The sequence below is a fragment of the Parasteatoda tepidariorum genome, chromosome 9 (assembly GCF_982258835.1).
Source record: "Parasteatoda tepidariorum strain Cologne lab strain chromosome 9, Ptep-v5.0, whole genome shotgun sequence".
Lineage (NCBI taxonomy): Eukaryota > Metazoa > Arthropoda > Arachnida > Araneae > Theridiidae > Parasteatoda > Parasteatoda tepidariorum.
The window spans coordinates 65140088-65210194 of NC_141763.1; the positions used below are offsets into that span (position 1 = coordinate 65140088).

General features: G+C 27.5%; 1 protein-coding gene across 1 annotated transcript; it reads left to right on the forward strand.

Moving 5' to 3' along the window:
* Nucleotides 1-4538: 4538 nt before the first annotated feature.
* On the forward strand, nt 4539-53196 carry LOC122271425 (multidrug resistance-associated protein 1). The gene is made up of 28 exons (XM_087152033.1): nt 4539-4823; nt 7959-8135; nt 10220-10345; nt 10423-10560; nt 11549-11671; nt 17187-17248; nt 17370-17501; nt 18603-18827; nt 20422-20596; nt 21471-21725; nt 23413-23616; nt 24414-24560; nt 24634-24718; nt 25858-26051; nt 27355-27531; nt 28492-28659; nt 29529-29779; nt 30956-31172; nt 32187-32403; nt 37603-37913; nt 38874-39073; nt 40139-40265; nt 41048-41149; nt 41712-41858; nt 46977-47135; nt 48408-48574; nt 49834-50028; nt 51788-53196. Exons 1-28 carry the CDS (start codon nt 4794-4796, stop codon nt 51897-51899), a joined length of 4623 nt encoding a protein of 1540 aa, XP_087008159.1. The 5' UTR covers nt 4539-4793; the 3' UTR covers nt 51900-53196.
* The last annotated feature ends 16911 nt before the right edge of the window (nt 53197-70107 follow it).

The window sequence follows — 70107 nt, forward strand, 5'->3', positions numbered from 1 at the left end:
TTGAGTCACAATGACGAGCAATAAATGTGTTCCATTTTTTCTGACAATATTTCTTCGGTTATGTTCAATTAGCACACCAATTTTTCAGCTGATAATCTGATAAAAGAATTTTATCTGAAAAGCAAAAAGAAGAATTCATGGAGGGTGGTATTTCATATCACAGCTTTGCTATTCCTTTTTTCACCTTCGAAATTTCTCTTCTAGTTTTGATGATCAAATTCAAAATTTTTACAAATGAAATTTTTAGTAATTTTTAGCATAGAAAAAATTTCTTACATTTTTTTTTCTTTCATTCTTTATTTTATATCATATCAGTAATTATTCTAAGTAGGGATGTAAATTTATTGATTGATTTGCTTCAATTTAAAAGGATGTATAGTGCAAGGAAAAAATAACACTTTTGGAAGCTTTTAATTCAATCTTCGCATTCATTATCATTATGGTTTGGGATCTTGACGTAAAATATGCAAACTAATTTGTACAGACGATAATTTAATTCGTGAGATCAGGCATAAAAGCACACTTTCTGTGTATATATACATATGCATATATACCTTCTTTTTTTTTTTTTTTTTTTTTTTTTCTTTTTTACGAATTTGGGGGGATTCCTACCCTCAAAATTTCGGAGAGGGAATTAGCCGTAATCTGGAACATATACTTGAAATAGTAAACTATTTTATAGAACATTCATTATAGAAGGTAGGTAGGTACTTTATTTCGTCGTATTAAAGCTATTTTTAATTTCGCCATGATTCCGTGGAACTAAGGAAAGGAATTTTTTAAAAAATGCACAAAATTAAAAAAATTTGTTTAGTTTAAGACAATTTCATGCAAAAATAGTTTTTTTTTATATAATTATTTCTTATTTTTTATTAATTAATTTACTAATGGTTAAAAAAATTTTGATTTGTAAGGTTTTCAAATGTTTACACCAACTAAATCTATGTAATTTTAAATTATAAAATCCGACATTTGATTCAGACGGTACTTGCATAGCATTTCTTAATATATTAAAAATATAAAAGCAGTGCTGTATTCGTTCTGTATTAATATTTTTTATTGTTTATATTTAATTTACATAAATTTTTAATTACTCCTAACATCATTTCTCAATTAGTAGAAGTATTTTTAAAACAGCATATGAAAAATTCTCAAATGTTGCGCTCTCTATATAAGTAAAGCTTGGTTTAGTAATGTAATAAGTCCCTTCTTTTCAAACGGTGACATTTTTTTACTATAGCTGTTTCTCAATATTGTTTCCAGATAAATAATTTTCGAGCTTCTGGAATTTCCCCTAGATATGCATAATAATAACTATCATTACCCACGAAAAAATCATGGTGCTTTTCAGCATGAATGAATTTAAAATACGCCCTCCTGGACAATTTGATTATGTGCCTTTCCATGACATTTTCCCAAACTTTACTTAATTACTAAGCAAGATAAAATTGTGAAGGCAGTCTTATGATCACATAAATAAACGAAGATTGGGTGTGCTATAAAGGTGTTATACCTTTTGCCCTGGGTGTATATAGCGAGTCACGCGATGGGGAATTAAACTTATGCCCCTTTCAGGCAAATGCCATGCAACAAATATGTTATAAATATAAAAGTTTCATTGTGATGAATAATAGAATTCGCGATCGCAACGCTCGAGTACGCCGTCTAGCGGGAGCCTGCAAATATCAGACATTAATTTATCACGTTTTCATTTAGTTCCATCAAAGTCATTGACTGAATCAGACGCCATTTTTTAGCAGCAAATAAGAAGCAAAATTTCCCTAAGGAAAAGGCCGAAGAACTTGAAAAAAATCTCCAGAATATTAGTAAATCTTTCAGGAACAGAACATGCCAAACATTTGAAGAAAAATTCCTCAATAATTTTTTATTTCTATTATCAACAAACTTGCAACTGATGACTTCCGATTTCGGATACTGTTACAGATGTGTGTATTAAGGTAAAATGCATTTCTTCTGTCTTCAATTCATTACGAATTAAAGTGAAGTCAACATTGCTTTCGTCATTCCAGTGAATAAATATGAATTCAGAACATACAGAATTGTAATAGTTATAGCATATTCTTCTTCGTTATAAAATAGTATATATTTTTGTATCCATATAATTCGGAAAACAACAATAAAAAATTATCCAAGTTACTTGAAATAGTGCCATTTGTGCTGATTTTTAATTAATTTGAATCGTTTTCTTGGTAAGTTTTTTTTAGTTTTGAAAGAATAGATCATTTCAACTAGAATTCAGCTGTTCTGTTTTTAAGATACATATTCAAATTCATATCAATTATAAAATTTTGCTGTGTAGTATGTTATCTAAAAGTAATGAAGGGATAAACTATGTATCTATTATTTGAGAATAAAGTTTTCAAACAAGGAACTTATCATTTTGGAATTCTCCGGGAATTATAAATCAGGTAAGTGCAATGATTTTTACAATAAAAAATTTGCTTGTAAATATTTTTTTTCATTTGATGATGGTTCTCTACAGAATGGTTTTTTACGTCTGATTAAGAACTATAAGAATAATAAAAAAAGAAACAATATGGAAGTTTTTATTTCAATGTAAAGAATTCTTAAAATCGTTTTTTTATCCTAAGAATTCTTTATTTTCCGTTTTTTAGTTTATAATTTTTTGATAAAAATTGTTCTCAAAATACTTTTTTTGAAAAATTAAATGGTATAACATTATGTGTTTATGTATACTTCTTGTATATTCCAATGTTTGAAGTAATATGATTCAGAAAAGTATGGAATAAAAATTCGGTACTTACATATTAACGCCACCGCCGCTACAGATTTGGCGGTTTTTAAGTGCCACCAATCTACACTTAAAATTTTTGCACAATTCATAAAATAAAACACTTTATTTAAAATCAAAATAGTCGATCGGATTTCGGTGGAAAATGAGCCGATATAGAGTTTAGCATAGATTCAAAACAATCATATCGCCATATGAACTCTGATAAATAAGATTCCAAATGAAATAACATTTCCAAAACGTACTTTTACCAAGATAAAGTTTCATGTTGTGGGAATTGGTACATTTTCGTTTTTTCGGTAAAATATTTCCCTCCTGAAAAAATAAAATTGCATCTTGTTTTGTTTTTGGCAAATCCCAAAGACGAATTTTCGTAGCACTAAAAATGGCGACAAAAAAGAATTGTTTTTTTGTTTTTGCTTCGTCAGCATTCTTTATTTTACGTTTCTTCGTTTCTAAATAATGATTTTTATTGAAACTTGAAATTTTTTGATAAAAATTGTTGTCAAAAAACTTTGTTTACAAAATTAAATTTCATAAAATTATGAAGCTTATGTATACTTTTAGTTCATTTTAATTTTTGAAGTAATATGATTCTTAAAACTATAGAATGTAAAGTTTAAATGGGCCTTTCATGTTATATCATTAAATTTAGTAATACTATTTCTCGGTCATTAGGTTTTAACTCTTATAAGAATATACATATTTTTTTCTGTTAATGTACAAATATTTTTCCGATGTGTTTTGGATATTCCTTCTCTAATAAAAAGAGATACCATTTTGTTTTCGGTTGTACAAGAAAGAATATCAAGCATTTTTCTTTTTTAAATTTAATAAGCCACATTAAAGAAGGAACGTTGCAATGCTACACGCTACATTAACGACGTCTCCAGAGTAACTGAATGACGGTTCATATAGAAATCGCAGGTAAGCGTCTCATACAACAACGCCCCCTATAGTTCGTTGCGATCGCGAATAGAGCAAAATAACTATTAACTATGAAATTATTATTATTATTATCATTTTTTGTTGCAAATAATAAACCAAGAAATTGTTTCACACTTATTTTCAATCAAATTTATTCTTATTTGATTCATCAAAATTGTTATAAGTTTTAACTATTTTTCTTTTTCTTTCTCTGTATATTAAAAAATCGTAAGAGAGAGAGAGAGACATTTGGTTTTTATTAATCTTACTAGCCCCATCAAAATATCCAGTAATTATTTTCTTTTAATTTTTTTAAATCTTTTAATAAATGATAAAGGAAATTATAAAATAATAATAACGAAATCGTTTTCATAGAAATTTGTTCTTTTGAAGAATGATTTTTGTATTATTTCCCAATAAATAACATTGAACATTTTTAAAACCTATTCTATAAACTATTTTCTATAAATAATTAAAAATCATAAATTGTATGTTTAATAAACAATTTATTTAGCAGGTATTTTTCAACCTTAAAAAAAATAATAATAATAATAAATAAAATTTGATAGCTTCTGCTTGAAATGAAAACTTCACTTAATTTTATATTTTCCCCTGATAAACATTTTTTCCCTAATTTTTTTACTTGAGAAAATTTGTTTTGGCAACACGTTCTACCAATTCATCTCGCTTATACTATTTAAACTCAATAAACTGTTCGAAAGTTTCAAATTCGAATAGTGAGTTATTGTTAAATGAAAAATTACGTAATATGACTGAAACTGAACAAACGGAACGTTCTCGATGAATGATTCTGATTTTCCGTCCAACTCTCCTCCTTGTGTTTACCTTCGTCAGATTAGCCGCTTTGTTTATATTTTACGATTGCCGTATATAGTTTGAAGAAGATATTGTGCTAGTAATTGTCAACAATAAAGATTATCAACTATCTAAAAGTTTTGGATTTAATCTTCAATTTATTCTCATAATTCTTTATTTCTCTTATCGACTTCTGATAATAAGTTGTAGCAGAAGATGATGTTAGGGGGTGGACGATTGTGAAAAATTAAGTTTTGTTTTTTTATTTTAAGAAAGAATGGATGGTGTTTGCGAATCAAAATTTTGGGTATGTATAAAATCAAACTGTCCGCTGTATATTTAATTTAATTTAATGCTAATTTCTTGTGATGTTTCAAGAACTTACCAGAAATAATTTCATTACGAAACGATATTGGTTTTATATAACATTTTTATGTTCTTATAGCATGCTTAGTCATTTTGTCACCATAAAATACTCAAAAAATTTATTAGATTTTGCTCAGAGTACATTTTTTTATTGTGCAAAAATTAAATGTATCCTTGCTGGGTTAAAAATTTAAATAACATTAAACTAACTTATTTCATATATTCTAATAAAATACGAACATACTTCTATAATACAAAAAAATATTTGTGTAGTAGCAAACTAATGATTTAAAATATTTCTTTATAAATTGCATGCTTAATTTTAAATCTATTTTTTTTTTTAATCATGAAAATTCAAATCTGTTAATTATTGTAATAGCATGAGTAAGCATTTTCTCAGAAAAAGGATGTTTTTGATAATTTAAGTAGCCTTAATTTGGTTAGGCTAAGGCTAATTGAAGTGGCCTTAGTTTGCAATTTTTTTGGTGGAAGAATTATGTTTCTCATTGTTATGTCACTTATTATTTCATTATTATTATTATTGAACTGTTATTGCAGTTTACATTATTTCACAGAATGCCCTATTGTGCTTTTGAAATTCGAAAATCTTTAATTTTAATTATAAAAATTTGAAACTATAATTTATATTAGTATGTTTATATTTTTTAGTATTTAGTATTTTTTTTTAGTATTTAGTATTTTTTCTTAAGAAGAATGTTTTGGTAGCATTCATTTTGGGAGCATCTTTCTAATTGCTACATTTCTTAATATTTTTTAAACAATTTCTGATGTTTATTTACAGAATATCCCCTGATTCTTTTAAAGTACTTTTTCCATTTATTTTATATTATGAAAATTTATAATTAATATTGGTACAGGTAGATATATTTTCAGATTATTTTTTTTTTTTTGAAAACATTTAAAAAAAATATTTTTTAGCAATAGATTAAGACTTTTATTACTGTTTTATACTTATAATTAAAAATTTCATTATTCATTTGAACTTTTTTTTTTGGATATGAGACATATTAGTTGAATCATTCATCTAAATACTAATAGTAACACTCTTTCAATCTAGTTTGTTCTTTTATTTCTGATTTTTTTTAGCATGCAGGATAAAAAAAATAAATAAATAAATGGTGCATTTATCATTGTGATCCTATATTTAAAACAACTTAAATGTTATTTTATATTAAATATTTCATTTAATATCTAATTTGATAATTATTATAAATGTTATATACCTATATTATCAATATTTCAAGTAAAACCTGTACAAATGTCTTTATAAACTTTTATAATGATATTTAAAAAAGGGAACTTATTGAGTTTTTTAAGCCAGTCTTGAGTAGCAAATATAATCAAAATTTTACATTTATAAATTCATTTGCTTTTCTGTTTTTATAATAGTTATGCATCTATTATTACACTGTTAATTGAGAACAGTCAACAGCCAATGTTATTATCAATTGTTATATGTTACTGTCAATATTATTATATGAGTATCTTTATATATTAAATTTTGTTGCTTTAAACATAAAGTTTGTTATATAAAACATTTTAACCTGAAAGTGCTCACTCTAAATAAACTGTGATATGAATATCACATAGGCTAAAAGTTCGTTTTATGTCAATATAAATTTAATTAACATCATAAAATTATAATAAAATATATATTTTTTTTATTATAGTTTTTTAAAAATGTATTATGTGTAGTATTATGATTTGCCTTTATTGATATCAGTAGGATTCACGTCGGCATTGCGACTATTGTTATAAAATGTTCTTTAAATGTTGTTAAAATCATACACTTGGGGGAAAAATATGTCTCTTTAAAATATGTTAGCAATTTACAAAATTGTAAGAAAAAAAAAAGTTTTTTAGCATCTAATGTGTAAAATTAATTATTTATTAAATAATTATCAATTAATAATTTTTAAATGCTTTCCATACACTTAAAAAAAATTATACTGATTTTATTGTTCTATGCTTGGTATGGAATTCCAATGTGTGGTATTCAAATGAAATAACGGAAAGTGCCTGTAAGAATTTTTATAAATTTAAGCATTGAAATTTAAAAAATACATATTGTGTTGATGTGCTTTTCATTCATGTACTGACAGTATAATTGCTCATCAATTATTTTTTGCTCTTTTAAAATTGACTTTATTTAAAATTTTATAATTTTTAGATAAATTAATTTTTAATATAATATTTTGTTAGTTCTTTCTTTTTCTGTTTTCCTCATTTAATTTTTGCTTTGGTTTCACCATTTTCATCTCGAATGTGAATCTATTTACTAATATTATTTTAGCTTTTTGGCACTTAATTTCAATAAATACCAATCTTCAATCATCATGGACTAATGAACCTAATTAGTTAGGGGTTATAGATGGCAATTAATAATGTTTTATGTGTATCATACCATAAATTACGTAATTGTAAAGTTAGATTTTTTTTCTCTATTTTGCCTACAATATTAAGTTTTCAGTGTACTAAATGAATACCTAGGTGCTCATATTGGACTACTAAACTTTCATTGCTGGTCTGAACCTTATTCTTCAAATATATTAACTATGATAAAAAATTAATTGCTTCGAGTTTTAATTTATTAGATTTTTGTCTGAATTTATTAAGTTTAGCTTTTTTCATCAACTCTAAATTTATTTAAGAAATTTCCAAACAGATACTTAAAATTAGAGATAAATTGTTTTGGTTTTTTTTATTATTATTTTTAAATTTTTTTTTTTATGGGGTACCCAAGTCAATGGCAGACTCTGATAGAGAATTAATAATCAATTAAGACATTCTTAAAACATTATTAAGTGCAAATAATTCAGAAATGCCTAAAGCAGAATATTTACAAAAATTGATTTCATCTGAAATATGTTTATTGGTCACATACATGAAAGTTTTCAAAAACAATATAGCTATTGGGAAATATATTGATACTTTAGAATAAACACAAAGGGGGGGGGGGAATCTTGTACTTGTGATAAGAAATTGTGTGCTTATATTGTATTTTTATATTCAGTTTGATTGAAGCATTTAAAATGTATATAATTTTTTTTTTCAGGATCCCTCCTTAACATGGAACACTACAGTACCACTTTTTACACCATGTTTCCTAAAAGTTGGTTTAATATGGGCGCCAGTCGCATTTTTTTGGCTGTTCATTCCCTTAGAAATTTATTTTATCTCAAAAACAAAAAAGAAATCAATACCATGGTCTGTTCTCAACATTTCAAAATTGGTATGATTTTTAGTAATTAATTTGTTATTTTTAAAGAATGCTAACCAGTTACTATGTTTTAATAGAGTTTGAATATTTTGGTGCATTGTTTTCTTGCAACTAATTAGTCCAAGTGCAAAGTATTTAAATACAGTGAAAATGTATCATTTTAAGCAGTATAATTTTAATGTGTACACAAGTAAAATTTCAAATACTGTGGAGAATACTGTTCAGGGTCATCAAGAGTACAAAGAGTGTTCAAATGAGAGATTGCACATAACGTTAATATACTTAAGTGAAAAGTGTGAGAATCTTCTTCTTCAGTTGCACATTAGCTCTGGGTGGGCCATTTCTGAGCCATTTTCAGAAGTTTTTCCCAGACATCTTGATTTGGAGACTGTGCTTCAATTTTTGGTTATAAATAGTTTTTGGCAGTTTCAATCTTCCTACATTCTGACCAGATATATAACAGATCCATTTTATCCTTTGGATTTTTAAATATTTCTCGACATTAGGCTTTTTAAAGTTTTTAGGTAATTCTAAATTAGTTTGCTTTTGCCATAAGCTGTCCACCCGAGTTCCACCACAAATACTTCTTAGAATTTTTCTCTGAAAAATTGACATCTCTGCATCTTTTGAGGTTAGAGAGCATGCCCCAGTTTGATTATAGAAATGTTAAATTGGTGTCTAAAATGTAGGCCTTCAATGAGAAAGTGTTTCATCGATAGTAATACCATATTCAGCTTATGTTGGAGGAAATTTTCCAATTCTAATTTATGCTGTATGACCAATTTGCAAATAAATCGTAATGCAATATTTACAATAATTTTTTACTTTTAACCATTCAGAAACTGTTCCAAAAACTCATTTTAAATTCTAGTCCCAAAAGAAACATGGAAGCTATTTTAAAATTATGTTATGTAGTTTTCCATTTTGTGATATGGCATGTCATTAATCAGATAAATGGTAACTGTTTTTGAAGTTTCTTTGTGTACCCTACCCTGAAATCCCCCTTGTAAAAACAGTCCTACAATTAAAAACAAAAAGGAGCAACTTCAGTTTTGGAGAGCACTTACATTAACTTTTACTTAAAAAAGAAAAAAAAAGAGCTTAGTAAGCAAAACTTTAATTTAAAATTATATATTAATAACTGTAAAATTTGAAATAATTAAACAAAACATTCAGAATTGCATATTTAGCAATTAAAAATTCATAAATCGAAAAAAAGTCTTTATCCTTACAAAAGTTTTGAAGAAAATTTTAATATTTAATATTATCTTCGTATAAAATTAAAATATTATTGCTTAAAAAAAGGCTATATTCAGAATCACTGTAAACCTATTCCTATCAACTCTCTTTAGCTCAAAATTCCAATTCTCTTTACATTTAATATTCAGTTTTTTTTAGGGTTTTGTTTTATTTATCTCCAAAAGGAAAGATCAACTTGTTTGGTAGAGTTTTAAATCTAAAGTTAAATAAATATTTATAAATGTGCTGTCTTTTTTCTTGAAATAAAAACTGGAGTAAGAATTACAGTGCGTTTACAAAAAGAGTAAGGGAATGTCTTTGCTTGCCTCTTCATAAAGATAATCGTCTTCATTAAAGGGGTGGGCCATCCTTGAAACAATTTTTAGGTAGAACACTACTCTACCAACATGAGTTACAAATATTTTTTTCAGATGTATATTTCTTGAATACAAAATTCTGAAGGATAAGTTGCATTCAACTATTCAATGCACATTATTTTTTCACATGTAACATTTATGTTTTATTTATTTAAAATCTATTTCACTAAAAGCTTGCTCAGCTTAGCTGCATTTGATACGAATTTTTTCAAGGAAAATGTATGCTTTTGGTACTATTTTAAATTTTTGTAAAAATTTTAAGAGCTGGTTTGAGCATACTATTTAAATTACATATCTTCATATAACTACAAGGAAGTAGTTCCAACAATCTCTGTTTCTATAAATAAAATAAAAAAGTCTTATATCTTTGAAAAAACAGTGGTGGCTCAAGTTGGCATCCTTGTATTTTTGTTTTCTTTTTTTTTAATATAATTTTTTTTGTGGAATTTTATCATTATTATTATTTTTTTACCTTTTCAGGTGATAATTTTTTTAATGATGGCTCTCACAATTGGTGACATGTCTTATCAAATGGTTCAATTTTCAAAGACAGGCCATGTTGCACCTTTTGAGTATTACACACCATTTCTTCTTTTTCTGACACTGGTTTGTAAATTATCTTACTTTTTCATTGCTTAATAACATAAAATTTTTGTTACTTATATACATATTTTTATTTACAGGCTGCAAATGCTTTTGTAACACTATATCAACGAAAAAAAGGAAGGATTACTTCTGCCGTATTATCACTGTTTTGGCTTTTTGCTTGCATTGGAACTGCTGTTGGTTATTACACTTCATTACAAAAGCTGTATAATGAGGTTTGTTTGTTATTTAAAGTATAAATTTTAAGTAATTAAACTATTATTACTAAGAAGTTTAAGTTGTTAAAATAGTCACGATTGCTATCGAATTCAATCTATGAACAGGTCTTGCACTTGCAAGATTTCTTTTTCAGTGTTTGTTCTTAATGGTTTTTAATAAATGATCAGTAGTTTGATGGAAGGGCTTTTGTAAATGAAATGAAACATTTTATTCACTATTTAAAAATTGCTAATATCGATCTTTTGATATGATTTTAAATTCTATAATTTGTTTTATTATTTTACTAACAACATCTTCATATCAAATTATTACTATCTCTTCTCTTTATTACAATTGGAAAAAAATCTGGTTTTCTATTTTTCTTAATACAATTTTGCTAGTCTATGTAATTTTTAATGAAAAAGTTTATTTAGAGTTGCAGTTGATTAGGATGCCACCATAGCTGGGATTTGTACTCGTGACTCCTTCCTTTCACTGCTAATGAGCTGGGGGTCATGAGTTCAATCTTGGTGGCGAACTAAATAATTGTCTTGTACACACAGCAAGAAGCATAGCTTTCATGCTTTAAAGTCCTGTTGGTGCAGAAGTTTAGAATGAGGTGTAACAACTCTGATGTTGGTTTCACTTTATCAGGGTCAAAATTTTGTGACTTTCTACCGGGATGGTCAAAAGTTAGAGGTGATTGGCCATAATTGTCTGCTGAGTTTGAGTTTATTTCTAGTTTAGTTAAATTATTATAATTAATCATTTTTTCATTATATTCTCATTCAAATATCTTTATAGTTATGTAGTAACTGTTTATTAATTTTTTTCCAAGATTGACATTAAATTGGTATTGTGATTAAGTTGAAATTTATCTGTACAATCTTTTAACTCTTTGGTACTATCAATTACTGTAGTTTTTATTAAATTGAGACCAAGTTCTAATTTTTTTTGTATTTTTTATTAAAAGAAATGTTTTTGCATTTTTTTATTCCTTTATAGAATCTTAATTTTGATGCAGAGTTTGAACAGTATCCTTTTACAATGTATGTGCTGTACTTTGCCTTTTCATTTACTCTATTCGTGTTTCATGGTTTTGCAGATCTGAAGGAAAAAACTAGCGAAGTAAGAACTTTTGTTATATTTTTTGTTTTGGTTAAACTAATAAAGTATAATTTAAACTTGGTATTAAACCCAAGTATTATCTTGGTATTAAATCCTATTACCTAACAATAGGATTATGAATTCTTCTTGCAGCAGTGTGAAATTAAAGTTATAATTTTTTTCATGAACACCTTTTTGTTGTTTTTCTATTTCATGACCACATACTTCATATATGAATTGTAATTCTAATCAATTTTTGAAAATCACACTTGACCCCCCCCCCCAACTTTTCTATTTTCATTTTGAATAAAACTTTTCCTATCATGCAGAAACATCTTTTGCAGCACTATATCAGGCTCATGTTTTATTTATTTTCTTTTTTTATGAATTCATATCTTTTGCAACTCACACAAGCAGATTTTGCAATGCAGCCATATAAATCTTTTCATGTTTATTTTTCTTTTTTTGGGGGGGGGAGATCAAAATTTTTTAGATCATGTGTAGAAACGACTCTGGCCATACAGCCATATCAAGCTTATGTATTTTTTTTGGAACTTAAATCTTTTACAGTTATAAAGATACGATTTATAGTATTTCAATAAAATGTATTTATTTATGTATTTAAATTTTATTAAGTTATGACATTTAAAAAAATAATTGAATTTTAGATTAAACTATGTTATCTATTGTGACACAGACCATGAGCATTTTAATGGTGAAATAATTTAATTGCTTTTAAGTTTTAATTGTTTTTAAGTGAAAATTGTTTTTAAATAAATATTATATATCTGAGTTTTACGAAACCTTTCTAATTGCATATATATTTTTTGCAAAAACAGTTACTATAATTTTAGTATGTTAATTCATCATATGAAACTTAAAATGAAGCTTAAAGAATAAGTAAATACGAAAAGCAAAATTCATTTCATTTTGAAAGAAGTTATTTTAAGATTATTTTTTAAGAAGTTATTATTAGAAGTGTTGAGGCAGGTAAACTAATAGTTTAGTTGTTAGAACTATGGTTGTTAGTTCTAGGTTTTTTTTCTTTAACTACACTATTTCAAAATTTAAAATGGATAATTAAACTATTGTTCTTATGTTCATAAATTATTTAATTTCAGAAGAATCTTTGAATTTTGTTGCTAATTTTTTTACCAAAATTTATTATTACATTTTCTTATGAAATTTAAATAAATAAAATATAATTTAGAAAAATGTTGAGTTAAAGCTTAATTTTTCTTTGTTGTGTAATTTGTTGCATTCAGTGTTAGAAATGTGACTATTGATAAGGTTATCTAATCTAAGCTGCTTTAATTTCTTTTGGATTATATAAAGTGTAAAATTGCTGTTAACAAAAGTGTGTTTTTTGTTTCTTATGATAAAAACTTATGTAATGATCTGTTACATGGCAAAGGCTTATATAAATAGCTTATGCTGACGCTTATATAAATAGCTCTTATGCTTAAAAAAATTACAAACTTTTTTTTAATTATTATTTTAAATATAATGTTTTTTTTTAATTTATTATTCTTTTTTTAAGTATTGCTGTTTATTCTGATTCTAAAGTGATTAAAGATACAAAAATTGCGTAACATGTTGTGTTTTAGGAATAAGAATTTAGTTTTTTTTCCAGTCTTCTCTTTTGGTTTAGTTTTTTTTTTAGACTGTGAAAAAACTTAGTGATGATTTGTTACGTAACAAATAATATAAATGGGCAAAAGAAAAAAGAAAAATAAAAGAAACATGCTTGATTTTATGAGGAAAAATTTTATTATATCTATTGTAATCTGATGGAAAGCTTATATAATGGTCTGCTTCATACTATTAAAATATAAGATTTTTTTTTCTTGATTTGACAGTACGATATTATTTAAAGAGGATTCTTTTATATTTTGATAAAAAAGTGACTAAAGATATAAAAAAATTTTTTTTTAATGTCTGATTTTATGAGGAACAAGTTTATTATTGTCTTTCTTAATTTGTCAGAAAACTTACATTATGATCTGCTTCATAGAAAGTTAATATATAAATAGGAATAATTAATTTTTATTTTTGTTTGATATAATAGTGCAACATTATTTCAATAGAATTCCTTAAAATATTTTGATAACGAAGTGACTAAAATACAAAAAAATTGCTTAGAATGTTTGTTTTTGTAAGGAAAAAGTGAATTATTATTTTTCTTAATTTGTTGGAACACTTACACACTGATTTGCTTTATGGAGATAAGGCATATTTGGTCAAAAATTATTTTTCAACTGTTTTTTTTTTTTTTTTTGGGGGGGGGGGTAAATTTTAACAGATTTAATATTAAAAGAAAATCAAAAATCGTATTTTTTACTATGCATTGTTAGAAGCAGTTTTTGCACATATTTCCTGAATTCTGAAACTTGTTAATTTATGTTCTAAAAGACACTTAGAAAAGCAAAGTTTGAAGAATTACAACTCTAGGTCAACTGAATGTTACTTTATACTGAACCATGAGTTTGTATTATTGATTTTTTTTAAAATTATATTTTCAACACTTTATGTTTTAAAAACTGTGAGAAAGTTTCTTTTTTTCTTCTTTTTGTTACTTTTTCTGTTTTAACTACAGTGAAGTGTGTTAACAAAGTGTTTATAATAGACTTTATTGTCCCTTTTTTTTGTATGGTAAGACAGATAACTAGTAATATAGAAAACTGTGATTCTCAAAGTTAAAGTTATATTACAGAACTAAGAAAAAATTTTTTCTGTTTCTCTTTTGATTTTTTTATTAACTTTTCTTTTTATCAGCGTTTTTAATAAAGGCAGCATTTTTTAAAGAGCGTTTCTAATGAACGTTTTTCTTTTATGGTCACTTTTTTGTAAAAATACAGCAATTTGAAAAAGTTTAATCAAAATTTTTAACAATGAATCTTTCGTTTAAGAATTAAGAACGATTTTTGTTATGGTTTCTATCTATCTTTTTCAAAAGACATTTTAAATGATTTGCTTTAAAAAGAGTTTCAAAAATTTAAGATCGATTTTTATTTTTTCTATTTTGCTTTTTTATCTTTGTTATTTTATAGGCGTTTTTACGATAGCGTTGCATTTTTAAAAGTGTTTCTGATATTATCTCTTTTAATGTTTTATTGATAATTTTTTTTTCGAGCAATATTAATTTTAGCATCAAAGCTTTGTTTTGAGAATGAAGAGAATATTTTTTTTTAACTTTGCAACTTTAGTTTTTTTTAATAAGCTGTTCGTTAGTTTTTTTTTTATCCTAAATACTTCTAATTATCTTAATATCTAATTATTTTTATTATCTTACCAGTAATACGGCTAAGTTTTGATTATTTTTCAATAATGACTAAACTATTTTCGATATATTAAAAAAAATATTTATGAATGATTTTCTTTCTTGAAAAATGTTGCTTTTTGACTGAATATTCAGCTATTGGGCCAAATCAGTATTCGTTACATCATCATGTGAAATTTATATATAAATAGGAAATGTAAAACTTTTTTTTTCTTTATGTAATAATGAAACATTATTTGACTAAAGATATAAAAAATTGTTTAGACTACAGAGATGCCAACTTGCTCCGGACAGCAAATATATATTTCAAAGTGGTAGCTTATCAATTGTGATTCTTGGTTTAATAAATTCAATTTAGTAGCTTTTCATCCACCACTATTTCTGAACAATTCGTAGACTTATATAATTCACCATTTTATAGCACTTACGTCATACTATACCTTTTAAAAAGCAGGAAAAATAGTCAAATATTTGCAAAATTTCCTTTGTAGTTATTTACCGCTTTTTTAATTATTCTGGCGTGTCCGGAGCAGTTGGCATCTCTGAGACTACTTAATTTTATAGGGAACCATTTAATTTTTATCTTTCTTAATCTGTCAGAAAACTTGCATAATGACCTGTATCATTTAAAATTCATTTATGTAGGTTTCTAATTCTTAGGTTTAAAATATAGATGTAAGATTTTTTTTCTTGATTTGGTTATAAGTTTTAATCAAATGAATACCTTTATATTGTTGTACTAAAGCATCAAAAATGTTTCATTGGTGGCTTACATAAAATATTTAAAAAATTATTTTATAAAAATCTTAGTTTCTATAAAAATGTAAATAGTGGCAAACCTAGTAATTTTAAATTGATATATTTTATTAAAATTTGATTAAAAGTTATTAAAATTGCAAAAAAAAGGGTTTATAATTAAAGTTACATGTATGGGTGTACATGCATATTGTAATTGGATCATAATTTGAAGGCAAAAAGAAAATCAGATCAATAAAAAAGGGAGAGAGCTAAATAAGAAACATTGATTTTCTGGAATTTTTCCCTCTTATTTATTTATTATTATTTTTATAAAATAGAAAGAATCAGTTTAAACCGGTTTTTTTAATAATTATTAATACACTATAAAAATGTGAAAACTGTATTTGCATACCTCTATTGATAAATTATCCTGGTCATGATTTTAACAAGATAGAAAAATTGCCATGTTGCACCAAATAATAATAAATATTTTACAAATGGTTTTCCATTATGCACATTTATTTCATCTAATTTGCTTGTGCATAAAACTTAAGGAAATAACTTGACTAATTTATTTATATATTAAATGCATGCATAGAGAGCGAGTTTTAAAAATGTAAAAGAAAAAAATTATTAAATCTGACATAATTTTGCTTTAAATTGTGTTTCATATAAAATGTAATCTTTCAATTAATTATTTAGTAATGAACAGGATTACTTTTTAAATTAAAATAAGAAGAAAGTTTTTATTTTAAAAGATTAAATTGGAATAGTACTAAAAATTTACAATACCCAAAATTACTCCTTGCTAAATCTCTTACCAAGCTTTATATATTTGCAGTATCTATCTATTTTAATCAGAATTAGTAACCCAAAAATATATATTTTTGTTTTTATTCAATTTCTATTTCAGACAAATATTATTTTTTTGGAAAATAACTTTGTACTTTTTTTTAGTTAATATTTTTTAGGGAAAAAATTTAAATTTAAATTTAATTTCACATAACAATAAAAGCTTTATTAATATCTATGACATGTGCCTTAATAAGGTAAAAGCTTTTATTTATGTTTCAAATTGCTATTATTTATCTTATTAATTTATAAACGTTGCATTTTTTTTACAAATTTAGCTTAGATATCAATAAAATTTCTAATTTAGCCATAGTTTTAAAATCTATTATGTTCTTGTACCATTTTATTTTTGATAACTTTTGAAAATAAAAAAAAGCAATTTTTATACTATCGAATATATTGGCGATTGTCAGCTTCAAATGAGTGGATACTAATATATCTGGGAAATAAAGATAGCCAGTGCTTAATGCTGACATTAATGCCACACTCATGCCAGTTGTCATGAAATTGTGTATTAATCTTCATTACACCATTTTTAGACAACTGACAGCTGCAGAAGTGCATTTATCCTATACAATTATATCAAACTATTCCAAATTTTGCACTCTTGTCTTTTATTGAACTTGTCATAAATAGCAAGTCTAACTGTTTTTGACCTTTTTCCAGAGAGAATCTCCTGAGGAAAGGGCATCTTTTTGGTCTAAAATAACCTTCTTTTGGTTTAATCCGTAAGTATACAATAAATTCTAGGGATTATGCTTGTAATTTTATCTGTTTCTAAAGCTTGAAAAAAAATCTTATTTTCTACTATTGAAAGCATATTTCTAATTTATTTTTTTAATATTTCAGCATGGCTGCTTTAGGCTACAGGAAACCTTTGACTGCAGATGATATGTGGGATCTTCCAGAAGAAAATACTTCTAAGTACTTACAAGCAGAATTTGACAAATATTGGCTACCTTTGGTTAATAAAGTCTTAAAGTAAGTTTTCATTTTATTTTAAATTTACGCAGTAATATAACAATTACATATTCTGTTAGCTTTTTTTAAAATTTAAACTTGAATGATTTGAAATAATTTAAACTTATAATTCCTTGGTCATAAGTTGCTTTTTATATTTGTTTCCTTTCGAATCATTTTTAGAGAATGTAAAAAAGTTTCCTGATTTCTACATTTAGATTTTTTTTTAATAGTTTAAAGAAAGTCAAAGAATAAAAATGGGAAAATAAGAAAAGTATATATTTCCACCAGTAATTTTTCATTGATATCTCAGTCAAAAGTTTTTTTTTATAAATACATAAATATTATCAAAATATCTCAGATTAATCCTGTTTAGAGAATGCAAGAAAATTTTTTAACTTCTAAATTTCAATTGTTCAGAATGTTATTAAAATAATTTAAGCTTTAAAAAGGGGGAGATAAAAAACTGTAACTCAAAAGTTCTTGAATTTTTCGTTTGTTTAATTCCAGATCAAATATAAAGAAAGCAAATTTTTTTTCATTTCTTAATACTGTTTTTTCTTGGAAGTTATTTTATAGAATTTAAGTTATGAGGGGGAGGGAGGTAAACGACAGCAATAAATGTTTTGCTTTTCGTATTTAATCACAATAAAGGCTGAATCTATGTAATATTTCTAAAATGTTATTTTAGAGTGGTTTTTAATTAATTTTACATGCTGTTAAAATTTCTCATTCATGGTATTGAATTAAAAAAAACTTGTTACCATTTTCCAAGAAAAAAAAAAAATACCGGGCTAGCTCTGAAATTATTTATTAATCTATTTACTAGCACAGCACAGAAAACAGTTACAAATTATTAAAAAAAGCACAAATTAACAAAACGAAATTCGCATAACAACACTAAACGGAGAGATCATTTTGGAGATGTTCTCCAATCGGTTGCCGCAGTTCAACTCAAAAGTCTCGCCACAAGATGGCGTGGTGGCAATTCAATTTTAAAGTAGTTTAGCTCTGTTACAAACTTTTTTTTCATCTATCAAAACAGTGTTTGCCCTATAAATTGCTTCTTTATTTTTCAAATGAAACACACTAACTTTTAAAATTTTTATCTTTGATTTTCAGTCATCAAAAAAAAGTAAAGACACAACTCTCTAGAAGATATTCAGAAATGCCCACTGATGACAATGAGTGCAAAGTGACTATTTCACCTGATGAATTGGATAAAGAATTACCAAAACTCAGTATTTTAAAACCTATTCTTAAAGTATTTGGATGGCAGCTGTTTTTTACAGGATCATTGAAATTCATTTCTAGTCTTATCACATTTGTGAATCCTTTAATTTTGGAGTAAGTATTCATTTCTATTTCATAATGTTTTGCTCCTTATTATTATTATTTCTATTTATGTGAAAATAAAGTTTGTAATTTGTCTCTAATAATGTTACTATTTCTTTAATCTAAAAAGATAGTATTTTATTTATTAAAAAAATGTAATAAAGTATATTAGTATAGCGATAGTATCCTAAGTTCTTTTTATGAGAACTTGATATTTCATGATGGTACTTTTGAAATGCAAATTATATTTTTAACAGTTATGTAATTTATGGAATTTTAAAATTTAATATACACTTTACTCTTTTGATTTATTTAAAATTCATAGTGTTTTCTTTACATTATGTCTGGACAACGTTACAGGATTATCCTATGTTCTTTCTATTTAAGCTAGTTTTGTAATTACACATTTTACTTGAATATGTAGATTGTTTTAACGTATATAATTTTCACGTTGTTTAAAGTCTAGCAAGTATATTAATTATTTTTTTCACTTTGTATGAGTTTTGGTGCCTTCTGTTTTTCAGAGAAAATAAGCTAAAGAAGATGTACTAGTTTTAAAATGAGATAGAAAGAAATTACCTGTAAAAACAAGAAATTTAGACATACTAAATATACTTTCTCAAACGGACTTAGCTTACTATTGAAATAAGGTCTTCATATCCAGTTTAATTTTCTTTAGAATATTAATTTTTAAATTTATTATTTTTTATTTATTTTGTTTAGTTTCTTAGAAGTTAAACAAATAAAAAAAATTCTGATAGTGTTTTTTCTTTATTTCCCTATTAAATTTTAGAAATTTATTTATCTAGGTCAAAATAGACAAGATCAAATACATACCAAAAACAGATTAAAAATGTCTTAATGTCAACTGCCATGTTTTAAGTTGTGTTGACCTTTAATATTTTCTTGATTTCTTAGCTTGTGTGACTTCACTGCTTTCTTTTTTTATTTATTTCCCAATTTTTTAAATTTGAAAATACACGTAGTTAAAAAAATGTGTTGAAATATTTATATAACTAATATAAACTATGACAAATTCAATATATATATTTTTTATAAATATATCTTACATTTTTCTTACATTTTTAAACAGATTAGTTCAAAAAATGAATGTTTCTTTGTAAATGATTTTTATGCTTGTCACTCAAAACACACTTTAGTTCATTTTCTGAATGACTTTAAACTTGTTGCTGTTATTTCTATTTTTGAAATTATTGTATTCTATGCATGCACCTCTAAGACTTTTTCTAAGAGACAGTCAAAATTAACTTTATTTTATATTGTGATTGTAATTGAAATTATTTTCAAAACAAAACAACAAAAAAATGTAAAATAATGCATTAAAAATAAATTATGTAAAATGATATGTATCAGTTGTATTCTCAATATTTTAGATTTCTATTTTAAGATAATTCAAAATTCTTTTTTTTTTATATTGTGTATATATTATCAAATGAGCTATAATTCTATTCAATAAATTATTGCACTGACGTTCAATAATGTCCTCTTTTTATAATATCCCTTAAAATTATGTTCTTTTTTTTTTTTTTTTACAATGTTCTTTCTTTAACATACTAATTTTAGTTACACCTCTGTTAATTTATAGTAAAGTTATTGCCTTTGTTGGAAGCAATGATCCTTATTGGATGGGAGTGGTGTATGCTCTTGGAATGTTTTTCTCCTCAATGCTGGAATCTTTTTTGAACGGTCAATATGAATACAGAATTTATATCATAGCCATGAGAATAAGATCCTGTGTTATTTCAGTTGTATATAGAAAGGTAACTTTATATTGTTAAATCATTGTGCAAATTTTTTCTGATATAGATATTTTAGAACATTTTTGTGGCTTATATAATTCCAGTTTATATTAAGCTAAGGTTCTTTTTCTTCACATTATAAGAAAAATCATTATGTTCTAACTGTAATCACGACTCAAAAATAACAGTGGTCTGGGAACACTAAAATTTGACTCAGACCACCTTAAAAATTTTTAAAGCTACCAGAAATCTACGTAAAGAGATGGTAGTCATTTTCGACTTTTTGTTTTCTGTTTTTAGCTGTATTGTTATAAAATAGCATATTTCATCAGAATTGTTAACATTCCACATTCATAGCACTCTAGTCCATGGACCAGTTTCTAAATTTTCTTATTTTCAATTCCTTTACAATAATAAAAAGCCCTTTTGGAAATGCACAAAAAATAGTAACTATGAAGTCTAAGTGTTCCACAGCTAGAGTTCTTTTGCTCCCCCCCCCCCAAATGTACTTAAAAATTGATCTTCTTCAGTGTTTTTCATGATTTAGCATCAGGGACAATATATTACTGCTGTTTATAATATCTATTAAAGTGTCTTTATTTATGTCATGATATCAATTTTCTCAAATTAATTTAAGGATCACAATCTTTTTTAATTTATAAATTGCAGAAAATTATTATGAATGGTAAAATCATGCATAAGTTTAAACCCAAATTACAATAATAAAACTTCCTAGAATATCAAACGTCACCTTGTAGACATAACAGAAGCGGAAGAATGCAAAGTTTCTTACGGTTTTTAGAATTTTGTTATTGTTTACATTCAGCGCCCCATCCATATGATGTATTTCTATAATATTAATTAAAATGAATACTTAAGAATCATTTTATTTCAGGCTTTGACTCTTTCAAACTCGGCCAGGAAGAATTTCACTGTGGGTGAAGTAGTAAATTTGATGTCTGTTGATACCCAAAGAGTGATGGATTATGTTCAGATGGTTAACTATCTGTGGTCTGCTCCCCTTCAAATTGGAGTCGCTATATATCTCTTATGGCAACAATTAGGAATTGCTACTTTAGGTGGCTTAAGTGTAATGATACTCATGATACCTCTCAATGGCGTTATTAGTGTTTTCATTCGAAACTTTCAAGTAAGTATATTTAGTTATTATCAAGCCGTGTAGTTATAGCGTAAATTTTGTATATTGTACTAAAATAGGAAAATTGCTTAGGTATGTTAATGTTCAAACAAAGAAAATCATCCATCTTTATTAAGCAGCATTTTTAAAATTAACAAACAAGGTCACATTTATAACTAAGAAAAATATTATATTAACAAGATATTATACTATCTGTTTAGCTGAGATAAAGATGGTTTCTTTTTTCGACATCCATTTTTATAAAAATATTATAACACTTTCTAATGGTTGGATTGAGGGGCATTCAGACACCACCTCCATTCCTAATGCCAAGGAATTCAAATGACTTAACGAAGCATGGGAATAGATTCAAAATTTGTCGAGTTCTCAATGGATAATAAAAATATCCCCGCCTTATTAATATTAAATGTTAAACAGTCTGACTACAACTTTATCTCCAAAAAGACCGTTCAAATTTAATATAACCCTGTAAACAAAATATTTTTGTGGTTAGAGATATAAAGCAGCTTAAAAATAAAAATAAGTTATGATATTCGCTTTGTCGCAACACTTAATTAATGAGAAATACACTTGTATCAAATTGAAAAGTTAGTCATTGCATTGACTGTTAAGAGAAGAATAAAAGTATTTATATTCACTAAACTTTGTTTGGATTGATTCTGTGGAAAAAGATCTTAAAACCATGGGAATCAATAAATGGAGAAACATAGTGTCTGATCGAGCCAGATGGAGACAATTAGTTGGGATGGATCTGTCCTGTACTAGGTTGTCATGCTGATGAAAGAAGAATAAATTTTGTTATTTATTAAGCCTTTTAAGTATAATTTATTCCAAAACTAGAAATTATCTCACTATTTAATATGTGATTTAAATAATGTGATTACCATTTTCTATCATTGGCATTATGCTGTATGCATCAGAAATGACTTTTATAGCTTTTTCTGACTTTTCTAATTACCTCAAAATTTTCGTTTTTAATAAGTTCTTAATTCTGCCTTCAGTAAATACTCAATGTAATAAGTATGGCATATTTCAAGAAGCCTGCTATTATAACAAATTTTTAAGTCTCAATCAAAATGTTGATGTTAAAGATACAAAAATTGCATCTTTATTATGAGATAAATATTACCAGCCTCCTGTAACTGTGGCAATTTTTTTTTAGAGAAAACACATTTTTTCACTGTTCATGTGAGCAATGTTATAAGATTAAGAGCCCTGATGGAAGACATTTTTATTTAGTTCTAGTATCAATAAAGTGAGCCATATATTCTTCTTACAATCTTAAAACTTTATGTTTATAAAGCAAACATTTTTGGTGACGATTGTCTCGTAAAATGTTTTTCTCCTTACGAGAAATAAATTCTTTTGCTAATTTTAAGTATCCATTTGCTTATTTATCCAGTTGCATACTTTATTATACTTTTTTTTTTGTATCTTGTCAAAACTTCCTGTTGGCAAAAGCATTTGTGTTTAAAATCAAAATTGTTGTTAAAAATAAAAGGTTAAAAGATGCATTTTTTTGGCTGTTTCAATATTAAATATGTGTATTTTTCTCTTTACCACAAGCTCGCTATTACTATGATTCCATCTACTGCTGTGAATTGTCGTTATAGCAGACTTTTACTCTATGTATGTGTGTATATATATATTAATGTAGATAAACTATTTACTTTTTTAGGTAAGCTTGATGAAGGAAAAGGATATAAGAACTAAATTAATGAATGAGATTATGAATGGTATTAAAGTTCTGAAATTGTATGCATGGGAAAATTCTTTCATTAAAGAAGTGATGAAGATAAGAAACAGAGAAGTAGATAGCTTGAGGGCGCAAGCTTATTTGAACGCTGCCATCACTTTTGCATTTACAGCTGCTCCATTTCTAGTAAGTATCTTATTGTTTAAGCAGTTAAATATTGTTATCACAAATACCAGTGGTCGGAGGAAGCGCTCTACAACTAGTGAAACTACTGTAGTCACAATTTTTTTGTAGTGTAGTATGCCCCTGTAGCTGAGTGTTAACAAGAATTTGCATATTTAAAAACATGTGTAACTAATATTTAAACTAGACATTACGAATGATGGTCACACTTTCACATGTGAATGTACTCTCATAAAACTTTTATGTTATTTGAAAGGAAGGGATTATATTTTCACTGTACTTAATTTCTTAGAGAAAATAAATAAGCAAAATAGTTAAGAACTTAGAGAAAATAGTTAAGCAAATTTGCAAGTATTTGATAATTTCCTACTGTTTTTTAAAGTAAATATTTGATGTTGAAAATGCATGAAAAGTTCAAGGTTAAATTAACAAATTCCTGAAAAATACTTTAGAATAACAAACTGGCTCAAGTAAACATGAATAATTATTTCTTAATAATTCCTCATATAAGCCATTTTTTTTTTTTTTTTTAAATTCATAACCATTTTGAACTCAAATTATGTTCTCCAACAAAGTTTGTTTTCTTAAAGTATTGCAGTAGTCACTATATTTCGAAGGCAGCGTGTATTCACTACATTTTAACAAAAAAAGTAGCCACCATTGTTGTTAACTATATTTGTAACTAGTTGTAATAAAATGCAAAATTAATGTAATTTTTCCAACCACTGGCAAATTTCAGACTTTCTATGTTTTTGATAAAAAATATTTAGTTTTTGAAGATTTTTTTCCTTTTTGTTTAGGTATCTCTGGCTAGCTTTACTACGTATGTTTTGATTGATTCCAATAATGTATTAGATGCTAATAAGGCTTTTGTTTCTCTGTCATTATTCAACATTCTTCGGCTTCCAACAGCTTTTCTCCCCATGATTATCACATATACTGCTATGGTAAGAGTATCTTAGTATTCCATATATGACAGCTTATTTAAATTATATTAAATTGCTTTTTACCTTTTAATAGTTTGTAGTATCCCTGAAAAGAATAAACAAGTACTTACAAGGTGATGAATTGGATAAGAGTATTATTGAACACAATCAATCTGAAAGTAAGTTCTATGACCAATTTACCATTAAATTATCTGACAAGTTAAAACTATGTTTTTTTCTATGAATGCTATTTTCAGATAAAATATTTTAATGGTTATAATCTGGGATAAAAATTTACTCGGTGCCTAAAAACCTGTCAACCAATATTTTAGTAATATTACTTTGTGTTTTAGATTTAAAAATTCAAATTTTTTTTTTTAAGTAAGTAGATAAAAGAGGCTTTTTTTTCATTGTTACTCTCAATAAAAATATTCCTTTTGTGCAATTTGTATGAGCAGAAATTTTTTTTTCACAAAATAATACAAATATTGATAAAATTTACAAAATACGAAAGATTTTTTTAAAAATTAAACTACTTTGTCACTTAAAACCATAAATGCCTAATTAAAAGATTCATTATACCCTTAATGGTCACATAATTTTGACTGAAAGGGTCATAAAAGTGCCTTTTTTTTTCCTTTGAAAAAATTGTATAAAATCAAGTGCATGTACAATATGTGCATTCATCTTTAATTCTTGAGTTAAATTTTAGATTACATGTTTGATGAATGCTGACAGCTAATTTGAATTAAACAAACTATTTTTAAATGCAAAACTTAATGTTATTAAATTGGATAGCATCATTGTTTACACTGGATTCTGTATTTGATCCTTGTTTCAATAGAAAATAGCAGTGTTGCATGAGCTAGCGACTTAAAGTAAGTTCCTGGAATCTTGGATTGCCTTCATTCTTGAGTTGTGGTATGAGATTGAAAGAAAAAAGTGCAACTAATTTCTCATTAAAAGTTGTAATATAATTTTCTGATTTGTTAAAGTTAGAAAAGCTTTAAAACAAACCTACTTTAGATTACTTTATTTATGTAACATTAAATTTTGAATAATTGTATGTATGTAATTTTATAAAAGTGAAATACAATTATGATACTTTCCATTTAATGATACGCTGACTCATTCTAATGAAACAAAACCAAAAAAATTATCATTCTTAGTCAAAATTGTATCATTGTTATATGTAAACTCAACATCAACATGTTACATTTTTCAATTTGTAATATTTATTTGAATTTTTTAATATGAATAGATTTTATTACTTTTGAGTAAATTATAAATGTCTTAGAAATTTTATTGAATTTTACAGGGGATGCTGTTGTTATTGAGAATGGCACATTTTCTTGGACAAAGTCTGATCCTCCCACCCTCACTAATTTGAACTTAAGTGTGAAAGAAGGATCATTGGTTGCTGTTGTTGGACAGGTTGGTGCAGGAAAATCTTCACTTCTGTCTGCTTTACTTGGTGACATGGTTAAGTGGTGTGGAAGAATAAATGTAAAAGTATGTTGTTTTTATTTACACTATTATATATTTTATATGATTTTATAACCCTCATTGAGCAACCGACCCAATTTCATGGCCTTACGACTTCTAATGTTCAACTCAGTAGCCTTGTAATTTTGAACCCAATCCAGAAGACAGGGGAACTCCTGGATCGAGTATTGGGAGAAGATAACCTTCGTGGAGGACTTTTTGATGGAGCTAACCCACATTTGAGTTACATGGATAGGAAGACCACAAGAACTTCCCACGGTTAGCCTGACGACAAGGGGACTCTAACTAATGATCCGTCGACCACTGAGGATATTTTGACGTCAGCACTGTGATCGGTGCAAGCCGAACGTGAAATTCGTATCGACTAGGATTTGAACCCGGTTCGCCTCATTGGGAGGTGAACGCTCTATCCCCTGAACCATCACGGCTCACACTATTATATATAAGAAAATGTTTTCTCTTTTTACTCTTAATTCTTGATCCACAGACAGCCATTTATCTCTTAAACACAATCAGATCTATTTAAATTCTCCAGGTCTCACAGTGATCATAAGACACAGTTTTCAGTTGTTCTCTGAAATCAAGCATCACAGACAGCAGTTAGTGAGCAGGTAGATGACCACTTTTATCAACTTGCAAAGAGACTGAAGTGTGGGTTATCGATCCTCATTAAACTGTTCTACTATAAAGTGCCCTACTTTATGAGCAGTTTGTTGGGCTACTAAATGGGGGTGCATTGATTCTGCAGAGATTGTGATGGCATATCTTCAAATCAAAATTGTGATGGCATATCTTCAGATCTGCACAGTTTCCAATAGCCCTGTGTGCAGCTCTAGTGTGATATACTACTGTTATTGACAATAAAATTTGTGTCATTTCCTGGTACCTGCTGTTTGGGTTATGTATGTCTTAATTTTATGTGTGTAAACTTAATTTAAGTTGAATAAAACTGTATCCTGTAGACAAAACCTTTTTTCTAAATGCTTATATTTTTATAAATTTTTTTTGAAAAAATAACTTTTGAGCAGCTAAAAAATAGAGATAATGTGTGATTCCATTACCTGAAGGCTCTCTAGTTAGCTTTCATTTTTGTGTCAAACTCAGTTAAAAACACATTTAGAAATTTTTGCATTGGAAATGTAATGTTTAGGAAGTTTTTTAAGCTTTTTCTGTTACTCTCTAAAATCAATCAGTCCACTTGTAACTGGAGTGTAGGTACATTTATATTATGTCAAATCATATATTTAGTATCTATGCAATATTGTAAAATATATTGTAAGCAATATACACGATATTTGTTATTTAACAGGGAAGTGTTGCATATGTGCCACAGCAAGCCTGGATTCAAAATGCCACCCTTAGAAAGAATGTTCTTTTTACTAAGCGATATGATGAGCCATGGTATAAACGTGTATTGGAGGCTTGTGCTCTTTCTCAAGATTTAGAAATTTTGCCAGGAGGGGATCAAACTGAGATTGGAGAAAAAGTTAGTATAGATTTTAATATATTTAAGGTTTTATTTATTTTTTGAATACTTTTTCTTTTTAATTTTATGATGAAAATCAATTATTTTTTTTGTTGATTTTTGAAATTATATAGGTAACACAGAAAATTACATTCAATAAAACAGTATTTTTATTAATTTCAATTAGCGTTATTTCTTTCTGATTTTACTTTATTTATTCTTAACTTCTTGAAATTGTTGATATTGATAATTGGAGGTAGTGGATTTTTTTTTTATATAAAAAGGAAGCAGCTTTGCTTTCATTAGTGAAATTATCTTCTTTTAACAATTATTGAATTAAGTTGTTACATTTATTTTAATAAACTTGTTAAAATTGTCTCAAAAGTTTTACCAAGCATGTAGAAATGTCTATGAATTATTGATAAATCAATTTTGAACTGCATAAAAACCTTTTTTTTAAAATGAATTTACAGTTTAAATAAACTTAAATAAATGCAGTCCAACATTTTCGTGATTTTGCTTCTTCATCTTCATTTTGCACTTCTTCAGCTTCACAACCATTTCTTGAATAGTCAACTTCACAAGTTTTAGAATTTTCATCAACAAATGCATAATCATCTAATGTGTTGTTTGGAATGTTTGCTCTGAATTTTAACAAATCCTCCTTTCTGCATCATTGACCTGGGGTGATTGTATTCCAGATTTCTTGTATCATCCTTCTGGGTTTGAAAACTAGGATCAAGGGTGTGCGATTTTTGTATAAATTTAGAATAATTCTGCATGTTTTAGGACCAGAATTTCCAAACAATAGACAAGGGAATATGTTGGTTTCAGAAATGAGCTAAACAGGTATTATTAGCATAACTGACAGAACCATTAAAACAAGATGATGCATATAGGAAAGCGAAAGATAGGAAAAAGATAAATGGCTGTTTTAACATTGAGAAGAAGTTGAAAATTAAAAAGCTACTTACTTTCCAGGGTATCAATCTCAGTGGTGGACAGAAACAAAGAGTAAGCTTAGCGAGAGCTGTCTATAATGATGCTGACATATATTACTTGGATGATCCACTCAGTGCTGTTGATGCTCATGTTGGGAAACATATATTTGAGCAGGTTATTGGACCCAAAGGAGTTCTTAAGAAAAAGGTTTGTATTAAATGAACCGTTATGATTTTGCTATGGTATTTACAAAGTGAAACTCTTGTCTTGTTTATCTCTCTTTTTTGTGAAATAAATATTAAACATTTTTATTTATTTATTGCTTTATCATTAATTTTAAGTAAAAAGTAGCTTTTTATTAGTTGGATAATTTCCACAACAAAGTTTTGAGATAATATAAAGCCTCTAATTCTATTTATTATTATTATCTTTTTAAGGTTAAATTTGCCAAACTTGTATTTCTGTAATTTCTATTATAATTGAATCTGTCTTTTTTATGTTCAAAACTAAACAACAATTATATTATATTTTAATATTTAAATTACTAAACTAAAAGTATTTTTATCAGACTGTGTAAGTTTGACTATTCTTCAATTTTTATCCTTTAATTATTTTAATATTATTTTTGCTGTTTTCAGACAGTATTTACCAAAATATTGCATAGACAGAATTCAAAAGTAATTGCTAGTTTATATCTCTTGAATATTTTAGGCATTTATATTCAGTTTTTATTAATCTCAAATCATATTCAATCAAATTCTGCAAGAGTGAGAATTTAAACATTATAAAATTAATTTAAAAAAAAAATTTTTTTCCTTAGAGGTCAATTTAAAATTATCGTAAAAAAAATCAGAAAAGATCATAAAGAAATTTCTAATTTTTTTATTATACTTTGGAAAATGTTAAAAAAACAATAGATTATTCAAAATCTCTATTAGGGGCTTTTTAAAACTTATGAAAATTTAAAAAAATAAATAAAAAAATAAAATAAGTTTAGATTGTTTAGGTTCAGGTGCTAGCAATTTCAATTGTCTATTTTTATTTATACATTGTTTAGTGATGATAATCTTTTATAGACTAGAATTCTTGTAACACATCGAATAAGTGTCTTGCCAGAGGTAGATACAATAGTAGTTCTCCAAAATGGAAAAGTTTCTGAGATAGGCTCATACAGTGAACTTTTAGCAAAGAAAGGAGCTTTTGCTGATTTTCTCATTCAATATTTACAAGAAAATGCTGAAGAAGCTGTTGAGGAAATGCCACTCGATGAATTGAATTTAATGCAAGAAATAGCTGCTACCATAGGAGTACCACCTGAAGTTACAAGGTATATGAATCTCTTAGCTGTAAAAGTTTACATATAAGGGACTATATCTAGTTCCTTTTTTTTTTTCTTTCATTTTTCCTTTTTACATTTGAAATAACTTTATAGGGGAAAAATCATTATTTTCTGGCATAAATATCTCTTAGTTATTTTGATATAATTTTTTTTATTTATTATAGTTGGCTGAACGCTTAAAATGTGTAATTTATTTTTAAAATGTTCTTTTTTTTAAAAAAATTTATAAAAGGTTTTTAGAAATTTACGATTCCATAAAAAATGTTTTAATTTAAAAGAATCCATACAAAAATGTTTTAGTTCAATAAAGTCACACATGGCTGATTTTCATTCAGCTATATATGAAATGAGTCTCACTTAACTAAGGTCATAATTTTTGCAATAATTTTGCTGAAATATGTCTACCCCTATAATATTATTTAACCAACACCAAAAAAAATTTGACACATGATCCTTTTAATACTTCATCTGTTCATCAAAATCAATCACAACATTTATTTTACTTAATTATAGTGTTAGTTGAGAAATGATTAAAAGGTAATTAACATATATTTTTAAATAGTTATATTTTCCCAATTATGCAAAATATGACCATTTTCTTATATACGTACCATAACAAATATACCTGATTTGGAATTATGAGATTAATATATATTATTTATTTTACATTCATTATTTTTCTGGAATTTGTTAATCTTGTTATAATTGGCCATGAAAACTTTTTGTCCCAGAGGTTATTTCTTTCTTTTTATTGATTTTCATTATCTGTCACAAATATATCTTGCTTGGATTTTTAGATTTTTTTGTCTACTTCTTTTAAATTTTTGTCTAGTAGACTGAATTTTTTCCAATTCCGTATTGAAGATTCAATTATTCTACAAAGCTTTTGCTAATACCCTCAAGCAAACAATCAAAAAAAAAAAATTTTCTTACTGGAAATTTTTTTTCCAGTAAGAATTTTTTTGTATAATATGCAATTTTCCCCTAATGTCTACATATATTTTTAATCATAAAAGGTCTTATTTTTATCAGATTAAATTTTATAACTCTTTTTTACTACTGAAAAAATCTTTGACCTGTTTAATGCAAAAAAAAAGAAGTTATTGTTAAGAATTTAATTAAATGTTTTAAATTTCAATTATTAATAACATAGTGTGTTTTCAGACAACTGTCAAAACTAAGTGATGGAACTGATTCAGATACAGCTAGTCCTGCAAAATCTGAAAGGTCTCCTTCAGTAATAGGATCTGAAGATGGTCTGCGTAAAAGAGCTAAAAGTTGGAAAGATTCTTATCATCGGAGAGCCAGTAAAAAATCTGTTGTAGAAAAGCCTAAAACTGGAACCAGGCTCACAGAAAAGGAAGGAATGGAAGTTGGATCAGTAAGACAAATGTTTGTTGGCTGTAGTGTTTTTTTTAGAAAGGACTCCCATTAATCAGATAATTAAATGAAGTATTAATAGGCTATGAATGAAGAAAATTTATTTGTTTTTTAAACTGTAGACTTTTTTGAAATCTCATTTTGTTAATCAGATGTATAAAATATTCAGCTAAAAAAGAAGTGTTGCTGCGCTTTGAAAATTAAATGCTCTTTTTTGCATAACTAGGAGTTTTTTTTTTAGTCATATAAGTAAAATTATCCATCTTCAAGTAAGTTAATAAAATTTTGCTAAGTAGTCTGATAATTGAAGTAATATAGTTACAAATAAAGTAAATGTAGTTACATTACAATTTGAAAGTTTTTTTTTTTTTTTTAAGTTATAGTCTTGTTTATTAGATAATTGAAATATGCTATGAAAAAAGTAAATTATACAACTTTGTATGGTAAATATTCCTTTTTTTCTTAAGAATTTTATGAATTTGGTAATTAAAATTGTGATGAATTATGATTTGTGATGAATTAATGATTTTTTTAGTAGGGTCTTCTTAAACAGTTAGTTAAAATTATAAATTTGTAAGAAAGGTAAATACTTCAGTTTTTCAAATTGAAAATTTTTTTTTTTGCTAAGTAGAGTCTCGTTAATCTGATAATTAAAATTATATAGTAAATTAATTGGGGAAGTTTGAATTTTGCTGTATAGGGGTCTTGTTGAGTTTTTAATTTGAACTTAATATCTGCAAAAAAAGTAAATGTTGCAGCTTTGTTGAGTGACAACTTTATTTTTCCTTGCTAAGTAAGCTAATGGAACAAATATTTATCTACGATTCAAATATTCTAATTTATTTCTATCCATATTAATTAAAATATATATTAAATAAAAATTATATTATCAGTATAATTATGAATAATATTATCTGCATTGAATATAGTTTATTCCATATGAATAGTTGAATAAAATACTCAAATAATGTAGAGAATTTATATTTTATGTTTGTGTTTTCCTTTCACCCTGTAGGTTAAAGCATCTGTGTATGTTGATTACATGAAATCTTATGGTTACTGGAACACATTCTGGACAATTTTGAGTTACACTTTGTGTACAGCATTCAGTCTTGGATCTAGTTTATGGCTTTCTGCATGGAGTGCAGATGCTACTGACCCTGTGAAAAGTGCCGATACAAAATTACGTGATTTACGTTTAGGTGTTTATGGTGGACTGGGTTTTGGTGAAAGTAAGTGTTTCCCCTTTTGTTCTAAGTTATAAATTTTTTCTCACATTTTTATTAAGACTTGTGTTTTTAGACCATATTATTTCTTTATTTTATAGAAATAAGTTATAATAACACTCACTGACACAAAATATTTTGTACATACCAAAGCTGTGATGATAGAAAACTTTAAGTATGATAGAAAACTTTAAGTATGTGTTTTGGACACTGTCAATTTTCATGTATGAAATGGTACCCCAACATAGAATCAAGTTAATGTGTCTTATATAGTGGTGAATTGGAATTAAGAAATTGTAGTGATAAATACACTACAGTACTCCCCCACGAGAATTTTATTTGTGATAGAATTCGATGAACAGATACCACTAACTGATTCATTGCTTTTGAGAGAAGCTGGGAGATCTGTATTAAGACCATCGGACTTTGAGTGCTTATCCTGATTACTGTATTAAGTTCACAGTTGGTCCTGTGTTGCCATTAGCAGTAGAGTGTATACAGGCTATCGTTGTGTGTAATTGAGACGGAGTAGCAACAACTTAATGAGGACAATGTTGCAGTCACAAAGTAGAAAGTTAACTGTTCAATGTAGACCATCTATCAAAGTAGGCATGTTCAGGTCACGCCTGCAAGCCACTAGTGGTAAACACGCTACAGATCTGTCATTCCACAGGGATGATGTTCTATCCTATGCCAAGTAATGGCTTGAAAAATATTGAACTATTTCTAAATCTTTCAGATCGATCAGTACCAGCTTAACTTGGAACTGAAGAAGACTAGTGTACAGTGCGATCTCTCTGCCATTATCAAACCATTGATCTTGAAATTGTAAAGCCTTGTTCTTCATGTTTAACTACTTGTTGTTACAAAAGTTCTTTACTCTTTTACATAACATGGGCAAAAACAGTTGTGTTTTACTAAATTGACCATGTTGAATTATAAAAATATCCAATCACCTGCAATTAAAGAGCAATTTAATAATTTTGAAGACTTATATAGATCATTTGCTAATTTTAAATTTCCTTCTACTGTTCAGACTTTAAAAATAACAAATGGTTAATTTAACTAATAGATGAAATCTTACAAACTTATCAACAACAAAACTTCAATGCAAATTTTTAATATTTCACTATTTTCTTTTAAAGTGGTCATCTGTGCATTTTAATTCTTCCTTGTAAATTTTCACACTTGTGTAGCTTATTAACTAAATTTGGTATTTTTGCATGACTAATTTATTTAAAAATGTGTAACCTGTATTTTTAAATAATGGGAGAGTGTGTAGGAAGTGGAACCTTATCCTATCTGGCTATTCTGTTATTCTGCTTACACCTCTATTACCACATTAGACTTGACAGTAAACAGCCTATATTCTATAAATACTTTTGTTAACATTTCCCCTTAATAGTGAGTTGTCCAGCAGGTGGCGTAGTGCCACAACTACTGTGTCTGTTTACAAATGTAAGAGAGAGAAATTTTTAATATAAAACGAATAAGAAGCAGCAATGTACTAGGCTGCTGAAGTAGTTAGTTTTCTTTTATTTCTTAAATAAATTTATTGTTGAAATCGTTCTTAACTTGACTCATCGCCACATCGAAGAGCAAACAGCGATAGAAAGTAAAAGAAGACAGTGGAAATCAGAAATGGGATAGAAAACAGCGTCAAAGAAAGTCCAGAAAAATTTCGTCAAAAGTTTGTTAGTCACGTTAAAGATTCTAAAAGTACATGGTCAGATTATGTTTTCGAAATACGTAACTTTTTTAATGAATGGTTGTGAGGGTTAAAAATAATTGATTTAGATTCATTAAAAGAACTAATAATAACGGACCAATTGAAAAAATGCGTCCCAGGTTTAATGCGAGAGCATTTTATTGATTCATGGCCTAATTACGTAAACGCGAATGAGTTAGCCAATAAATTAGATGAATACGATAGTGTGCGTTCCGGATTAAAAATAAATAGTGAAAAAAGTACTAAATCTGTAGGTCAATACGATGATTACAAAAATTATTCGCGAGTATCAAACTTCTGCAACTCAAATAGATACGATAATAAATTTGAAAACAGAAATGTGATGAGCCATAAATCTTTTGAAAAGGAGAGTTCGTCTAAATATGATAGCAATAAATCGTTTAATTCTTCCATTCAAAATGAAAAAGGTGAACCTAAGTGTTTTTCTTGCAATAATTTTGGGCATATCTCAAAAGATTGTCTGTATACCTGTAATTTATATGGATTAAAAGGGCATAGCAGAAAGAACTGCTCTAATAAGAATAAAAAGGAAGTTAATTTAAGTGTGAGTGGCCCTGAATATTTCGCCTGCACCGATAAATATTTGAGAAGTGCTGTAATTAATAAACACATCGTCAGCTGTATTCTTGACACCGGCGCCTCTTCTTGTTTATTGAAAGAATCTGCGGCTAAGCATGTGGGGGTGTGGGAGCGAATAACGCCGTGTACAAAGGATCTTTATGGCTTCGAAGACAAAACAAGCCCTGCTTCGCAGAGCATGGGAGCAGTAATATTAGATATTAAAATTGAGGATGTATTGGGAAAAGATATTTCTGTTTTGATCGTCCCGGATGCAGCACAGAACGTTGACCTAATTGTCGGTAGGACATTTTTGGATTTACCATACATCGCATATGCTAGAGTCGGCGATACCTTGCATATTGGTTATGAAAAAGATTACCCATTCATTACATTAAATTGTATCGAAGAAATGCCTTGTATTAAGTTGAAAACGCAAGAAACTACGAAAATAATAAACAACAGCGTGAATTTTGTAATGGCAAAAATTGAACAAGTAAATAATGGGTTAATTTTGATTCAAGGAAATGAAAGTAATTTTGATTCTTTACTAAAAGTAAAGAAGGGTATGACGATTGTACCAATCATTAATATCGGAAATAAAGAAATAACATTAAGGAAACATCAAAATATTCGTAAGGCGGATTTAGTGAACGAAGTGGTAAATGTAAGTAATTTTAATTCACTTGAGGATAATCCATCATTAGAATGTTTTAGTGTTAATCCAGTAGATGTAGAACAAAAACCCATAACTTTAGGTGAAATAAAATTTAATAAAAATTTAACGGAACAGCAACGACATGATATCGTTAAGCTTTTGAATAAATTTAGAGACTGTTTCGCATTAAACATTTCGGAGTTAGGTTGTAAAAATTTAATAAAAACGGATATTAAGGAAATTGAGGGATCAAAGCCCGTATGCATGAAACCATATAAAGCGAATGCAATCGAAAGAAAAGCAATTAAAGAAATCGTAAATTAATGGAAAGAAAACGGTATTATAACAGAAACGCGTTCACCATATTCGAGCCCTATACTTTTAGTGCGTAAGAAGACAGGTGAAAATCTGTTAGTTATTGATTACAGAATATTAAATAATCAAACGATAAAAGATTAATTTCCCTTTCCGAAAATCGATGACTTATTGGAACAACTACACGATTGTAGTCTGTTTTCAATTTTAGATTGGGCTCACAGTTATTTACAGCTTCAATTAACCGAAGAAGCGAAATTAAAAACCGCGTTTATCACTCCAGATGAAACTGGACAATTTGAAAGAATGATATTTGGTCTTACCAATGCTCCAGCAGAATTCCAACGTTTAATGTATCGTGTGTTAGGATGTTTATGTAACAAGGATGTTTTATGTTATCTTGACGACATTCTTGTTCATGCTAAAACGTGGGAAGAAATGCTAAATAAATTAATTAAGGTATTTGAGGCATTACTGGAAGCAAATTTGACTTTAAAATTATCCAAGTGTGAGTTCGCAAAAAATGAAGTTGAATTTCTGGGATTTATTGTCAATAAAGATGAGATAAAACCGGGCTCCAGAAAGGTTGAGGTAATTTCCAAGTTTCCCGAACCTAAAAATATGCATGAGGTTAGACGTTTTCTTGGTTTAACAAGTTTTTTTAGAAAGTTTATTCAGAATTACGCCATAAAAGCTAAACCGGTAACCGAATTAGCTAAAAAGAATAAAGAATTTAGGAGGGACGAAAAGAAAAAGAAATCTTTCGAAATATTGAAAAAGGAACTGGCACGACAACCAATTTTGACACTTTACAATCCCGAAGCTAAAACCGAAGTTCATACTGATGCAAGTGCAGACGGCATCGCAGGAATGTTATTTCAGTTGGGAAGCGATGATAAGTGGCACTTACTTTACTGTGTCAGCAAGAAGACTACCGAACCTGAAAGGAATTACCATTCAAGTAAATTGGAGTTGATAACCATAATTTGGACACTAGAAAGACTCAGACAGTTTTTGTTAGGTATCAATTTTACAGTTGTGACAGATTGTCAAGCATTAATCTACATGAATGCCAAAGAGTCAAGTAATCCCCAAATCGCATGATGGAGTATTCTAGTACAAGAGTACAATTTTGCAGTTTGCCACAAACCAGGCATTTAAATGACCCATGTAGATGCTTTGAGCAGAGCTCCTATCTCAGACCCAGAAGACACCATGACAAGCCTTATCGAGAAAAAATTTCAAGTATGTCGAACATTGAGCGAAGATGAGCAAATTTTAATTATCCAACATACTGACAAGGAGTTAAAGACATTAATAGACATTTTTAAGAAAGATGGAGAAAGATCTGCAGAAAAAAAACAGAACTATTAAGCAAGACAAAAAGAAAGAACTGTAATAGAACTTTAAAATTTTTTATTCATTCATATTTCAAAGAAGGAAAAAAAAAATGTGTATTAAGTATGAAAAAAAAATTTTTTAATTGTCTATATCTATTATGTAATAATTGATGTATGTATCTTTTGTTAAGTAAGTGTCAATTGAGGGCAATTGTATCATCAGGATGCCCGATTGTTAACATTTCCCCTTAATAGTGAGTTGTCCAGCAGGTGGCGTAGCGCCACAACTACTGTGTCTGTTTACAAATGTAAGAGAGAGAATTTTTTAGTATGAAACGATTAGGAAGCAGCAATATACTCGGCTGCTGAAGTAGTTTGTTTTCTTTTATTTCTTAAATAAATTTATTGTTTTATTGTTGAAATCGTTCTTAACTTGACTCAACGCCACATCGAAGAGCAAACAGCGATAGAAATTAAAAGAAGACAACACTTTTAATTGATATTTGACAATTATAATGCATAAAAAGTACTTAATTTTAACCTATTGTGTACCACATTCTAAATTGATGTGTTATTCTTTATAGTTGTTTTCACTATAGTGACTGCCGTTCTCATGAACCTTGCTTGTCTTCGAGCCTCAACAATTCTTCACAATGTCATGCTGAATCACATAATGCATGCACCGATGTCATTTTTTGACACAACTCCTTTAGGAAGACTATTAAACAGGTTCTCTAAAGACATTGATACAGCTGATGTCACGATTCGATTCAACATAAGAATTCTACTTATTATGTCATTCAGAACTTTAGGTGCAATCATCATAATTTGCTTGGAAACACCAATATTTATTGTGGCTGCAATTCCTCTTGGTATTTTATATTATTTCCTACAGGTAGGCATTTTTATAGTTATTGGATAGCATTTGTCTTTTTTATTTCTTTCAATCAACTATTAATTCAGTGTTTTTGCTTTTAAAAAAAGTTTTGCTATGTTTTTATTGAATAATAAGTGTGGGAATAAAGCTAGACAATGAGAAAAGAGCGCAAAAGGATGTCCCCTAAATAAATAAGACCATTTCAGTTCTGTAATGAAAAGCCTTCTTCAGTATCAAATTACAGGATGAAAAAGAAAAATACTAAGACACTGAAGAAATTACAAACAAGCTACAATAGGGAAAAAGGATAGACTAATAGAGTTGAGAAAACAATCCAACAAGATAATCAAACAAAGTTAGATGAATGAAATAAGTGTGATTGTAAGGTGAGAATCTCTGATGTTGCAAGATGTAGATATTGGAGAAAAAAAAGAACTAAATTGCTAGGGAATATAAAATTGATAAAAAATTTAGGTTGGTGGCCACAAAGCAGTATTTAATGCTTTTAACAAAAGAAAACAAACTTAATCTATTACTTTATTGGAGCTTGTTTATAATTTCTTCTGTAAAAGGTTTATCTATGGTGTATACCAATTTACTAACTTAACTTTGAAAGATAATAAACTTCCACTGGTTATGTAAAACTAGCTAACTACACTTAAAATGAAATTATTTGATCAGAGAGTTTTTCGCAAGAGATTTATGCAAATCATCAAAAACTTTAAATTTTTCTAAATTTTGATGCCATTAGAATAACCAAAAATTCCTGCATTAAAATTATATTTTATATATATCCTTTGGAATTATCCATAATTTCTTATTTTTTATACTTAAAATTAATTTCAATAATTCTAATTTTTTATATTTAAAATTAAATTCTATAAAGTAATGTCCTCATGAACTATCTTATGGGAAATAATGCATTAATTTCCAGTCTTTAGAAAACTCTGCTTTATATATTTGCTTGTGTATTTTTAGAAATTCTACATACCAACTTCTCGGCAGCTAAAGAGATTAGAGTCGACCACTCGTTCTCCTGTTTATTCCCATTTTTCAGAAACTGTTACCGGTGCCACTTCTATTAGAGCTTTTAGAGCAGATCAGCAGTTTATGACCCATTCAAACAACCTAGTAGATATTAATAATGAATCCTATTATCCTAGTCTTGGAGCTAGCAGGTGTGAATAATTTTTATTTTTTAAAAAAATTTTGCATTTATTTATGTCTCAAATATAATAGCTCTATTTTTGAGCATTTGTTATTACACTATGAACAAATAATTTATGTTATAGTTTAAAGAATTTATAATTTACAATATAGTCATAGATAAAGTGTTACCATAGTTTCCGATGTACATGTCAACCCTGTATTCCAACAAGTCAACCATGATGAACTTTTAGTTGGTTTTAAGAGCGTTTGGTAATCAAATTAACTCCACAATTTAAATTTGTTAATTTTTTTTTTTAACCAAATGCAAAAGTGCCCAATTATTCTGGAATGGAAAAGACAATTCGATCGTAATTAGAGAACTTCTTAAAATATTTAGTCATTCCCATTCATTGGATCGTACCTAAAATGATATTTTATGGACTTCAAGAGAAAGAAGTGAAATTACTTATAGAATGGAACCTTTACTATGCTATGTATAAAAAAAAAATTTTTTTTATTATATCAAAGCTTTGATTGTGTTATAGTAGTATTACTTTTATGTTTGTATTTACCTTACATATTAAGTTAATTACAATGCTAAGAGTCAAATTTCTGGGGAAAAAGTCTTTATGGCCAAATTTGGTAGCAGTAAATAAGTCAAATCATAACTATCTTTGCAATTTAGGGGTTCAAAAAGTTGATTTATTAACCAGAAAATATATTAGTTACTAATACCTGGTTAGTATGTTTTTATACAGACTATTTGTGTTCAAAATATGTCAGAAAGTAATGGGCTATGAACCCATCTGTGCTATTTCATGTTAATAACATAACAACATAACATGGTAACAACATTAAAAATAATAAGTTTTTTTTATAAAATGTTAAAAATTTTAAATGAAAATATAGGAGGTTACTTTTAATAAAAATTTGTTAAAAAAAATAGATAAGGCTTTAAAAAACTGGAAAAAGTTAATCTCGAATTAAAAATGTGTTTATTGAGTTTTTTCTAAAACTTGAAGTATCATGAATAATATGATATGAAATTTTCATTTGTATTTTGTGATCCATTAACATAAATAAATTATTTGTAGGTGGTTGGCTATTTATTTAGAGTTTCTTGGATATACAGTTGTTTTCTTAGCTGCTCTTTTTGCTATTTTGGCAAGAGATACTTTGAGTCCAGGTATAGCTGGGTTATCAGTCAGTTATGCTCTACAGGTAATATTTTTATTTATTGGTTCCATCCGGTGTGATTCTCCCTTGTAGATTGTTCTTTTAGAAATTTGTAATTATAACAGTACAAAAAATAGCATTACAAGCTCTGTTTTTTTTTTTTTTTTAATTAGTTTTGGTTTTCAGATATATTGAAAAAAATATTGCTTTTTTAACACCAGGAAAAATAAAGAATAATATCATAAGACCAGAACCAGTAATTTCAGTGTTGAGTATTTTCAAAACTTCACTTAACATGCTCAGATCATGCTCCTTAATTGCATCTGGTTGCAAAATTATTATATTTTCAAATTTTGTATTTAACAGTGCAATATTACTGGTAGTAACTGTGCAGCATATTCTGTGCTTACAACCTGTCATTATAGTGTTATTTTAGCCTTTTCAAAATCTCACTTAAAATATTCTACTACTAAGCTCTTCTAATTCAATAATTCTACTTAGCTCATAATTTTTTGATTTTACTGTGCAGCATAAAACATAGCTTAATGAATGCTTATAACCAATCAATAAAATATTAGTTTTAATATCTTATTTATCATGTTCTGTCTACTGTAGTCTTCAATGGCAGATGAGTTTTAAATTATTGTTTTTAAAATTTGTCTCGGTACAAAAACTTGTATTATGAGTTTAAGCTTCAAGTATTATAAGTTTAAATTTCAAGTATTATAGGTTTAAGCTTCAAGTATTGCTTTTAAAAAATATATTTATTAAAATATTAATAATAATGTTTCATAATTAATGTTTTAATAAAATTATACATTTTATAGATGACTGGCCAATTAAACATGCTTGTTAGGGCCACAGCTGATGTTGAGACTAACATTGTTTCTGTTGAGAGATGTTTAGAATATACCAAAACTCCAGTAGAAGTAAGTAATACAGGGTTTTTCATGAGGACTGCCCTGATTATATATTTTCAGAATCCTTGGAAAATATTAGTCAGCAAACTATTTTTCTAATGGAGTTAGAATTCAATGATTTTGTGAGAAAAAATGAAAATATTTTCTAACTTACATATTTAAAGTCAGTGTGAGAAATAAAGGAAGAATTAAAGTAATATATATCCAGTTTATTTTGGATGATTTTAATCTCTCTTTTGTTCTTTCACACTTAAACATTGATTTTTAAAAACTCCTAACATGCATACTTTCTGACTTCTCTTTTTATAAGGATTAAAAAAATATGCAAGAATGTGGATATTTTGGAGCACTTCGTTAAAGAATTTATTATTTTTTTTAATTGTTTGTATTCATTAATATGAATAGTTGCATTTTTAATCAGAAACGATGTATACCATTGATTTTTTTTTCAAACAGAATTTTTTATGACACTAATTTGCTTTTTAAATGTAAGTTCACATCTTAATTTAATGATAGAAGCCAATTGAATAATGAAAAAAAATTCTTTTTAATTTTGTGATATGTTTTTTAGGCTGATTGGAAAAATGAAAAAAATAAACCTGATCCATCATGGCCTTCAGATGGACATATTAAGTTTGAACAGTATGCCACGAGATACAGAGAAGGATTGGAATTAGTTTTAAAAGGAATTTCATGCAACATTAATCCATCTGAAAGGGTCAGTATTTCTTTTTTCTAAATACCTGTGCACTAATGTGGAGACCTTATATGATTGACCAATTTCTCTTGTGAAAAAAATTAAGTTAGCTTTACTTTTTTTTTTAATAGTCATACATATTTTAAGTACCAGGACTACCAAACAGAGGGCACCACTAATCGAGCAAGATGGTAAAAACTATACTCTCATTAAACTTTAAGGATCTGTGTTTTAAAATGAACATAAGTAGAGTTGACACGCTATGAAAATTAAGTCTTTATATGTACTCTTACTGTGGAGATTGTTCTGTAATTACTGCCCTTATAACTGCCTTTAATATACATTTTAGAATCCTTTTCAAAAATGAAGTTAAAGCTGTGCATATTAAAGTTCGCAAAATATTATTAGAAAAGAAAGCAAAATATTATCAAAATCTGATGAATCACTATTAAGAATAGAAATATCAAAGCCTGTTTGACTTCCAGAAAAACATGAGTTTTATTTTGCAATCAAACTAGACTTCATATTCTCTTACTGGTTTTCCACAATGGTGATTTGGCAGATTTTGAAAGCAATATTTTCCACACTTAAATATTAATTTGCGTCCTCTAATGTTCATGTTTTTTTTTTGTCAAGGATTTTAAAAATTGAATAAAGGCATTGATTGCAGAACACTCTGTTGTTACAATATAATTGATATTTATTTAGGGTGGCCACCCACCTTGAAAACCTGGAAATTTTAAAGAAAAGCTGGAAATTTTTTCTGATATATTTTCTTAATTTCACTAATTTAAATTATTTGCTAATTTTCTTAATTTAAATTGTTTCATCCTTTATACCCACATTTTTTAGACGGAAATGTATCTCCAAACAGTTAAAATATCATCATCTTAGCTATACTTTGCTTTCATCAAAATTTGCTCCATTATAACCCTGTTAAGCTAGAATGCCACATAAAATTCTCCCATGGTTGCTAAGCAAATGTAGAAACCTTTGATCTCTATGCAGACTATGGGACTGTGCAATTTAGGAAAGGCAAAGATTATGGTGGACGTGGAAGACGGGGTTCGGATATTTGCTTTGGTTTTTAAGTTCTGTCCGTGGGTTTGCTCACACAATGATTCAAGTTTGATCAAGTCAATTGAGAGTGGTAATTTTTTTCCATTTTGAAAAAATGAGTCGAAATGTTTTTGTTTTTTTAACTTTATTAAATTCTCTAAAAATTAGTTGGTTATAATTTAATAATAATAGATTTTATATTGCATTCTTTTTCTGAAAGCTTTTGAACTCCCCCCATTCAAAGAAATCTGTAAATTATTTTTTCTCAGCAAACCAACCAATCACACATTTCCCCCCATCACTAACAGCAATATTTGTCGACAGATTGTTACAATTCTTGCATTAATGCTAATTTTTTCTAATTCATTTTAACCTTTTATAACAGTTTTTTTTTAGAACTAACTATATATCAATATCAAATTTTACTGTTTTGTTGGTAAATATTAGTTTTTTTAATTCAAAATTCGGATTGTATAGTTATCACAATATCGAAAGTTCGTGAATGTTGCTTGCATTCCAGAGATGATATTTCAAAATTATTCCTCTTTTTACCTAAAAAAGCTGACAATGACTAAGGAATATATATGAAGCATATTAAATGATGCGGAAAATTTAAATTTTTTTTATTCATATGTGTTTAGTCGAAAGATGGAAAATGAAACTTAGTGTTTTACTTCTGCACTGTACAAGATTCCAGTTCCTTTAAAAACAATTAACTATGCGAAACTAAGAAACTGTGTGTTTAGATTGGAATTCTTTAAATGTTTTAATTTCAAATAAGAAAAAAATTCAAAAAAGTGTAAATTTTAAGGAATGTTATCTATTTTTTTTTCTTATAGAGTATAGAACTAAAAATTAGACAATTTTACATTTCTGACATTTATTTTTTTATACTGAATCTCTTAAAATAAAAATGCTATTTCAAAATGCCATTATTTAAAAATTTGACTTGAGATATTGGTTCAAGGATCAATGAATTTTATAAAAAGCACTGGTAAGATGAAATACAGTATAATGCAGTATACAGTACAGCTTTATATTGAAATGTAATTGCAGTGATTCACAGAAGTGTTGTACACTTATGAATTTCAATGAAATAAGACTATCCATTAATTAAAATAAATGTTTCAGAATGTATATTTAATGATAAAAAATGTGTTCTAGTCTTAACAAAACTGAAATATTTTAAATGACAATATTAAATATTTTAAAAACAAAGGAAAATTTTATTTTTAAGGAATCAATCATCAAAAAGGGACAAAAACTCTATCCCACAAAAGTCATCATATACTTTAAAAGAAAAAACTCAGTCTATCAGTAAATCTAATTTTTCGTTAAATTAACATTTAGTGGAGTTTCCTTTTGCATCTACAATAGCTTTTAAAGGTTGAAAATATGTGTAACTAGTGTTTTATTTGTCGGGTGAAATTCGTGCAGAATATTTTTTAAAACAATTTACAGAAACTTTTACAACACTCAATTGCGAATTTATGAATTTTTCCACAAAATTTATAATTTTAATCTCTGATATGAAGTCCTTCTTTTAACCATTTTATCGCATACTGCAATAGGACACAATAAACTAATTTTTCATATTCATTACTAATTTACCTATTATGAAGACAAATAATAGAATTTGGTCTATTTTATTACGACCATGAGTCATTTTTAAATGATAAAATAAAATATTACGGAGTTAGCAAGCAAAAATTAAAATATAATTTTGCTATTAAAAGTTTGATACTGAAATGCTAATAAATAAATAAAAAATTAAATGAAAAACAATTATATAAAAAAAGCAATTGACGATAATTTTTTTTCTGAGATCCAAAACATTTATCTGTACGATGACTTTCGTGGGGTAACATTTTTGTTACTATTTGATTAAAAAATTAACTTTTGCTTTGTTTTTAAAATATTCCATGCAGTTTTGCTAAGAATAGATTATACATCTTATTATCAAGTACCCATTGTGAAATATTCATTTTAATTATTGAATTTTTATTTCCTATTTCAAAATGAATTATAAGTGAATGAGCACTTTTGGGAGCCACTGTAATTATTAAATATTTATATATAATCACCTGAAACGGTTTTCTTTTGCTTAATGAAAATATATTAAACAATACATATCCAAGGTTTTATTGGTCATTCTGATTTTGCCATTTTGTAGGTACACTTTGAGCAAATACTACTTAAAGTAATGCATTAAATTCAATAAAAACAATATATTCTGCAAGCTAAACATATTATTTTCTCCACGTCTTAATTTTTTAAAAATTAATGTTGTACCAGAACATTAAAAAATAATAAAAAAAATATCTTGTAAAAAATAATTTTTTTTTTCAAGATATGTTTGAAAAAAATGACATTTTGAATAAGAAATTTTATAATACAGGCACTTTTCTTGTGCACATCCTACACTTTATAAGAAAAAAGGAAAAAAACACAAACCTGGAAATTTTAAGATTTTTACCTGGAAAACCTGGAAAAATCAGGGAAATTTGAAATCTGTTTTGAGTGGCCACCCTGTTATTCCTTTGAGGTACATGGAATAGTGATTTTAGCAAATTATTAAAATACATAAATGATGTATTAACAATTAGATTTTTATGTAAAAATCCCTGTTATACAGATATTTTTATAAAATGATTCATTCTAATAAATGTAGTGTAATCTTGAAATATTGGATAAAATACACTATATTCACTTCACTCTTTATAAGAATTATAATCAATAAGTAAGTTGTAGATAATTTAGCAGTATCATATTAAATATTTCGTAGGAAATAAAACAAAACTCATCAGAAACATTTCACAAACTAACTTCAAATTTTTTTGCAAGATAAAAAATTTACTTATAAATGGAAGTAAAAGATGGAGATAATATATTATATTGTGTCTTTATTTATACTGCATTTCCTTTTTTCTTAAAATTTTCTACTTAGTTTAAGATTTGATAGAAATTTTTAGGATAAATCTTTTTTTGTAATGGCATTTGAAGAAAAAAGAAAAAAAAAGCTTTTTTCCACTTTATTTACCAGGCTTTGGAGAAGAAAAACATGTGTTGTGCTATTTCAATGGTTATAACTTATATAATACAGATATTATATTTCAGGTCAAGCATATTAATTGTTTTCAGTTATTATATATATATAAATATTTATTCTAATAATTCTTTAAAAAAAATTAAATTTGTGAAAAAATCAAGGAAACCGTTGCAATTTTTTCCGTAGTATTTATTTGGCAATTATTGTTCGAAGAAAAGTTATCCTGGAAATTATCTCAGTTTTTTTCACTTTATTTACCAGGCTTTGGAGAAGAAAAACATGTGTTGTGCTATTTTAATGTTTATAACTTATGTAATGCAGATATTATATTTCAGGTCAGGCATATTAATTGTTTTCAGTTATTATATACATAAATATTTATTCTAATAATTCTTTTAAGAAAAATAAAAATTAAATTTGTGAAAAAAAACAAGGAAAATGTTGCAATTTTTTCCATAGTATTTATTTGGCAATTAGTTTTCGAAGAAAAGTTATCCTGGAAATATCCTCACATTTTTTTTATTTATAAGGAGTTTTTAACAAAAAAAAAAATTAGAATGATCAAATGTTCCAAAATTTATTAAATTAAAGTTGTTTTGCTAAGCTTGTGATACAAATTTAAATTTATAGTATATATGCATTTATTTATGCTTGGTGATTTATTAGTGATGTTATGCATTGTCTAGTGATGCTATGCATTGTCTCGAAATCGAGATACCTTAACATCCATAACTTCACTGGCAGATAACTAGCTAATGTGGAAGTACTTAACTTTTTAACAAATGTTCTTATGTTTTACTAATCCCTGCAATGAAAATGTCAGGGGCTGTTGTTGGTATTTAAGACAAAATTATTGGTATAAGTATAGTTTTTAAATGGAATAATCTTTTTTAATATTTTGATTAATCCAATAAATGTTAGTTTTGCTATTTCTAAATTCAGTTCAATATTTGAGTACCTATTTTTAGTATACTATAACTTAACTTATTTTTCAAATAAATAACAAATAAGGGTTTTCCATTTTTATTCAGTGTGGCATTGTAGGGCGAACAGGTGCAGGAAAATCATCCTTGACTCTAGCTTTGTTTCGCATTGTTGAGGCTGCTGGTGGAAAAATTCTTATTGATGGAGTAGAAATTGCAAAACTTGGCCTCCATGACTTGCGTTCTAAGTTGACAATCATTCCTCAGGTATATACTAATTTTCAATTTTACTTATTTATAATTTATTTAAAAAAGTTTATATTTTCCTTAAGTAGATAAAGTTTTTTCCACTTTATTTACCAGGCTCTAAAAAAACACAATGCAGTATATATTATAGCACTTGCCTTCGAATGAGGGGAACCAGGTTTAAATTCCCGTGACGACTGGTCGACATGAATTCCACACGTGGCTTGTAACAACCACATTGCTGAAATAAAATATCTTCAGTGGTAGACAGATCACGAGTTAAAGTCCCCTTGCCGTCAGGCTAACTGTGGAAGGTTTTCATGGTTTTCCTCCTTATGTAATGCAAATGAAAGTTATTTCCATCAAAAAATCCTCAGCTAAAGCAAGTTTCTCCCAATACGTGAACGAAGAATTCCCTTGACTTCTGGATTCGGTTTAAAATTACAAGGCCACAGATTTAAACATTAATAGTCGTAAACCTAAAAATTGGGTCGGCTGTTCAGCGACGGTTATAAAATAAAATTCTCTCAAAAAATTAAAAAGTTAGGTTTTTGAAGATAATTAAGAAAATGTCTAGTTTTTGTATTCAATTTAAAAAAAATCCTTAATTTCCTAAGAAAAACATTGCAATTTATTCATAATATTTTTTTTAAAATTTTTTATTTTATTTAAACGACTTAAAACTCCTCATCCACCACAAAGTATAGCATGAGGCTTACAGTTATAAGTAGAAAACAAAAAGAAGAAAAATTTACAAATTTACATTAAAAACAAAATTCCGCAAGGCCGCAAGACTTTCAATACTTTTGACCAGTTCTGATAAAGCAGGTGGCCAACAAATAGAAGGACGTCTCAAATCAGTCTTTAAATTCATTCGGGCACTCGCATACAGACTACAATGAAGAAGAATATGTTCAGCATCTTCATCAGCATCACCGCAAGCACAAATTCCACTGGTCTGCAGATGGATACGAAATAAATATCTCTTAAAATTTCCATGGTTTGTTAAAATTTGGGTCAATTTAAAATCAGTTTCAAAGAATTTACATTGCAAACGGTGAAAAATGGATGGAAAGAACCTTTTCATAATATTTGGCAGTTAGTTTTTGAAGGAAATATTGCAAGAAAAGTGATCTTGGAAATTTAAGCATTAAACTCTAGAAAACTTTTTTTAAGAAAAGCTCGGGATTTAGCCATGGAAAATGTTTTTAGTACTGCTACGTAAACTTAACATTAATTCATTAATTTTATAACCGAAGTATATGTTAAATAAAGTTCTATTATTCATTTCAGGATCCAGTTCTTTTTACTGGTACAATGAGAACAAATCTTGATCCATTTGGCTCCTATAGTGATGATGCTTTATGGTTAGCTTTAGAACAAGCACATCTGAAAGATTTTGTTAGATCTCTTGAAACAGGCTTAGATCACGAAATTTCAGAAGGTGGAGAAAATTTAAGGTAATTTTGTATTTTTTGAAATATGATTTGTTTACATGTTTTTTGAACTTTATAAATTAACTTTATTATATGTTATAGTTTTGTCTTTAAATGCTGTATCCACTTTATGAAAAAATGTGCTGTATTTCTACTTAATCAGATTTTTAATTATATAATATTGAGAAGGTATAGGATTATGTAGTGTTATTACAGTTATCATTTTTTTTTCTTCATTTTTTATAAAAAATTAAGATGCATGAAATGATTTACATTTTTGGTTTATTTGTCTTTAGCATATGATAAAATGAAATGGTTAAGAAGATAAAATGAAATGTTAAGAATGAAATGTCTCCTCAACAGAATCATTTTCAAAAGAAACAAAGGTTTAAGAATCAAAGAGTTAATGTAAAAAGTCTGACACAGACATTAAAATTTGCTTTTGAAACTCACTTCACTGAAACAACTTTTAAAGTCTAAGAAAACTTTTAGAGTTGTTTGCATGACAGTAGTTGGAGGTTAATTCAAAATGTTAAAAATGGGAATGTAGTTCATGTAATATTTTCAGGCGTTATTTGATTAAACCTGTAAATTAATAGCCACATCTGAAGAGGTTAATAAAAAACAAGACTTTGAATTTTATTGAAATAGGATTCAAAAACGCTTGGAAATACTAAAATTGGTATTTTTCCTTGCATATTCATTATGTCTACTTACGTACAACGTGTTTTTTCAAAATTTGAACTTTATATGGATGTTGCTGTATAAGTGGTTGACTTCATCCAGTCCAAGAAAGATAGGCTAATTTAAATTTTTAACAAAATTTAGAAAATTTCTGCAATTTATACTAACATTAATTGTTATCCTCTTTCTGTACTGAATTTCTTTATCTTCATTCCTACACGTGTGGCCCTTGGGGACGAAAGGTTGAATCAAAGCTTCTACTTTAAGCAAAGGCTTTTTAAATAAGTTCAGAAATGCCAGCTCACTAACTTGTATGGAGTGTATCAGTGTCCTCAATGCATATGTTTGATATCCATGTAAAAAAAAAAAAAAGTAACAAAATTGCAAAAAAGAGAAAATTGTAATCGCATTTATGCAATCACCCATTGGTCAAAGTTTTTTATTTTATTTTCTGGATAGACTTTCATGAATACCTTAACATCTCAAATCATGGGTTTCAAAAACTGCATCAATTGATGTGTTTGTCTTCTTGTAGCGCAATGGGCTAGATTAGTTTTCAATATTTCTACACCTATTAATTCTCTTGATACTTTCTTTAGTGTTGGTCAAAGGCAGTTAGTGTGCTTGGCCAGAGCATTGCTACGTAAAAGCAGAGTTCTTGTTCTTGATGAAGCTACTGCAGCTGTTGATGTTGAAACAGATGAGCTCATACAATCTACTATCCGTACAAAATTTACTGACTGCACAGTTTTAACCATTGCACATAGACTAAACACTATCATGGATTATGACAAGTAAGTTTTTATTTTTTATGATTTAAACTTTGTTGAATATTATTTCTGATATAAGTTTATTTATCTTAATTGATACTGCACAGATTGTAAATGTTCGAATCCATGATAAGAATAAGAAAGAAAATGGTAATTTACAATTAGCCTATATTTTTTGCTACTTTCTTCACAACTTCTCGTAATTTGAATCTAACATACAGGTGCAGTTTGTGCAAAAAAAAAAGCTCAATGTTTTAACAGCCCATGGTGGGCCAAGGCCCACTGTCCCCATTCCAGTTATCTTGTCTTTGGGCTTTAAGATGCAGGAGCAGATGTTCTGGTTGAGTGATCAGCAGATCATTAAATTATATTAAAATAGCTTTCTCTAAGTCAATAAAAGTGCAATTTTTAACAATAATCTTTAGATCATATATGATAGTTTAGATGAATAAGATTACTGGTTCAGAGAAAAGTATGATTCTGGGCATCATTATGGCATTTTCTAGGATGTAAGGCTGACCACAGTACTCCCTCCTCTCCAAAAGTGTACGTTATAGATGAAAACTAAGAAAAAGAAATCTAAAATATCTAGCATTAATTACTTCAATTTCATTTCATTGCTTACCACAAAGGTAGCTAAATATTAAACTGAATTTTTTTTTTAAATTCTTCTTATTTGATTTCCATTTGAAGCATGTTAATTAAACAGCAAATATAGTTCATCAATGTAATTAGATTGTTTAAAATCGAAATAAAGCGCTTTAAAGGTTATTTATAAGGAGGACTGTTAAAAATTAGTGAGTGGCATTAAGCACCCAAAAATAATAAATTGTAATTTAGCTGGCATGTTTATCGAAAAACGTTCGCCATCTGTGCAGTCGCTTGGGTAGGAATGGGAGAATTAACAGTAAAAGACTTGGGGTACATTGCTTAAAATCTCAATGAGCATTTGCACCTTTGCATAGCTGAAAAAAGCAGCAACTTTGAAACAAATTAAGTTTATTTATTAGTAAAAGTCTACTCTTATTTATTGTATTTGTTTTAATTTTATTTATTTATTTTTTAAAGCATACCCTGAATTTAGTTTTTTCCTAGTCTACTTTTTTCTTTTTCTGTAACTTCAGAAATGTTTTTTTTTTCTTCACAATTTTATAGATTAAATTTGAATTTTGTTAAAATAATGATCAATATAAATTTTGTAATTTTTTATTCTTTTAGATTATTATAAGTTAAATAAATATTTTGGTAGCAATAAAAACATTAAAGGTCCCTTCAGGCAGAAAATGTTTTTTATTCCTCCAGGTTAACTTGCGGAGAATTATGTGTCCACAATTCCCATAATCATTCAGTAACTAATTATTATTTTAAATTTTTTTTTATTTTATTCATTAAAATATGTTCTATTGAACTTAGTTACTGAATTTTAAGGTTCTAAGTATTTTTAAATTTTTTCAAAATTTAAAGATTTTTAAAGCTTAAGTTATAAAAATAGTTATAACAAAATTTAGTAACTAAGTTTAATTGAAAACGTTTCGATAAATAAACTGAGACAAAAATTATTCAAAAATATTAATTAATTACCGAATAAATAAGGAAATTTTGGACAGATAATTCTCTGTATGTTCGCACAGAAACAGTAGAATAGGTTTTTCTGTTTAAAGGGACCCTTAAGCATAATTCACCACAGTCTTATTTTAGGTTTATGTAAATAATTAACAAAAAATTTATTCTGTGATTATTGATGCTGTTATGATATTGATACAAGGTCATTTCAATATTTCAGGGTTATTGTATTAAGTAAAGGAGAAATTGTAGAAATGGATTCACCAGAAAACCTTCTTAAAAATGAGAATTCTATATTCTATAGTATGGCAAAAGATGCTGGACTTGTTTAATTGAAAAAAAAAACTCTCTTTATGTACATTGTGATACTTCTATATTTAAATAAATTTTACATCTAAACAGGCAATAAGTCACCTAAGATGCCTGTAATGCTGCTATACAGTATTTCATCTGCTTTTGTGAATGTATGTGAAAAATTTAAAATTGTACAAATACTTTGACTGGTCACATTTTACACAGAGCTGATTTTGACTTTTTTAAAACTTACGGTTCTTAAAGAATTTTCTAAATAAAAATAAACATTTATTTCCCAGTTGTATAATATTTATCTTTTTACATGATGTATAAACTGAATGAGTTCGATCTAGTTTAAAAAATTAGACAAAAGGAAATCAAAATATTTTTGTAAGATCTAAATATTTTTGTATTTTCGAACATAAGTATTTTGAAAGGAAAACTTTTAAGTTCTCTTTAGATGTATTTAAATTATTCCTTATCGACTACTTATTTACTTTTTTTTTCAATATGTAAATAGCTTTTTATTTTTAAAAAAAAATATTTGAAACTCTTTCAAACTTGTTTAATTTGTGACTAGAAATATATTTGAGTATATTTGTGACTAGAAATATATTTGAGTATATTTTGTTTTATTCTTACTATTTTTTGAAGAAAATCGTTGGTTTTTGACTCTAGTTGTTGAATTTTATGAAGTTTTAGATGTATAAGCGGTCATTTGCACTTAGATTTAATATATATCCTAACTTAATATTAATTAGCTAGCTAACTCCTAGCTTTATTTGATGTCAGAGTCTGCCTCTTGCAGCTTACTTAGACTCAGTGCCAAATACTGTTGTTAGAATGATATAATTAACAGTTATAGTAAATATTTATTGTGTACAGTATTGAAATTCAACTTTTGGAAATTTAATAATTATTATTATATTAAGTTGAACAATTTACTTACTTAGATTCTTAAATTATATGATTAATACTATTACAATTTTATGTAAAAACATGCATATAATTCAAAGTTACTCAAAATTAAACTACTTAAAATTGCTTTTTTTTTCAATGCAAAGTTTATTTAAAATTTATGAAACCATGTGAAGAATTTACTAATGTAGAATTTAAAACTTTAAATCAAAGAGAAAGAATAAAGTAGTTTAAACCCTTTGCCTTCCTTATTCTAATGCTTTCCAAACTTTAGCTGATTGCTTTACAGCTATACAAACTTGTTTCTCCAAACTATGAGATAGAAGTGCTTAGTAGAGAAAATCTGTAGCTAGTCATAATGTTTGAAGAATTGTTTTGAAAAATATTTGTTATAAATAAATTTAACTGAAAAAAAAATTTATTAGAAAGATCTTTCTCTCTTTTTAATTTCGGCAAATTGTTATCCTAATTCCACCTTGTTTTTTAATAATGTAAATGTACTTCATATTGTATGGTTGCACAACCTTTTTGAAGAAAGAAAAAAAGACCACAAATAAAAATGTGGAAAACTTTTAGTTTTTTAAACTTTAAATAAGTACCTCTACATTTTGAGAGACTTTAAGCAAATAATTCAATTTTTTTTTCTAATTTTATTGAAATTAGTTTTAAAAATAGTTATAAAATTTTTTATATAACTTTTTCATGGTTGCTACTCGATGGAGAGAATAGGGAAAACCTGGAAAATAAGGCAATTTAAAAATCATCTGCAATAACAGAAAATATGCAGGGAATTTTTAATTTTTCCTTGCAAACTAGGAAAATTACAGGGAACCTTATTTCTTATTTTTGTTTTTTAAAAAATACCTGCCTTTCAAAGTGCAATCTATGGGGTATTGCTCAGCTTTGCTATCTCATTTTTATAGTATTATTTGTTATATGTATGTTGAGATGTTTCTTATTTCTCTAAGTTTTCTTAAAGCTAGTATAGTTATCCTAATATAGCTCACACAAGATCACAGTAATTGTGGGTTTCCTCTTAATATATTGTGTGTAGGAAAATCACATGGAATTTTTTTGGCCAGATTTGAGTGGCAACCCTGTTTTTATAAGTTAATATTTTGCTGCCAGTTAGGGTCTGCACATTAATCACTTGAGGGCTGCAGGTTTTACACCCCAATTGTATTATGCATTGTATTATGAAAATATAGTTTTTATATATGTGTGCTAGTTATAACTGTTAAAAGTTATGTTGCAGTTAAATGTTAAAATTTTCTCATTTGCAGTTTTGCATTTCTTTCAGTGCCTGAAGCTACAAAGCTCACTTAAAAAAACAATACATCGCTCAATAACATAATGTTATTTTCTTGTGATTTATTATAGACTGTTTCATTTTATAAGGGACTTAAATGATCATTTTATGTCTTGTAAATATCGTATTAAATTTTATTTATGCTTTGGACTGTGTTATTTTTTTTTTTTTTAAGTTTATTTTAAATGTAATTTAAATGTGTACATATTGTCCATTTTAGGCAGATATTTTTTAGAATTTTGTAAGTTATACTTAAAATTTTTAGTTTGTACTTTATTAAACATTAATATATTTGTTTAAAAAACTGTATTTAAATCCATCCATCAATTTTTCTCAAACTGCGTGGCTTAAAGGCGAATTATTTCAGTATTGTTTTGTAATTTTTGTAAATTCAAATAAAAAATTTTTTATTAGAATGTGTGATTTACTTTTTTTTTCTCTTGACAAATATTTAATCATTTCGATAAACATTTTTAGTCTAAGGCTTCAGTTTTTAAATCTTTGAAAATCGTCTTTATTTTCAGCATTTATGTTCAGATTTTTTTTAAACAATAAAATAAGTTTAAGTTCAATAAAAACAAACCAATGAAGTGAAAAAAGAACATTAGTATTAAATTAGAATTATCCCAAAATAACAATTATAACAATTATAACAGTTGCATAATTGTACTGTATTTTTTTAGCCAAGCTTTATTTTCTTCAATCTAGCTGTAGGGCTTATTATTATAAAGTGATTAGCCACCCTTTGTCTAAAGGTGATGCTTTTGCAAACTGTTTATTAGTATTATATCCAGATAGATATTTAAAAAAGTTCCAGAGAATTTTTGCTAGTTAACATCACAATACACAGAAAAGTCTTATTGCCTTATAATGTTTTTCACCAAAAACGCTCTTCTTAAAAAATTTAAGACATGGCCTGTCATTATACAATATACTCTTGATATCTCGAAAACTTTGTTATGTCAAAAAAAATATTTTTCTCCTTGGCATTATCTATCCAATTAATGTTAATTTGAATTCCTATGCCGAAGAATTTCTTCTCAAAATCTTGTTATGTCGAATTTTTTTCGAAATAGAAATTTTATTTTTTTGTAAAAATCACTATATAAGTTTATTGTAAATCAATTCTTTTCTATTTGAGACATATGTCTTACTTTTAAAAATAAAATTATCATTACATATTTAATAGTAGTTAATCTTATATTTCACGTCTCTACTTTTTAGAGAATATTTTAGAATATATTATGTATTTTATGAAAATCGTAATAAAAAAAAAATTTATGGAAGTTTTTCTCTGCTTTCTTAGAAATCCTTTGTTTGATCTGTCAAAAATGTGTGAAGCAGTTTAGTAATGAAATTTCATTTAGTTAAATTACATGATTTATATTTATTTTAGGTAATACAATAATACAAAGGTACCTTTGTAATACATAATACAAAGGTATCTTTTGTTTTTCTAGGAAATATATTGCTAATTGAAATTTATTTTTTATAGATAGCTTAATATTGAATTTTTTTGAAAATAGTGAAGAATTCTTTTGTCATATTTAATCTAATAATCATATTTAATTAAAAATGTCATATTTAATTAAAAATCTAAACATTGAGAGAAATGGAGCAAATTTAGCTAATATTTATCATTTTTATTCACAATTACTGCATTCATTATTGTTCTTTTAGGTGGTCTTAGCTATTAATTAAATTATGAGCATACATACTTTCATAAAAAATTTTATTCTGTATGTATCACATTTATGTGCAAAGCAATTTGTACTCGATAATTTTTATTTTTTTTTTGTTTAAAATGCATGATAAAATAACTATAATTCATTGGAAGATAATTCAAATTAGCAAATTAAGTACAATTTAAATTATCTTTATTTAGATTTTAATTTGAAATTGAATTTTTTCATTTAATTAATTTCTCAAACTACTTGTATTTCTTATATCTATAATTGTATTTTTTTCATTATGAATACCCTAAGATTTTTGACAGTTTAAGTGTAAATGGACAATGTAAAGCAAACCTTTCATATTTCTTCCGTCTCTTCATAAAATACTAACTAATAAAATATGTTGTTATTCTTTTTACGAGGTGATTCCTTGGTGAAGTATTTAGCTAACTACTTAAATGTTGAGCGAAAATGGGGTATCGATGTTGTTTGCACATCCTGGAATCAAGGTGGACAAATTAAGTGTGCAGTTGCGAAGAGACGATTATGATTTTGTCTTAATTCATGTTGGTAAGTTGAAATGTTATTTATTTACATATTCAATGATTATGTATCTAAACTGTTTGTTGGCATTGTTTGTATCTTGTGTAACTATTCTAATTCAGATACTGATTTTTTTTTAAATATTACTTATGGTTGTGCTATTAAATAATAATTTATTTTGCTTATCTTAAAAATAAAGGCACTAATGATGTGCAATTGGGTGCAATACCCAACTTTAAAAAACTGGCTTTTGTGGCTAATAGGGGAGATTTCGTATCGTGATCTGTAGAAAAATAATTCCCAAGTCTTAGCAACTTTGGGGCAGTCTGTCGCCAGGAACTAAAAAAAAACTCACAGAAGGGGACAAAGTTGAAAGGTATAACTCGTAATTTTATTTAATTTGCAAGTTTAAAATCTATTTAGCACCTTGGCGATTGTGGTTGGCGCGACAAATCTCAATACGGAATATTCCTGAGTTGTTGTTCTTGAACGAACAGTTGAGAAATTTCTCTCGCTGAAAGGAATCAGCTTTATCTGTAGATGAATGCATTGGTTAATATCGCATTTATTTAATCTGCCAGGGCCATATTCAACTGGCAAACATTTTTGAAGAATGCATAACAAAGTTGCTAAAAGGGATGTGTATTTATACACAACTTTGTGTATTAATTTTATGAAAATATCGTAATCTCGTCTTGACATTTAGCCAGATCACCAGAACTCAGCCCATAGAAACAAGAAAGAGTAGTAACAGAACTGCAACAGACTTAGTACTCTGATGCTGTAAAGAAAAATATTAAGAATGTATTTAGTAGAGAGTGTTTTTTTTTTTCCTTCTTTCTATTATTCTTATTTGTGCTACTTTACACAATGCAGAAAAATGTTTAGATGCAATAGAATATTTTATGACTGGTTCTCTCTCAACAATTCTGGTTCAGCCCTTGAGAGACAGAGGGAAAATTGTTTAGAGCATTGTCCCTGAATTATAAATACTCTTTCACTTTAAATGCTTTTGGTAAAATATACTAAATGAAAAATAAACTGTTTCAAAATAGTAATGGTATATTGGTCAACACTAAAGAGAGAGATTATAAAAATTTGTCAATTGCACTGAGATTAATCTAATTCTCTTCTTTGTTAGCTTAAATGATATGTAGATTCAACAGAAGCCAGTGTCTCAGTTAGTATCTTTCGCTATTATTACTATAACGTTTTTTATTTTCATTATTCGAAGAATTGTATATTATTGACAGTGGCATTTTACCTTAACTATTGTGAGATTTTTCCCAACTGTATTGTTATAGTTCAGTTTCTTTACTGTTAGTGCAACACTATTTGTAAATTATTTTGAATAATTTAAGTCAGAATGAAATAAGTTATCTTTTAATGTTTATCAGAATTTGCCTGGTTAAGAGAAAGACAGTGTTCCACCAATAAAAATAATAATAATATATATTTTTAGATTGATTATTTTAAAAAAATTATTTATTCCTTTTGTTTTATCAGTCGTATTTATTGCATTCTAAATAAAACTGATTTAATGTTTGATCTAGATACTAATAAGTTTAAAAAATTAATTTATGATTTTATTCTTGAAAAAGGTTTAAAAAATAATATTCATTGAGGAACTGGTGATCTCGACAGAATATTAATGATTAGATACTAAAAACAAGGGGCAATGCAATCAAGCATGAATAATAAACAAACACATCAACATGTACTGGCTCACCATTGAAAGTCAGTGTGGGTATAACACAACATGCACATTTCACAATCAGTCATGAACTTGTTCGCCTTTAAGGAGCCTACGTGGCCCGATTACCTTGCACATGAAACAGTTGTCTCTGGGGTAAACAGTGTGCTCACCAACTGAACAATCGGCTGTGAGGTCATTTATGTTGTGTTAGGAAATTATTTTTAAAAAAATCTGTGCTGTGACCTAACTATTAAATGTTGTGATGTAATGTCCTGTAATTGTCTAGTTCAGTGTTTCCCAAACTTATGACTTTTGTGTACCCTTTCTAAATTTTTTGTAACGCTGTGTACCACTAATAAAAAAATGAATGTATTTTTTACTGAAAAAAGATTGCACAAAAAAAATGCAATTGACTTTTGACACCACTAATTATTAACTGTTAACTCTGCAAAATATAGCCAATAGGAAAATACGTAATGGTAAATTTTCATGGCTAGCTTTGTTTTCAAATAAAATGTTTTGAAGTTTTTGTTTGTTGCAATATACAGTACAGAACCCGTTATTCGGAAATCAGAAAACCGGAAAACCAAAAAACCGGAACGAAATTCGATAAATTTTTCCGCCATTTTTAAAAAAAAAAAAAATTTCTTCATAAGATTTTAGGATTTTTCTTTCTTTTTTGAAAGATGTTCACCTTACCATCGTTTTGGAAATAATCATTAGTATATTACTTCATCGTTTTTCCTTCTTTTTAAGATTATTTCCAAAAAAAATTATTTTTAGTTGGGTTTAACAATAAAAAAACGGCTTTTTGTAGCGATTCAGAAAACCGGAAAAATCAGTTATCCGGAATAGCGATGGTCCCGATCGTTCCGGATAATCGGTTCCCTACTGTATTTTGCATGAGAACGCGTACCCCCGCTAAACTGTTCCCATACCCCTGGGGGTACGTGTACCACACTTTGGGAAACACTGGTCTAGTTCTTAAAGCCATTGGTCTTTATGTGTAAACCCTGATGGATGCTGCAATAAAAATGTTAAATAATTTTAAGCAGGCCCTTCCCATCTTTTCGGATGTAAGTAACCTGCCTAAAGTGGAGATCTGAAAAAAGAATTGAAAAGAAGTAATCGAGCAACAAACCTAACATTGCAATAATTTAAACTCCATTTTTATGTCTTGATTTTAAAGTGACAGATGTTTCAAATCCCCAAGTATAAGTTGGAGTGGTACTTCCACCCAAAAGAGTTGTAAGACCCCTCTGAAAGCCTGTCGTATGCCTGGAAAAAGATGGATATGTGAGGTTTAATAAAAAAAAATTCCCATTAATGTGTGCTTATAACACTATTCTGGTAATTAAAAATGCTCTCTTAAAATGTATACTTCTGTGCTAAATGTACCTCTCTCACTCTGTAATTCAAGTTGATTCGAATTAATGTATGCAGTCCTTTATTAGATTCACAATTTGAAGAGTTGTGCTTTTATCTATGTGCTTAACCATTGGTTGAAATCTTAACCAGGTATCTTGATTGCAAGATTAATTTGAAGCAACTTGTTCCCTTCTAGCTTGTGCCTGGATTCTACTGATGATTCAAATTTGTCCCGGGGAATAGTCTCACAGCATTGTCTGCTTAAAGCTTTTCTGTGAGATATGTTTACCAGGACTTGATGTTTCTACAATGGTGTATGCAGATTCTCATTTAGTTTGAAGAATATCTCTGTGCCGTAACAATGTAACATTTCAGTCATCGATTTTGCGATATGTCTTAAATATAATTGTATATTTTTAAATTCATAAAAATAATTAAGCTCTTTATTTTCCGGCATGGTTGTCAGTTATCAATATAATTGAAGTCTTAGATTGGATTCTGACCCTCTGCAGAATTTTAAGGTACCATGATTTCTATTTTTCTATCTAGAAAAATGCTTCTATTTTACAACTGACTAAGCGGACAATAGTTATAAAGAAGACCTTTAGCTGCTCCTTTTCTCGGGACAAGGATGTTGCCACTAGTAGTGATCACAACTGCACCTTATATAATTGCACCTGCGAGCACCTTCATAGAGTCAAGCTGGCTGCCATACTCATTGTCTATATATTATGTAAGAACAAAAAGAAATGTACATGCTTCAAATTCTCTGATTCAATTTGATTAATTTTTTCTTATTATTATTCTATACTTTTTACATATGCTGTACTCATACCACTAAAAAATAAATAAATGAAAAGAAAAAATCTATTCAAGAGAAAATGTATCTAATTAATTTATCCTTTCTTGAAGATGCATATCAAGAGAAAGATACTATTTTATAGTATATATATATCCAAGGTGCTACTACTATAACACAGTGTTATTAACACTATAGCTATTTCAGTTTAAATGAATCTCAAGTTCGAATTTAATGCTGCTATATTTAATTAAAATTTAGGTGCGTTTGTAGCAGTCATTTGACTAAAATATTGATAAGTATTGAACAAAAGCTAGCTCTTGACCTGAGAAAAAGCCAGAGTTTCGGTAAACGAAAAGCGTTAGTTAACTTATTTTTAACGAACTAATTTTTATAACTGTAATTCAACTTTTTATTTTCAACTAGCTGAATATTCGCTCTTCGAACAGGATTAATAAAATAAAAGCAATAACTCACTACTGAACAACGAAATGAAATCGTGAACAAAACTAAACTGTATATACTGTCAAAATTAATAAGCAAAAACATAGCAAAACCTGTTTATTGTAGTTCAGCCCATTAAAATTGAGATTAACTGTATTCAGCATTATTAGGCATAATATCGAAATTTACCATTAACTTGGAATTTTTGTAAATAATTTTTTTTTTTAATATATACAATAGGTATTACCCATATTAATTAAGCATCATTGGCGACAATAATAGCATGGCGCTTGTTTACGATTAATCTAAACGAATAAGAACCTGAACTCCATAAATGTTGCTTTTTGTAACATGGCTTACTTTTTAGTACATATTTCAATATGCATCTATTACATTACTTAAATGAACTGAGCGTCAGCGTTAACCCTTTGACTCAGAATTTTTATTAAATATATTTTTTTCATAATTTCTTTGTATTTATTCATGTCAGAATAAGTGAGAAATATATTTAGAATTTTAATAATATATGGTGAGATGAAATATAACGTGAAACACCATGTCTTTTTCTGCATAAAAGATCAAATATTCATACGCGGCTCATTTCCGAACAATTTGACTAATATGCAGTTATTTAAATCTTTGCGAAACAGTTATTTATAATTGAAACTTCTTTCATTTACAGAATTATTAATACATTTTTAAATATGAATCAAAAAAAAAAATTTCCGAACTCATTTCCAAACAATTTGACTAATATGCAGTTAATTTAAATCTTTGCGAAACAGTTATTTATAATTGAAACTTCTTTAATTTACAAAATTATTAATACATTTTTGAATATGAATCAAAAAAAAATTTCCAAACTAATTATTTTGAATTTTATATTTCAGTAAAATATATAATTCCGTAATCTAACAAATCTTTTTTTATCAACTGTTTGACTTTTCATTTTTAAAGAGAGAATACCAAAAAAATATATATATATTCTTACTAGGAATTAAAAGGTCAGAGAAAAAAAAGAGGGACAGTGGTCGATAAAACTAAAGTAATTTTCTACATTTCTCCTAAGCAAATCAGTATCACTTTCCCGTTAAGTTCGCCTTTCATTGCAAAAGTAAATTTTATTTTTTTTTTTTTTTTTGAATTACCGCTGTTTTTAAATTATTTACTTATACCGAAACACATTTTGAAAGACATGACATAAATTAAATTCATGATTTCAGGTAACTTTAGAGATAATTTGGTGACATAGTGCTACCAAGTAAATTTTGTTCATTGTTGTTGTTGTAGTTAATTTACGTCACACTAAAGCTGCTCAGTGGGCTATTGACAACGGTCTGAGAAATATCCCTGAAAATCATCTGAAGACATGCCATCACAATTTTGAACTCTGCAGAGGTGAGACTCCCTTCGCTTCGATAGATCGACGACATGCGCGTGAAGTAAAGTACTTCGGTAGAACATTTTAACGAGGACCAATACCGCACACCCTCGGTCCCTTCACAGATTGATCCAAGTAGTCTCTCAACCGCACCCTGACATTGGCCAGTAATGCTCGTCTTGGGTGATCTGCTGGGAACCGTGTCAACAATCAGTCAATTGCGGAACTGTTGTTGGTTGAAATTATGACGTAGCGAAAAAAAAACTAAATAAAGTACACGCAATAACTCTTTTTTATTATTATTAAACAGAGCTATAAAGTATCAATGATGATTTTTGAGGAAACAATGGCTAAGGCTTAACCAGACAACCTCGCTTAGAGGAATACCATCAGTTCCAGCCAAATCAATACAATTAAGCGGGTTATTCGATTAAAAGGGGAGTGCAATATTCTATTCTAAATTCCAGCGAAATTTTACTTTTTAATGGTATTTAATGCAAAGTATAGTGTTTTGATTAAATAAACTTAGCTTTATGATCAATAAACAATTTTGATTAATAGTATCTGTGTTAGTATCATAAAATATAAATGTCATTTAAAGTTACATAAAAATAAATCAATATTAGTGAAAAGTATAATATAGGTACTAAAATATTATTTGATCCCTTCCGAAAAAATCTATAATCGTCAATTTATCAAAATTAGATTTTCCCTTTCAGTTTCTGTTAAGACTTTCATGAGTTGCGTATTCCTTTCAAATACATTCAGATTATTTATTTTTAATTAATTTTTTTTCTAACCCCGTCTTGAGAATTTCCAAATTAATGAGCTATTTTAGTTTATAATTTTTTAAAATAGATCGTTTCCCAGATTTATTGTTCCCCCCCCCCCCCGATTAATTTAAATCCATCATTTTCTCGCTCAACTTGCAACCAACTCAAAGTTATTCACTGGATTAAGCAATATTTATTCTTACTTAAGAGAAAGAACCACTGTATACTGATGTTCTACGTTTTTGAAACTTTTTTTTTATCAAAGCTAATAGTGCACCAGGAGGGGACCGCAAGTCTTGACTACAAAATAAATCACTCTATACCCTTTTTAAATTCTAAATGATGTGTAAGTTAAGTACAGTTTGTGTAAAGTAAGAACTCCCCTAGACATTCGTCTGGACCCGTGGCGGTAACTATGGTTACATGGTATAACTATTTCAAATAGGGGTGTGGGCCACTATTTAGGACATATTTTGTCTCGGATGAGCGAGAGAAAGGGAATCTTTTTCTTCTTATTGCCCTGAAGTGAAGAGAAGCTACCCTCCCTGAAATGCGCTATTCTTGTTTCCTTAGCAGCAGACGGCCTCAGACTTAGTGGCGGGGGGAGTTCTTACCGTAGACAAACTATAAGTCAAAGAGGGGTAAAGTACTCTTCGCTCAGTTTAATGTATAACAAGCAGCAAGATTTGATTTTTTTTTCAATTTTACCCCTAACACCTGTTTAGACCAACTAATGAACAGGAAGGCCGTTTTGAAGTGACCACCTATTGTATCCTTATCTTAGCTGAAAAAAGAAAATTTCATTTTAGTTAGTGAAGCATTTCTCCAAAATAAACAATTTTTTTTTCATTTCAGTACCTCTTCTTCATGCAATTAGGCAGGGACAAAAAACGAAGAATGTCAGTTCAAACGGGGAAGTTTAACATTAGTTTCATATAAAATGATTTGGTTCCTTTCGTATAAGCGGGTTATTCGAATGTCCGACATGCAATTAAGTGGAGATGACGCAAGAAAATTCCAATCCGTTTTTCGCTCGAACGGTTTGTAATAGACATTTTTTCTAAAAAATGTTTTTTAATGAACTAGTTAAAGCATAGTTTGTCTAAAGTAAAAACTCCCCTAGCCATTCGTCAAGACTCTTGGCGGTGACTATGGTAACGAGGTATAACTATTTCAAGGGGTGTGGGCTCATTGCTTAGGGCAGATTTTGGCTAAGGGACAAGGGTCGGCGAGAGAAGGGGGAGGGACCTTTTTCTTCGGTCTACTGTGTTAGCCATAGATAGTGAAGAGAAGCTACTTTCCCTTTTTTTCCCAATGCCCACCTGTGTTATCATTTTTCGTCAATTCAGGCATTTACAGGGCAGATTTGATGGCCTCTCTTTCAGGGGCACCATATTAGGTGAGCCAAGCTTCAACTAATCTTTTAATGTTATTCCTTTATCGAAGTCATTTTCTTAATTTACTATTCTAAACTAAACCCTCTTTCTCGCACTGTAATATTCACATCCTGTCTTGTAATCTACTTTTGACCTCAAATCATGCATTAAATAACTTTTTTGATTTTTCCCCTTATTTGAACAGAGAGAAAGACTTTTACACTCGCCTTATTTAAAAGATCGATTTTATTTTTTATTTTATAACCGTCGTTGAACAGCCGACCCAATTTTTGGTTTACGACAACTAATGTTCAACTCTGCAGCCCTGTAATTTTGAACCAATTCAGAAGACAAGGAAATTTTTGTTTCAATACCCCCAGAGGTATTGATTTGTTATAGGAACATGGAGGACTTTGATCTCGACAGATTTAACTTGCATCAGTCACCATTTACTACACGGGGCGGAGAGTCTTCGGTCGGCTGTGGACGAACCCACGAACTCTTGGACATGGGTTCAGTCAGGGCTAAAGAGAATAGAAGGGCTGGTTCACTCCTTTGAAGTAACTCTCGCCGCGCCAATCCTCCGATTTTCTCTAGTGACGTCACTTTGGCGCAAAGCTCGCACTTTTACTTCAAGAACGGAGTGTTCAGCCTTACTAGCTCTAACTAATATCGGATCATTCCTTTTTGCGAGATATTCTAAGACATTTGTTATTTTCTATAATGACTTTCCTCAGTTTTTGCAGTGAATTTACAAGAATTTAAAACTATTAGCGAAATGCCAGTTTGCGCGATTGCAACTTGCAAAAATTCTGATAGAAAAACAAAAATAAAAAATATAATTTTCCGTGTGTTCCCTAAAGTAAATGAACAACTATGTAAGGAATGGATTCCGAAATGACACAGTTAATATAAAACAGCAATACGTTTATTCTGTCGTTAAGAACTTTTATAAAAATTCATTATATAAATAGAAACCGCCTCGTTATTTCAAAAAGGCAGGTGAAAAGAATTAAAAAGTCAAAGAAAATTAAAATGTAAATAAAAAGTATAAATAAAATTATAGTATATATTTGAAATTCTCCTAATTTCATAACATATTCTTTAATGTAGTTATTCCAAATATTTATGATTTTTTAAAAAAATTATATTCTCTTCAATTTAAATATCTATAAATTATATCGTAAATTTAAATATCTATAAACAATTGTAAAATTTCTAATGTCATTATGAACCTAAATTATTATTTTGTTTCAGTAATTAGCGTTTAAGGTTTATGTTTCCTAATGATTAAGTATGAACAAATTGCTATTAACCACATATTTTAAAATCAGGGATTCTAAATTTAACTCAACTTATCGTTATAAAAGAATATGTAGATAAAAAAGTGTCGATATATGCTTTCATTTTCCTTAATAATTAAAGTTAAAACTGAACTTTTTAAAATAAAGTATTTATAGTGTCATTTTCGCCAACTAGTAAAACATTTTTATAAGTTTAAAATAGTATTTTTTTTTAATATAATAACCAAGAAAGTTTTTTTGAGCTATGTTTATGAACGGAAATAATATGTTAATAATATGTTACATAGATTTTACGAAAAAAGAACAACTTGGTGATCAAACGATATTGAGGTGCATTTAGAATGTCGAAGGCACTCTGGAAAGAAAAAAAAATCAAATTCTGCTGCTTTTATCCTTGTGTTTCACAGTAGGTTTATCAGGCATGTTGCAAATATTGATGAGGTTTCTTAGAGTTCTTAATATCAATTACGTTTGGAGCAGTATAGTCGATTCTGGTAATGGAGCCATTAAACAATAAATGAAATTTCATCTAGAAAAGAGGCCCACGCTAAGCAAACTTCTCTTCAAATAAAATTTATTCATTTATAAAGCGTAGCAAATCAAAATTGAAACATTATTTATGGATTACCAGTTAACTATTGAAATTCATTGTGCACAATGTTAAAATGCAATTATTCAATAGATCTATAATTTTAATCTTAAATTATGCATTGTGATTCTCTGTTACCTCACTGTTTTCCTTAAGTAATAAGCAATGAAAACTCACCACTCATGCTCTAAGGAAAATCTTTTTCAATGGTGCATTAGAGTTCAAACGGAGATTTTACAAATAAACAATTAAAAATCAATAATAAAAATAAAAAGTAATTTTAAATTAATGGGGTATTGCCTTTTCATTCTATGTATGAATCACAGGGATAAGTATAGACTTAGTGTTTGCGGGTTCCAGCCCAAGAATAGTCAAGGGGTCATCTAAGAAAAGACAAAAATAAATAAAATAAAAAGAGCAACATTTCAAAAAAGAAAAAAAAATTAAATTCCAAAACTTAGAAAATTAAAAAAAAAAAAAAACATTACTTCTACATAAGTACAAACAAGAGGGCATGAGGCATCAAAGAAAAGTTAAACAGTATGAGAAAGAGCCTTAATGCAGATTATACATAAAATGCCAATTCTATACATGCTGTAGCGTATCTACCATTACAAAATTACAACTACAATTCACTAGTACAGTGGTCGGCAACCTGTGGCTCGCGAGCCACAGGTGGCTCTTTTGATGTAAAGTTGCGGCTCTCCAGTTCCATACGAAAAAATTAATAAATTGTTACCAAAGCCCTTAAAAATAAGAAAAAATATTTTTAAGTACCTAATTTCTCAAGAGCTTTCTATTCTTATAATCGTTAATTACAAACCGCTACCCTCAGGCCCATCGTTAAGCCCGGTTAGAGGGGTGTCTCATTCCGACTCGATTCCGAGTATTCACCCGGAAAAGTGGCAAGTCTGTTGTCTGTTTGAGCATGCCGTTACCGACACCATGAAAAGGCACAAAAAAAGGATGATGCCTACGACTCTGATCTTGTGAAACAGCAGACAAAACCCCGGAAATTTCTTTCAACTTGAAAAATCCAGGTTGTTTTTAAAAGTATATAGCTAGAAATGCCTTTTTCTCACGTTTTCTCTTGCTCTTTCTAAGAATAAAGACAATATCTTTGTCCATGTCGTTAAGAAAGGGAAGGAAAGAGCTCAATGCACATACAGCTGTGGTTTTCTCTATATGACTGTCCAGTTTCTTTTCACTCACCTCCCCAGTTACTTTACTGATCTGTCTTTAACTGTCCAGTACCAGTTTACAAGTACTTAGTTACTCAAAGCGTATCTTATAAATTAATATTATTATTGAATGTAAGTATAAATTTTTTATGAATATTTACTATTTGCAGTCTTATTGTTTAAATATTAAGGTAAAATTAAATTTCATTAAATATGTTGTTATTTTCTTTTTAAATTAATTCCTCAATTATTGCTTCAAAATTTAGGTATAGGACTTTTTTCAAAAAAGAAAAAAATATTTTTTTTAAAAATATATATGGGAAAAAATTGATTTTTATGAAGTAGATAAAAAAATTTTATTCTCTTTTCCCCTGTAAAATGATTAAAAGAAAGAAAAAAGAGCAATTAAATTTTTTTTACGTTATTTATATTCATTAGTAGGAGCTGGAGATGGAAACAGATAAATCACATTTGAATTCTAAATATAGGAATTTTTTTTCCTTTTTTTAAATAGTTATTTACTAAGCTTTTTAATTTTGTGTTTAAAATAGTAATTTATTTTTAAATTTAATTTTTTCAGTTGAGATTATTTTTCACAGATCTTATTTAATTTAAATTTCAAAAATCAAATTCTATATTTGTTCGTAGCATTTGTTTTTATAATAAGTTCAAACTGCAATCCGTTATGAACAAAGCTATACTAATGCTTATTTTATTAAAAATGTAATGTGTTTAAAAATAGAAAAGCTTCAGTTTTTTTTTCAATAATTATTTTTTTTCTTCATCTTTTTTGTTACTATGTTGATGTATTTCGTATGTATTTAATGTTTTTTATTTATATTTAAGATTTAAGTTAACAATTTTCCATTTGTTTAAGTTAATTATTAGTAAAAAGAAACTTAATATGTTTGTAATTATGTAAAAACTCAATTCACAGTTTTGTATTAAAAGGCACGATAATTAACAAAATAAATAATTAACAAAATTGTACTTTAACTGCCTTAACCAGAAAAAAATTTTTTTTTTGCGATTTAAGGGTATTTTTTTTTATATTTTAAAAAAAGACTTAAACATTCTTCGGTAAAGCATTATTTACAAATCATCAAATTTTACAAATATTTATTTATGATTTATCATGCTGCAATGTTTGAATACATAGTTAAATTTTTTTTAAAGTTTTATTTATTATTTATATAGTATTATTTTTATATAAAGATATATTCGGATAAAAAATTTAGCATTTTACAAATTTAAGGCAAGAATGCGTGAAAAAATTTAACCCAGAAAAAAAGAACTATTTCTGTATCCCCATTCAGGATTTTAGTCACAGCTCTTATATTAATAACAATGTAGATTATAAAATGAATAATAAAAATAAATAAAATTATTAAATGAAAATGAAAAATAAAATTTTAGTAATAAATAAGTATTAAAAATAATTATTCGCAAATCAAATTACTAAAATTAAATAAATACGCATATAATATTTGAAATGCATCAGAAAGAATCCTACTTAGATTAAGAGTTTTAAAAAAATGCACGAGTCATAATTGATGTCTGATAATTTTTAAGTTTAGTGTTTCAGTTGAACAAATACAAATTTAATTTTCATCTACATTTTTTAAAGCCTTTGATGTGTATCACATGTTATTATCATGTAAAACATGATGTTATGAAAAGACCACCCTTATTATAAATTTTTATAAACCTTGTCAAAAATAAAGATATAAATCTACTTCAGCGGATGTAGTAAATTAAAATTTAAAAGGGAAAAAAGAAGCATATAAATTTAAAAAATATCTAATGCAATATATTGATATAATCTTTATAATAATAGTAATAATAACAGGCCTGTTTAATTGCCAGGTGAATGTTGAAGTTTTTAATTTATAAAGTTATTTAATTTAGTAAAAATTTAATTTAGTACAGTTTAGTTTAGTTAATTTAGTACACTCGCCTTCCTCAACAGTGATTTGTTTGTTTTCGATTGTTAAAATTCTAACGTGTGACCTCTATCTGTTCGTTTTCGCGTTCACTTGAAACAAAATTTCTTTAAATGCATATTAAGAGCGGTCATTCCGAATTTCCTGCATATTATTAAATTTAGCAATCAAATACATTAATGTTGTAACTTTGCGTATAAAAGGTATTTAAAATAATAGAAGATCGTTACTTTCAGTGACTTTTATTAAATTAATTTTTTAAAAAAGTGTTAAATTATTTGAGTTGGAAAGCTCGAGGCTCTATAAATGTTTACAATAAATAGAAAATAAATAGAAATTACAATAAATAGAAAAAGTATGTGACCATCGTTTCTAGCACTTCATCATAAGTCGATTTAACGTTTGCCTTGACAAAAAAATGCAAAATTTATTTAAATGTTTAATAATTAAGTGCTTAAAAATTGTTTTTAACAATAACAAGAATAGACGGTACATATTTCTTAAAAAAGGAAAATTGTGAAAGAATTCTGATATAATATAAATGAATATTATTACGGAATTGCTATGAAAAATTAAAAAGAATTATTATAAAATCTATCTGATAAGATTGTGTTTCGTTGCACATTCAATAAAAAAAAGCGCGTTTTTTGTTGAAAATTTGACAAGAATTAGCAAGAAAATTTACAATTTTCATCGAATTTTAATGACCCAAGTATTCTTATCCCCCCCCTCAAAAGAAATAATTAAAAAAAATTAAATAAAAACTAAATTTTAAAAAAATTATTAGCGCATTTTAAAAATAAAGAATAAATATTATTCTGTATTCAAAACCGTTTTTTTAATTAAAAATCATATATACATAAAAAAATATTATAGTATTAAATCAAAAATTTTCAGTGGCTCTTTAAAAGCGGGAAATTTTGTAAAATTGTAACTTTTGGCTCTTTCA

Coding starts and splice junctions, on each gene's coding strand:
- LOC122271425 (XM_087152033.1), top strand. CDS start 4,794: ATGGATGGTGTTTGCGAATCAAAATTTTGG. Junction 8,136..10,219: donor TTCTCAACATTTCAAAATTG/GTATGATTTTTA, acceptor TTACCTTTTCAG/GTGATAATTTTTTTAATGAT. Junction 23,617..24,413: donor TTACAGCTGCTCCATTTCTA/GTAAGTATCTTA, acceptor CTTTTTGTTTAG/GTATCTCTGGCTAGCTTTAC.